This window comes from Sinohyriopsis cumingii, unplaced genomic scaffold, assembly GCF_028554795.1.
Source record: "Sinohyriopsis cumingii isolate HCF-2022 unplaced genomic scaffold, ASM2855479v2 utg000229l, whole genome shotgun sequence".
In the NCBI taxonomy this organism is placed as follows: domain Eukaryota; kingdom Metazoa; phylum Mollusca; class Bivalvia; order Unionida; family Unionidae; genus Sinohyriopsis; species Sinohyriopsis cumingii.
Window position 1 is genome coordinate 6754497 of NW_028315879.1, and position 72089 is coordinate 6826585.

The following is a 72089-nucleotide window of genomic DNA, read 5'->3' on the forward strand; positions in this document are numbered from 1 at the left end:
GTCAATGCCAACTGTGTTATTGTTTTGCTCTTTGTTTCATTGTGATGAGACCAAAAGAATAGAACTTCAAACTTTAAACTCCTTGAGCCATAATCCCATTGTCATTTTAACATTAGTATTCCATTTGAGGCTATGAAACCGTTTGAGGCCATAAATTCTTAGACTACATAGCTAATATGCGGGAGACTCTACGGCCTCAAACCTACTACGTAGAAGACATACATGTGAAATCCTGACTGATGTAAAATGAACACAAACGCACACACTAGTAAGACGTTCTTCTATGAATACAATTCTTATTTTATGCGATCCATGAAGAAGTGGATAATCCAAGAGAAGATTGTTCTCATTTTCAACTTCTTTATTGAGATGGTAACATTATCATGCAAATATATCATCCGCCATGATGGTGATCGCTTTATACATTTGAATGAAATATGTAACGCATGAGAAGCACGCTCGAACCTCACCATGAACTTTATTTTTTTTCTCAAGTTGTTTCCCCCATGTATGTGCCTTTCTACACTTCAGATTAGGTAGAGGAATTATGGTACTATTCATACTTTCTGTGCGATTGTACAAAAAGCACAGCAGAACAAAAACGACGAACAAGTGTCATGACATTTAGAAATCTGTTACTTCATTCTGCTATACACTTAAGCACTGATACGTTTTTAAGCATAATATAAAAATACATTTTCATTGTTTCAAGTAACTAACGGACATAATATGTTCACCTGCTCGACGAAATATGTCCGAATAATACAAATTTCATGTACAATATAGGAAGTTCTGATATAGAAAAACGTTGTACATATAAGTAAATATTTGTTGTTTTATGCATTTCGAAGACTATATACATAGATACCTACATAGATACATCCATAGATACATACATACATACATACATACATATGTTTGTTTTTGTGTATATTTTGAACATTATAAAGCACGAATGTACAGTATACATATTTACATATATGTGTATGTTTTTGACTGTATACATGTTGAATATAAAGTGCACCTTTTATATACTGCATTGTTTAATGTTTTGATTACTTGCTTGTTGTACACGTGGGTCGAGTTAAATTCAGGTTTTCTATAATACTGAATAGATTTTAATACTTGATTTAAATGTCATAGTTTATTCTTATGTTTGAATGGATAGGTATAATTTGTAATCCAAATAAATTTATGTTTGGCTTTGAATCAAGTTCTGTGTGACAATAATACAGCATTTAATATTTATATTGGTACGTGTTATCTTTAGATAACTATAATCGTAGTAAAACCGAATATTAAATTAATTCCGTTTCATTAGTTTGTGCTTAGTGCACTTTTTAAATCTTGTAATTAGCATAATTAAGAACAGGTATAATTCATTTCAAGTAAAGCAATGATCTACAGATTTTTCTAAACCAGTAATATGAATTTCATTGAAATAATTTTTTTATTTACAGATTTTTAATTAAATTTTTCCATTTATTTGATACGACATGCAATAGATTGTAAAGAATTAGAATTGGTATACTATTGTGTTGTGAATTTTGTATCTTCAACATTTACGATTTTTCCTGTATTAGGTCATTAAAATATATACCACACTGATTCGAACTGAAACATTTAAGGTTCATTAACGTGGACATGTTGACTTAAAAACAAATCAGATAACAGATCTTCTTGAGCTATCTATTTCCAAACTATTTCAAGCGGCATTCACAAGTATCCAACTAATTAAATTTTGATATCAGTGACAAATATCCATCCTTTGTTATTAGCCAAATATATCTCTTCTATTATCCATCCGCTTGTCTAGACGCGATGTTTTCCAAGATGAATTGTTTCGAGGGTCAAGCAGCATCTTACAGAAAGACATGACATTAAACTTCGCTCCTGAGTAGCTTCAGAGGAGGTATGCGTTACCGTAATTTTCATAAACTAACCTCCCGTAATATTTGTAACTTATTATGGTGTAGATTTACACAAAGGTAGATTTGTCGTTCCATCCGTTCCCTTTGTTCTATGGGATTAACTCTGGATCGTTTCCATGGAGACAGTAGTAAGGGGGGCAGTGGCACGCCTTGATGGAAAATTTCTCATAATATCTAGGAAGATCGATTTCAACTCGTCCCTGAAACGTCTGTTCATAATTATATAGATCCAAAAATTTGCATGGAAACTTAGCAACAAGGCAATCTCGTATATAAGATGGAAAAGACGATATTCTCTTTGTGCCAGGATTCCTTGACCGCTATGCCTTTTGACTACAGTCACCAGTAGAAAAATACCGTATGGGATTTCTGGAATCATGAAGATGATAGCAATACAGACCACAATAATGGAGACTCTTTTATTTTGTTTATCCCTCTCTCGACTTTGTTCTGCACTGAGCGAGAGTTTTCGAATGTTTGGACGAAACAACTTTTGGATCATTAGGATTGTGAGAACAAGTAATAACACGCACGGCAGTATATTCACAAGTAACAGAGTTATCCACAGATAGGTGCAAAGTTTCACACATGGATTTTCCCTAGCCCACCGACAGAAACCTTGTGTTTTGTCTGCTTTCTTCTCATTAAGATGGTAAGTATGGATGACGAACGCACATATAGTGATGATGGTGACTGCGATCAAAGTTCGGCGAGTAGTCAACCAAGAGTTTGTTTTGAATGGAAACCAGACACAAACAAATCTTTGAAATCCTAGCAACAATGTCTGCCATATGGACATCGTGTGGAAAGCCTGGGATATATAAAACTTAGAGATCATTAATGCCTCACACCAGCTTTCACTCAGACCGACCCATCCCTGCTTTCCACTGGTGACGACATGTATATACGTAGGCAAGGTTACAAGTCCAGTAAGAGAGTCCGATATTGCGACGAAGAGAAGGATAAGGTTGGTCGTTGTTCTCATACTTTTTCGGACGAAAACTGCTACGATCAGCACATTTGCAAAGGTCGTTAGAATAACAAGGAATGTCCAAACATAGATATAAGCATTTTCTTCGAAATCATGCAATGGGTAAAAGAACACCGAATAATATGAATCATCGTAGTAATGATCAAAGCTAAGATTTGGGAGCAGATGATGGCTGTCTTGGCTCCCATTTACTGTAGAATATTCCGAAGAATTTGGCCCCGAAGTGTCATTGTCTGGAAGCATATCCGATTCCTCGTGCTTCTCCAAGCTTCTATTTCCATGTGACATCTGGCTTAGCTGAGATACGTTTATCTATCTTTTCAAAGTCTGAAAATATTTTAAGCGGATAGATTTACTATACTTTCAATGCAAGAATTTTTCGTACATACTTGATTGTAATACGCATGTCATGAGAACTCTCATGTATGAACGTGATAATATTTATTACTTTCCTGGATACGTTTCTTCTGTTAGAACGTTTGACATTAGTATACCAGATCAAATTTCTATTTAATATGTAAAGCTTCCTTATATTCCTTTCTTATAACGTTTAGCTCGATACAGCGTTTGATTTGTGTTGTTCGCCTGTAACAAATGGCTCAGTTATAACGTATTTATCACCTGAGGCTTCTAGTTCAATTAAAAAACAACGACGGTCCTTTAGCGAACAAAGCATAACACAAAATCGACAAGTAACGAAAACATGATAATAAAACGTCATTAATAACCAGCGATGATATGGAACAAAGGCGTGATAATCATACCTTGTTCATAATTTGTTTCTTACAATCGCGGATTGCTGGTTCAATGGAATCCTGAAATAGTTTCTGAAGATACTTTAGAAATATCCTTTGGCTGTTTTATGTATATTTAATTTATATTATGTGCTTGACCTTTGTCAGTGATTGAGAATAGATTTTTTGCCTACGTGATTTTCAGAATTTGTATAGATTGTTAGTTCGGTTTGAGTTCAATGCCTAACCTTATTTATTATATTAGATTGTACTAGAAACCTGGACTTGTTTACAAGTTAGGGACGGTTTCTGGAAAATACAATTGCACAATGGGTCAAATGATAGTCTCTCTCTCTCTCTCTTTATATATATATATATATATATATATATATATATATATATATATATATATATATATATATATATATATATATATATATATATATATATGACGACAGAAACAATTATTTATTTCTTTTGTAAGCTCAGTTTTGTAAGCTCAGTTTTGGACTATAACACAATTTTCGGATTATTGTCAGTTCTTTTAAAGATATTCTGGATAATATAATTAATTATAATTCGTCAAGATTGTTGGAACATTAACATTTTCAAAATTATTGGTACATCAACACATTAAGTACTGAAATTCATACGGTACCCAATTTACTTTTAGACTTGTGATAAAATATTTAGGATTATCTGGTATCAAATTCACAATTCCTCTCATATTTTAATTTTTTAACTGACATAAATAAATGATTCATTAATTTTACTAACTTTTTTATTGCTTAGCTTCTTTCTGTTAATTAGTTTGAAATTATAGATTTGCAACAATTTAGTTCTAAACAGTTATGTTGACTAATTAAGTACAGCGTGAAGTTTTCAATTCTGATTGTTGTGAACATGTCTGAAATTTTCCCGGTGAGTAAAATAAAATATGTTTGATTATACACAAAATTAGAAATGAAAATATTAGGAATATACGTCAAAGTACCTACGTGCTCCAATCCAAAGATGCCTAACGTACCTTGATGACGACGACTACAACAACAACAACAACAACAACAAAGTTACAACAGCAACAAAGGTGCGTACATTAAATGAACTTTCCGCAATGAATATGGTTTACCGTTCAAAGCGTGATCTTTCTACAGAATGTGTTGCAAACTGTTTTGTTAAGGCAGGAGTTATTGAGGAATGTTAATGAACCTCTCGCTATGGAGCGTGACTCTTACACAGGTTTGGTAAAAAGGATGCATATTTCTTAGATTGTGTTCATTCCTAACGTGAAACTGTCACAGGTGTGATACGAAAATGTGTCCTGCCATGTGGATATTGTTTCCGATGTTAGTGATTACCTGAAGGAGGAAGAACCCGGGGTGGGGGGGGGGGGGCAGATAAGAGCCACTGACTCATGGATAGCTACCGACAAACTTTCTCATTTACCCACATTAACCGAGCCCTAGACTAGAACCATAGTGGACATTGATTGGGTGGCATTGATCGGTAAAGACGATCGCTTTAGATCACTCAGCCACCAAGGACCCCTTCAACACTCTATTAGTATGTGATATGTAACAGTCGTATGTGTAATATATATCAAATATGTATGTTATGGCTAGCACCTACGTAATGGCTATTGCTTTGATAATACGAATGTTCGTTGATAATTGTCAGGTATGCACTTGGATACTAACACTTGTCTTGTGTCAGAAATAAGATTATAAAATTCTAACCTAAATTGCTGTTTCCTCATTTGCTTATTTAACCTAATATATATTTCTTTGTGCAAGTGTTTACGGAGTCACGAGGAATGTCGTCATTGAATGGGGGCAGGGTGCATGGGGCACGGCTTGAGGTGGAAGCCCAATGTTTCAAAGTCTTTCCATGGCATTCCAGGCAAATGTTTACTTACGCCAGACCGTTTATGATCGTGCTACTGTTATGATCACTGAATACATATTACAACTTAATGCTAAAGTTGTATACAAAATATTGCATTCTTGACAGCCAGACCTTGAACACTACGAAATATTATAACGTTTGAACATGGCTGATGTCACAATTACACTGGCGACATTTCAGCAAGGACAGGTTTTACCATATAAGAATTTCAATTCAAGCATTAGTCCCTGTCCCTTGTCTAAAGTCCAACTGGTCCCAGTTAATAGAAATCAACTAATGTCTGAATTTGAAACTGCTATCGTATAAATATTGACAACCCAATCCTATCTAAGAAAATACCTTCTTTTCCCATTTAGGAGATCAATCTGCCCGTAGAAAATATGTGTTCTACATATTCAATGCTTTATTCTTCTGACTCTCTCACCATCTCCATATCTTCAATTACCAGGGTTTCCGTACTTTCTATACTTAGCATGGCCTGGTTCTGTTTCATTAACAGTGTCACCTATATGTTTATAAACAAACTTCGGTAGAAACCCTATGACAAATAGTACAAAGGTATGTAAAATCTCTTTATTGAATTAATTAATAAAGCCTGGTTAACAATCAATGCTAACTCTCATCACACTCATGCTTTTGTCAGCCAACTTGCAAGCAGTCCTATCGTGGACATGTTTTGATTGATACAAAAGTCAAAAGTAGGTAGAGCGTCGGTTACCGGACTGGACTATTAGATTATTAAGGCCACATTATCCAAGTTTGAATGCAGAAATAGAAAAGACGATCCGCAGATCATAACATGGCAACTCACAATTATTATATTATTTATTTAATTAATTAAACTGTGTTAAGCTCTGAAAGTGTTCGAGCTACACAGGTCCGTGATGCTGGGCTCCCACCCAAAACAATCTTTCTGATATCAATGTGCACTAGATATTTATTATGGAACAAATGTCTTGTATAAAATAGCAATCATTATGAACAAAAGACAGCATATAAGGTATTACATGGATGATAACTATTGGTATATGTTATTCCCAAATTGTTATATAATTCTCTGTGTAGTAATAAAGTTTACCTGTCTACAAAGCGTTGGAACAAAAAGATGGAGAAGACTCAGGAAAATGAACGTTTGCCGCCCTGAAATATAAATATTCGGGAGAAAATCTACCTTGATGTCACATCGTATCGAGAATCTAGAAATTGTCAAGAATGACTGTGTGACAATATAATCTTTCGACTTATTTATTTTATTATACCTCAAACCACGTAGAGGTTATCTAATTAGTAAGAGTAACAGTAACATAATTCAAACCTGTATTATGAAAGCATTTAATACGTTACCCCGGTTAGAAAAGTTTCCTCATCGCAAAATGCTGTGTCGTCTTTGAAATAATTTTCCAAATGTTGCACTTGAAGCGACGCTCTTCGTATCATTGACTCTAGATATCTCCCAATGTGTCCACTTAACAGATACGTTGCATATCTGATCAATTGTCTCTAATATCCTGATGTACATGTGTTCAATATGCGCAGTTCTCCGTCTGAAATATTGTTGAAGTGGCAACTCCGGCTCAGCCTTTAGCTCAGTAGTTAAGGTGATTGATATAACCCTGTGTTTGGTCTGTAAAGAAAAGTTAACATCTGGGATCGATAAAGCTATAAGGAGAAATTTAATATTGTGGTCACTGTGAGTGCAAGGAAAAAGTACCAACCGCATTTTGTTTTCTCTATTTAATTTTGAAACAAGCTTAGCCATATGCTAACGGCGTGGGGATGTAATACACTGTATAACTGGTTAACACATATTGTTACTAACCTGATCTACTATATATTCGATTTACATAACATTGAAAGTACCAGATGGAGCAAGAAGGAGTGCGATTATACCAGCTCTAATAAAACAATAACACTTCAATTAGATGTTCCCGATGTGACCGATCCATATAAAAGGCCACGAAATAGATATGGTGGAAGAGTTGTGAGGACAAATGGTTGCGGCCTCATCATCCATTAGAACATCTGAAGTAACCGGGTAGGCCAACAAAATAATAAGCTGGGCGGCTGTTACTGTAATTGAGCCGTCCTACTCTCGCTGATTAATGCTTCAATACCATATTCTATTACTTGAACAAATATCCTGCTACAAGGTGTTTTTGTATGCGGTAATGAGTCTTACTGGGATAATATAATTGTATCATTTAGAAGACCATAATACCACCTATAGTGGCTTCATTGAGCTATCGATAGGTATTTCAGTTGAATTCGCCACAGGTAATGGCACACCATGAGTTGTTTTGATCTGGTTTCTTTGGATTTGGCGCTGCACAAGTTATGTGGGACATCATGCTGGGACATCAACCGCGTGGATGTTATTCTTAGTACAATCAGCGCAGTCATCAGCACCACTTTAAAACTGGGATATTAATCAAAGCTTAGAATCCTTGGTGGTTGGCACGCAGCAAAGTAAACTACACCATCACCGTCGCTAGTCTTTACTTTATTAACCTCCACGGCATTAAGACGACGGAACCGGGCATAGGTTACAATCTATGCAAACTTGGTATTAACGGTACATAAGGGCAGTACTGCCTTTCTGGCTAACGCTTCACACCAAAGCCTTGCAACTAGCTTTGTGTCCATGTTTTCGCCAGAAACCTTCTTAGGTGAGCACATCATACAGGATGTTTATCCACTCTAACCATGTTTGGCTTTCGCAATTGGTTACCACATATAAAAAGGCCGATAACGTGTAATTAGACGTGCAGTACAAATCATTGATGCAACATGACAATCCTGACAACGGAGTATTGACGCAGCTTGCAAAACAATTACTTGACAACCATTATAAATGATTTACAAGTGGAGAATCTACGCCAGCTGTGATTGAAAAGTATAAATTCATATTATAATGGAACGAAAATGGAAATTATTAAGGCACTGAGCATTGGGTTGTATCCATAGCGCCCTGAGGTAACCATCTGTTAGCTATGGATAATTGCGCTTGGCAAAACAGATAAAAGTGCTATCCTAAACAGCTTTGCTGGCTCGATTGCAACTACAATGCATTCTGATATTCTGCGAAGCGAATTCATAATAAAATATCCTTAGTGATATGTAATACTATGTATCACTCGTCTCGCCGGCAGGAACAACATAGTTCTTATCGAGAAAGATGTATTCTTTCATTTTAGAATGATCAGCCAGCAAATGAAGCAATCACTAAACCTGTGAACAGACGGAACTCTAATCGTGACTCTTGACTAGCTTGTTGAAGACAATGCCTTTCCTGGATCTACATATATAATTAAGGCAACTGAGATTTGCTTGGACACCATCGCCGTTTTGCTGGTACCGTCTTTCGGCATATTGCAATATGTCTTCAGCTGTCTTCAGAGGAGCCCTCTACCCCACCCCAAACAATTAAAAATTTACACTAATCTCCTTACTGTGGAATATGAATGTGCCGCGGTACTCAAAGAACGATGATACCCATAAGTTTAGCTTGAAAAGAAATTTCGATGGTTGAAAATTCCCTACTTGCTGAGACTCAGACGTAGCAGTGGTGTGGTATATACAAAAGGTACTACTGTACCGTCAATGCTGTCGAGGCACACTGTGGTGGTTATGGCGGGGAATGTAGCGGAATCGACCTGTTGTCAACAATCATCGCCTTTCCATCACAACCTGCACTGGAATCGCGTTGTCTGGGACTGAATACGAAGTCTATGAGCCGCAACATAAAACACGAGATTCGCTTGTTGATCAAAACCGTTTCAATATAATCCACGACCACGTGTCATAGGCTCTTTACAACAATAAGGTATCCAAGGAATAATTTGAGTTCATTCTCGACGAGAATGACAAATATGTATTCCATAAACAACGAGCCTTGGATGAAAATGCAGTAAAAGAGCTAATTACCCGCCTAAAGGACGATGCATCCTTAGATCTCTTGAAAAAATATAACATTGATGACTGCATCTGACAATTCATGATAGCCGTGTTCGATAGACGGGCACATTTGAGTCATCTGGAAAACTGCTTTCCAAACAATAATAATAACAAGTCAACAAAATGTGCATTTAAATGATTTATGTTACAATCGAGTGCACACCAAAATCAGCTAATACTATTCAGGAACACCTTCATACTTTACTAAATTATAATAAAAGTTAAGACTTTGAAATATTAGCGGCTGTCTATTTCATTCAAATGAAACCGGCAGCGTGATTTTTGAGTATATACCATCAAATGCGCACCAGAATAATTTGTCCGTACGCCTCAATAATCCCATTCTAAGAAAGGAAAGACGTTCTCCTGGCTGAAAAATCATAAGGGTTGAAACTAGAGAAAGATTCTCTCCGCTATGGACTTTAAAAAAGCCCAGACAGGTTGTACTAAATTTAAAGTTATTTTGCCAAGTAATATTTAAACAGTGTACAATAAGCTTAACCGCGTCAGTTCTTGCAAAATATACTTACAGAACAATATTAAACGGGTTGCAGAAGTGACCGTTTGTGGTTGGAACGCAAGATGTCGGCAATCAATCCACTCACCAAGCGAGCAGTCAGCATGCACATAATCTTCTGGTGGTGACTAGTATATTTGGCTATTTTAGTATATGTTGAAGTTAAATGCTACTACCAAACTAGATACCTTTAAGACCAACAACCGTAATTTTGTTCTGCACAGAAATAGACCACTGAAGTGTGCTTTAAATCAATGTTGTGTATGTCAATATTATTTTGCAACTTTTAGTACATGAATTTGTCTAGGTTTTGTGCAGTGACTATATTTATAGTAATTTTCTGAAAACAAAACAATGCGTAGTTAATTTTGTGTCAATTGGTATAATTATATTTTTATAGATAAGCTATAAATAGGTGTTTATAACTTCAAATTAAACTATACATTGAATCTGTTGATACGTTTGAGTTAATTTCCCATTGGGTGATAGGCTCTTAGTATAATTAATTAATTTGCCATATAATGGGTTAAGTCATATGAGTGAATATTGTGAAATATTAGAGCGTGTAGTAAGTTTATGGCGTGGTGTATATTGCGACATATATTCGTAAGAGACAGTGATGATATATTTAAGGAGAAAACTGAGCAATTAATTAATTCCTATTTCGGATTCCTAATTTGGAGTCTCATATACTGCATACCTGCTGTACTATTTGCTTTTCTTCAAAAGTGTTTAGTGTTATGTTTTCAAATTATTTGAGAGGACACATTTGTTTACATTATTCAAAGAAATCGTAAGGAGATCATGGCACTGATATATTGTTCTGGGACTATTGTAAATTATTCAGATTTTATTTGGACAATGCCATATTGATGCACCAGGACTGTTGACAGATCAGTACATTCGAGACCTGAAATTGATTCCGAACATTTGATTATTTTGGATTCAGATATATATTTTTAAGACCATTTTTTATTTTTTTTTGCAATACTGTTAAGATTCTCTAATATTTCTTTTATAATTTCGATAATACAATTATTTGTTATCTTTCAAAACACGTGATGGTTTAGCTTCTTTATGTTACTTCTTTTTATTACAGCAGATTTGCTACGTTATTTATATAGTACGCTACCGCAGAATTTACATATAAAATAAAAAAGGAAGAAGATTGAAATAACACAGCATAAGAGATTAGAGATGTAAGTGACTTTAAACAATACAGTTTGTCATTCTTAATTTGAATATATACATTTGGATATTGCTTCCCATAATGTGGTTTACTCTGGCATACTTTATAAAATATGTCATTGAAAGATTGATATTTCTACTCATGGCACAAATCATCATTACTTCATTAGATTTTGTCACCGATAAAATGGAGAAATCCTCAGGTGTCTCGTCACCGTCACGTGCGAAACGAATTCCAAGCTACTTTGTTCATTATTATGCTCCCAAAACAAATCTCATTGTATTTCCTTTTAGCTGTTTTATTAAGTCTTATTTGGCCGATAAAGGGCGCTCATGGGAGTAAATACGCCTGCTTTAGATGAGGTATAGTTACTTTTTACACTTGAATCACGCAAGTGTTCATTCTTGCTTTTTTCAAGATGTTACTTGTTTAAAGTAAATGATGTGTATAAAAACACAAATATAGTAGTAAAGGTTTTGTTCAGAATTTTAATATATATATATTTCAAGTGGAATATCGAAAATGTCCTCTAATGGAATGCATCAACTGGAATACTTTCTTCTGTCACTACTCAGAGGTTCTCATGGACACAGATATCTGTCAGTTATCAAACATGAAAATCTTTTTCTAAAGAAACAGAATTATATTCAACTGTTTAACTATAAAAATTTAGCAAATAAATTTTTCCCTGGAACACAAAGTGAAAATTAAAAAAAAAAAAGAACTTACGGTATTGCGAATCAAGTCCCGAAAAATCCAAGAATGACTGACACAAATCCTCACAATTACAAGATTATATAGTTTGCTACTTGACCTCAGACTGCAATTCAATTTTTCTATAAAAGTAATTTCAAAATCTAGACCCAAATAAACATATTTGCTTCTTCTATTAATAATGATCCCGATATTAGTTGCTTACAGTGAACAAAATAAAAATGTCAGCCAGGTCAAGCAGAAATGCATTAAGTTTTGGGAAATGGACGTGCCCAGCATATAATATTACATTAGAATAGTAATTAGATACAAATGTTTTAAAACTAACAAACAAATAATCAACTTAAATATGCATAACACTTCCCTTCATAAAGAAAAAGAAATGTTTATGCAGTAAAGCTTTCTTTATACTAAAAGTCAAATAGACATGAGGTAAAAGAATTACATGAGATAAAATCTTAAGAATGACACAAAGTATGCATGGAACACTATATTTGAAAGTACATCTGCTATTCAATTGTCTATCCCTAAACGTGCCTGATGTCAATAAGATATTCTTGCAACTTCAAACTCTACTTTAATAATCACTGATTTTTGTTTTTGATCTTGCCGATGGAACCAAGGGAATTGATATCAATAAACACGATACATATGTCAAGGGTTCATCAGTTATAGAAAAATTGGAACAAAATTTTCGATAGCATCCAACCATACCTAAAAATAATATCAGTTGCTTTTTACTGATAGGAAATGGAATTCAGAAATAGTCTTGACCTTATCATCTGTAGCTTTAACTTGTTCATGTCCCACGATATGTCCTAGAAATGTTACACAAGCATGGCAAAACTCACTTTTGGATAAATTAATTGTCAAATTTGCATCAGTGAGCCTCAAAGAATTTCGGAATTGTCGCTAAATGATCTTTCCATGTGCCCTTTAGGATGATGACATCATCGATGTAAGCATCACCATTATCAAGACCAGATGTAATCATGCTCATTAACCTTGAAAAGTTCTTGGCGAACCATTCATCCCGAACGGCATCACTTTATAATAACAATGTCCGTCTGTAGTCACGAATGCCGAAATTTCCATTGCCCTTTCCGTAAGTGGAAATTTCCAAAATCTTCTTGGAAGGTCACATTTGGTGGCATAGTTTATATTTTCAATTTTATCCATGTAGTTATCGATTTGTGGTAATGAAGATGAATCTACTTTAGTCATTCTCTTAACCATTCTATAATCAGCGTACATGTGGAAAGTATTATCTGGTTTCGGAACAAGTACACATGGCTCTATAAAATCATTCTTCAGCAAATACTGAATTTCGTTTTTCAAACATTCCTGTTTGAGATGGATCATCCTCTATTGGTATTTTTTTCACAGGTGTGGAATTTACAATTTCAATGTCATGGTATATTGTATTTGTTCTTTTAAGAACATCTGGAAATAAGTGCTCATATTCAAGTAATAACTGTTGTAGTTTATTCTTTTCTTGTTGTTGGAAATGTTCTGGTCTAGATAATTCATAGCTTAAATCGTCAGTGTGTGGGGAAGGTACAACTAAATTAATTACGTGATTAAGATGGCTATATATATATATATATATATATATATATATATATATATATATATATATATATATATATATATATATATATATATATATATATATATATATATATATATATATATATATATATATATATATATATATATATATATATATCCACATACTCCGCTAACATATTTATACGGCACAGTTGTTTGTGTTTTCCCCTCGTTGGATTATTGATTAGATCATTTACCTTCCCTTCAGCTATGTAAGGACCATAATACTTGGCCTGAAGAGGATTTTGTGGCACGGGCAATAGATCATGAACTCTATCGCTAGGCGGAATATTTTCCATTTTATTTTTATCATACCTTAATTTCATTTTTAATTGAGAAGAGTGCAGATTAGTTCTTGCAACCTCACAAACCAATGCTGAAAATTGGAAACATAATAGAGAAGATTAATTTATATATCTTCAATAAAAAGAAGTTTATCTTTGAACAACGTCAGTGGTTCATGCACAGTATGTCCAAAAACTAGTTCAAAGGGACTGAATCATGAAGATCCCTGAACTGATTCCCTAACAGCAACAAGTAGTAAATGAACACCTCCATCCCAACCTTTACCCGTATCAAAACAAGATGACCGAATCGTTATTTTCAAAGTGCGATGAAATCTTTCTAATGTCCCTTGACTCTTGGGGTGATAGGCGGAAGACTATACTTGTTGGATTCATAATTCGTACATAACGTGCTGGAAAATTCCAGACATAAAATTCAGACTGAACTGATTTCGGAAGGCCAAAAGGAAGGAGTAAAATCCTTTATAAAAGCTTTTACTACTGTTTTAGTTACAATATTCCTCTAAGGTAGTGCCTCTGAGAGCCTTGTTGGTGCACACATTATGGTCAACAAGTATTGGTTACCTGACTTAGATAAGGGACCAACAGAATCTACAATTATTCTACTAAATGGTTCGTCAAATGCAGGAATAGGTTGCAGATGAGCCTTATGTATCTTCTAATTTTGTTTGGCTATCATTTGACACGTGTGACAATATAATTAACTTTCTGATCGAAACAAGGCTCTTCAGTTGCAAATGGCACTGGTCAACAGTGAAATCATTACTGACTTGAAAAGGCCCTAATCTGTAGTATTTTGGTGTGCCGAACACGAATATAACCGTGAAAAATTTGTATTGGCTCTCGTTTTGAAGATATTCATATACCTCATTTTCTATGCTTCACTGTGTAAATTTCTCCAGTAGGACTGCAGCAACATCCGGAATAATGATGTAACATTGCATAATACCATCATGCTCACATCATCCACAGTTGATTGCATCATTTTCTGATGCAATGCAATACTAATGCCATGCGGCTGCTGAAGTAAGTTGACGTCAGCAGTGTACTATACATGTGTAGGCCTATTATACTAATGCCAGGCGGCTGCTGAAGCTGACGTAAGCAGTGTACTATATAAAGCCCAATCAGATAGGTTCAGCATTTAAAATATTTTAGACGTTGTGCGAGACAGTTCAAGCTACTGTTACATAAAACTTATTATTTTATCCATTTACGTACAATAAAGAACAGTAATGCCTCGAAAGTGTGTTAATACCGCGGACAATTTTTGCTATATTTGTGGGGAAGTGACATTTGCCAACCAGAAGAAAAGTATCAATTCTCAAGTGAAGAAGGCATATCATCTTTACTTCGGATGCAAGGTTGGTGACCAAGACAAGCCTTGGGCTCCGCATATATGCTGTGCTACATGTACAACACAGCTTTCACAGTGGTTGAATTGCAAAAGGTCATCAATGCCGTTTGCAGTCCCAATGGTGTGGAGAGAGCCAAGCAACCACTTAAATGACTGTTACTTCTGCTTGGTTCCTCCTCTTTCCGGCGGAATAACGAAGCGAAAGAAGTCGAGAATAGTCTACCCAAACATTCCGTCTGCATTGAGACCAGTTCCACATGGTGAGGGACTTCCTATTCCAGAACCTCCAGCAGAATATTCTCTTGATTCATCTGACGAAGACAAAGGTGAGTCGACCTGTTCTTCTCCTGGTCCATCAGCATGCAGTGATCCAGATTTTCACTGTGGTGCATCATCAACCCCACACAGAATAACACAGGAAGAACTAAATGACCTGATTCGTGATTTGGACTTATCAAAGAACAAGGCAGAATTGCTAGGATCAAGACTCCAACAATGGAATCTTCTAGAAGAAGATGTCACAATTACTGCATATCGAAAGCGCCACCAGCAATTGGAGCCTTTCTTCAGAAAGGAAAGTAATCTGATATTCTGTTCCGATATTGAGGGCCTCATGAATGCTTTAAAAATCACTCATGACCCACAAGAATGGAGACTATTTGTGGACTCTTCGAAACTGAGTCTCAAGGCTGTGCTTTTGCACAATGGAAACATTCTTCCATCTATTCCAGTAGTGTATGCTGTCCACATGAAAGAGACATACGATAACTTAAGGCAGCTACTGAATTCCATTGAGTATAACAAGTACAGCTGACACCTCTGTGGTGATTTGAAGGTAGTTGCCCTTTTAATGGGACTGCAGCAAGGATATACAAAATACATGTGTTTCTTATGCGAGTGGGATAGCCGAGCAAGGGAAATGCACTACATGAGGAAGGAATGGACTCACAGGCAGAATGTAGCCATTGGAGAGAAGAATATCCAACACCCAGCTCTGGTTGAGGCTCAGAAAATCTTGCTACCACCCCTTCACATCAAACTAGGTTTGATGAAGAACTTCGTGAAAGCCATTGACCGGACTTTGCCAGCATTCCGATACCTGCATGAAAAATTCCCTCGACTCAGCGAAGCAAAGATTAAAGAGGGAGTTTTTGTGGGTCCTCAGATTCGAGAGCTTTTCAAAGATGACCGGTTCAACAACTTGCTGGAAGGTGACGCGAAACAAGCATGGAATGCTTTTCGCCTAGTTTCTACAAACTTCCTCGGAAATGTTAGGGCAGAAAACTATAAGGAACTAGTAGAAGACATGTTGATGAAGTATAAGAAACTTGGCTGCAATATGTCTCTAAAGATTCACTTCCTTCATTCCCATTTGGATTTCTTTCCTAGCAACTGTGGTATTGTTAGTGATGAACACGGCGAACGTTTTCATCAAGATATCGCAACAATGGAACAAAGATACCAGGGAAAATGGTCCACTACAATGCTGGCTGACTACTGCTGGACACTCCTCAGAGATGCTCCCGAACAGCTGTACAAGAGACAGGCGAAGAAATCTAAGATGTAGTCAATGACTTGATTTTTTATAGGTAGGCTATTACAGTTGACCTTTTACTATTGGAATGCATTTCGTTATGTAAACATTAATTTCTTGCAGATTACAAAAAAACTAGAGCCAATTTTGCAATTTGACTGTCATATTCGTGTTCAGCACATAAAAATTGATAAGAATTGACTAATTTTATTTCAGTAACATGACTTTTGTAAAAAATTTGTTGTCCAGTGTGGATTAACCACAACCTTATTTCTAGCTAGGTCATTGCCTAGTAATAAATAAATGCCCTGTATGTGTAAAAAAATACACAGCTTAGACTGTCACCGGTCCTGAGACTAAGTCGGTTGACAAATTTACACGATGAAGAGGAACATTAACAAATCAACACTCTACTCCCTGAATAAGAACACTCTCATTAGAAGAATACTCAGAAAAAGTAAATGGCTATAAAAGACTCTGAGAAGCTCCTGTATCCCTTAAAATGTTGATAGGAATAGGATTAACCAAATCATAAAATGAATGGTCCATAAATCTCGATAATAAATTCAGACTGGGGTTTATCTGACCCAACAATTGTATTATTTTCAAAACATGATCGTGACCTTGACCTCCTAGAAATAAGAGCATTTGGAAAAGGTCTGTCTTGATTCTGTTGCTTATTTTTCAGTCTGTGGCAATGATAAATAACGTGTCATTTCTTCTTGCAATAGGTACACGTATGAAGAGATTTGGACTTCTGGTCAATCTTATCAGAAACTTGATTTCTAACAGTTGTGGCTGATTGAATTGTTGAAGGGCTCCTGTTAGGTTTAAATATTTTTGTACCAGAAGACTTACTGACAAAAGACACTTTATGACCTAAGGAATACTAATCAGCAGTACGATCTGCATATTATATAGATTCGAGCTTATGCTCATCAAGATAAATCTTAACGTCACTATGGACGCAATTCTTGAACTCTTGAACTAATGAGTTTTCTGAAATTTCGGACAAGAAAATAGTTCCAAAAGTGATATTGCCATTATGGCTTATAAATTTCTTTACACTGATATATTTCAATATCTCAATATTAAATGCATAATTAAAGCAAACTGTTTCCTGTTCATTCCTGACAAAGGAAGAACTAGACTGTAATGCAAGCTTTTAAGAATAAGTTTATATATATATATATATATATATATATATATATATATATATATATATATATATATATATATATATATATATATATATATATATATATATATATATATATATATATATATATATATATATATATATATATATATATATATATATATAACATGCCGACATTCTACTTGAATCATAGTTCGCACAATTCTGGGATCCACTGTTAGTTGTCAATCATTGTTGTCGAGTATGACATCATTGGCATGAAACCAGCAGTTGTTGCTTGCATGCAATTGCATTTTAATGCGGACTCCGTTAAGAAAGTGTATGATGATGTACCATGAGATAAATATTATACTTTATGAGTAAATTTAAGACACATCCAAGACCTCAGATTATGATATACTGGCAGGCCTTTGTGATGGCCCTAAACCAGCTGTCTTTTAGGAATTCCTTCTAAACGAAACAAATATTCGATTTAGAAGATTTATTTAGGTAGATTTTAATAAGGGGTCTTCTTTCGTTTCCATGGGGACGAACTTGTTTGGATTCCACATACCATATTTCTATTAGTTCCTTAATCTCGCCTAAAGTTTTTCAGAAAATAAAATTGGCTCCTCCTTAGACATTATACGTTATAGCAGGTTTCATCCCCTATTTTGATGATTGTTTTTATCCTAGCCAGGGAGTAATATTTTTTTGTTCATTTTATGTAAGCAAAGAAGATTGTGGTTTGTTGTTGTTGGTCGTTCTATTATCCGATAAGAGTCTTTGTTTGGACTGGACTAGCTGACTCATATTTGTATACCTTTTATGTAATTATTTTTGTTTCATTAAAAAGTGAGAAGGAAAATAAAATATTGGAAAGTAGTTTTTCAGCTTCTCCTGATGGGTCGTCATTAGTAGAAGGGTGCTAGCATGCAAGGTGACAGATGGTCCGCTAAATGTACCAGACAATAATTGGAGTGATATACACACGCACCTTCGTTACAATGGCTTTACTTCGTTCCATCCCCAATCTTATTCATCGTATTATTTTATGGTTTCCCCAAATTTTTAAAATTATTTTGTGTGTGCTTGTGTCCAATTTATTATATATCCATTTCAAAGTGAGGAATTAAGAATTGAGTGTTTGGGTCGGTTATATTAGTTTTCAGATGATTCTACAGTGTTTGTTTAATCAGGCGCCAGACGGAATAAAACGTACGGGATCACCGCCTATATTGGTTTGAGAAAACGTACGCTGAGACGTGGTATTTATATTTTATTCAGTTTGTATATTTGTTAAACATTAATTCTGAGCATAATATAGGTAGATAATTCAATTTGAACGATTTTAGAGTAAGAGATGGACTCCACCAAACTAATCATTTTCTTACTGAGTGGATACATGTTGTGTTTCTTCAGAGAAAACGCGCCGTTGTTAGAACCGATAGTTCTGTTTTCCCCTTTTATGTTTTTGTTCTGTTATGCTAATGTTTTGCTGTCAGAGATGTGTCAGTTGAGATTAAATCAGTCTGCTGATAAAGTCCATAGCGTGAGGACGAAAGCTTCAGATTTGCTTTCTCTGTATTGTTTGTGTATCTGGTAGACATGTTATAAACATTGTCAAATATGAATAATATTGCTACGCAGTTACGTTTTCGCCAAATGTTTGCTGTGCCTATATTTATTGTAACTTCAGACGCGATCCAGACTAACTCGAATGATAAAGCCATTTGCTCATACTTAAGGGATATGCCTCTCATTCTATCCGTTCGTCCTTAATGCTTCAAGTGTATAACATTAGTTAGCTACTGAGATGTTTGTTTCATTTTTGTTTTGTTTGTTTTGTTTGTTAGGTTGCTATATTTTTTATTCATTAAATGATCCTAGATTCATAGCATGTGAGGACACAGGATTGGCCCCATCGTATGGCACCCATCTCCTAGTGGGAATGATATCACCATCCCCCATCCTATCATTGCCTATATATCTCGTTCCCCATTTTAAGTAGCGATGATTGCTCGGCCAGTGTATTTTGATAGAGCTAAAGTTAGTTTTTCTTCTTCCAGCTGTAGCATTCCGTACCACTCAAATATGGTATAACGGTACCAATTGCGCAAGTTCTGGTGGGTGTAGCTTAAAGTGTAGTGAACATTGCATTCAGAAATAAAGAACAACACTAGCTGTGATTGGTGCATTATGTAAGAGGTGTACTTTCTGTTAAGTTTAAAAAAAAGTTGTGCCTCTTGGCTACAAGTGAGATTATGTTAATTCATATCTAAAGAATATTTTGCATTTTTTATGATTTTTTAAAAATGTGGTACACGTGGAATAAATTGTCTGTTGTGACTAGATAACTCTTACCCCTGTCTAGTTCCAGCAGAGTTATCTCTCTTAAATGCAATGGAGTACCTGAATTCGTACCTGAATTTGTCCTTGTCAAATTGACAATCTAGCATTGTTCTCTATAACTGTGTGACATGCATGCTGAGGTAGGATAGAAAGTATAATTATTTCACAAAACATTAGTACTGAGGTATATGGAAAAAACAATTGGTATCGTGATACTTAAAGGGAAGAACAGCCTCACGGTATATCCATAGAAACGCGTACATGTGGGCGGCATTTATGAACTGTACTAGTTTGATGTAGGAAAACAAATGCATGTTGAACACTTCTGGTCAAATATTGAAAGTCTTTTAAGAATACAATGTATGAAATCTTCAGAGAATAGCACAAGTTGGCTTTGGATGGGGACTTTTGATAACTATAACTATGACAGATATAGACTTGTGTTGCCTGATGCCTTTATATCTGTGTTGTCAGCTCCTAGATTGGAATACATGTAACAGAACATGGATAATATATTGGAGTAATTAAAATATCACACCTTATGTATATCATTCAGTTATCTCCCTTACACCAGACATAGCATTTCAAGAAATAAAAACTCACAATTTCAGTGATTGGTCAGGAAAATAAAGAGAAGATTTGTGAAGTAAAGTATTAGCCCTCAATCTTTATGCAAATGTAATTACAAGCAATTTAATAATTTCTCACAGTAAAGTTTACAAGTTTAAAAACTGATAAAGTATGTTTTGTTTGGTTTAGGTATTTTTCTGCATATTATTATTAATTTCTTGTGTAGAAGAAATATAAATCATATGCATCAATATTATCTACATTATTCACCCTTTTATATTAGATGGGAATGAACACCACATCACCTGGAATTTATCTGCCTGTAATGGATGTTTTTTGTACAGGTGCCTTCGGGCTGTCCTTGGACATATGGGACACTTCCCCATATATTTGTTATTACATGTTTTTATTGTACATTTCCCTTTCGTACACGGGTCATGGGTTATTTTGTATACCATGAGTGTTTAAATCTTTTTCTCGTGTAATCTAAACATCATATAAGTATTTGTATGTCTTGCTTTGAATTGTTTTTTATTTGACTTTTGCCCTATTTTTCCCTACTGGTGTCCATTGACAGTATGCTTTTTAAACTGCACTTTAACACGTGTATTGGCAGTTCTATGACTTCCATAGATCTATTATTTCTGTATAATGAAGGTCATGTTTAACTGTATACCCAAACTAGTATATGTATATCACTATCCATGCATAAAATGTGTTACCTATTAGGTTTATTAAAGTTACTATATTTGCTTCTTTGATATATTTTAGGTGTGGAATGCTTCGTCTCTTGTCTTTTTTGTTTGGGAGTTAATGTAATTTTCCTCCCCAAATAAAGTGTATGATGTAAAAAAAATCAATTATCGATTTATACAATTTCAATAATTAATTGCCCCATTTCATGCTCTATTGAATATTTAAGAGTATACTTACTGTTCTTTGACCTTATGTAACCGTTTTCTCTAGTTTTCATTCCTTTGCTGTTTTCATACTTGATTCTGATGGGGGAGAATTTATCTAGATGGCGTTCTTGATTTATTCCATATTTGTGGGTATATTCTAATTTGACAGTATTTATTATATTATTTGCATCTATTAATAAAGTATGGATTTTAGCATTCCTTTGGGATAGGTCCTGTATGACAACATCTGGTATATGGCATGTGGTAAATGCAGCCAATGAACAATGTTTTTAGGATAACGCCCTTAATGTAAAGTAAGGTAGGTACTGTTTTGGGGTCATCATAAATAAGTGTAAGTACCGTCATCCCTTTTTGATTCGAGGGACACCCATTACAGTTTGCCATTATGTCTTCATTGATTTTAAATTCCGTTGAGGATACTTTATGTTACTTTTGTAAGTTACTATTTTTAACATCATCTTCTCATTATAATTAACGAAATTAAAATTATTTATATATTAAAGTTGAAATTAACAAAACGTTGTTACTTTGGAATCTATTGAAACCAAAACGTACAATTCCAAGAAAACAATTTTAATTCAGGAGAATAGTAGAGTAGCAATCACTCTTTATGGATCAGTGCTCTATCAATCTTGCATCTCAACTGAATTGACGAAAGAAAAATAATTTTGAAAACAATAGATTCCATCGGTATTGAAACCAGTGACATTTGTATTTTGAAGACACGTTATAAAATCTATACAAACAGATTTGTTCTCTGATTTATTATGAGCTCTGTAAATATCGTCTATTTCGCTATCGAGTCTGTTGCTTTATTTACAATTTACTCTTGATTAGTTTTGTCTTGTTTTTGAAAGGAGACGTTGACATTTAATTGAATCGAATGAAATAGTTAAGACGTTATGACATCAAATGCAAAGTAAGCTCTCTACTTCCTTCGAAAACTGGTTAAATACTGATCCGTATCACAGTAGAATTTCCTGATCACATTGATTCACTTATACGACTTCTTTCCGGTGTTGAATCAGTCTGTAAGAAATGATCAGAAGGTCACGCAAAGTCAACGGGAAGACGACAAATCAGCTATATAGTGCACATAATTAAAACATTATAAAAAATATTATACAGGTGTACATGTTGCTATACAGTACTTAAATGTATACACCCATAGGATCAAAATGCAGCATATAGCACTCTACTTTATTAGCGGGGCCTCGAGTGGCCGAGTGGTCTAAAGCGATCTCCGTTACGGATTACTGCCATCTCAGCTCTGTCTGCGTGGTTTCGAGTCTCGGATTCAGCCAATGTGGGTATGTGAGTAAGCTTGCCAGTAGCTTCTCGTGGGTCGGCGGTTCTTTCCGTGGGTTTCCCGGATTCTTCCTCTCGAATCACAACGCATCTGTAAACGATTGCCAAAGATGGATCTTAAAACATGAAATAATTACTTGTTTATCAAATCATGATTTGTACACATGTTCATTTTGACCGCGATGTGAATTATTCCAGCCTAAAATAAACCAGACTACGCTTAGAATGATCTGAACCGAAAAGCAATGTCAAAATGGAATTTTCATTTTCTGAAGGTTCCAACTTACTATCATCTTTGCAAATGAAGCAGGAAATTATATATATATATATATATATATATATATATATATATATATATATATATATATATATATATATATATATATATATATATATATATATATATATGTATGTATGTATATGTGTGTGTGTGTGTGTATATAAAAAGTACCAATCACATGGAGAATAACAGTCCTTTTAAGTGCACTGGACCCAACAAGAGATCACGTGTGTCAGCGATTGATTAAGACAAATGCAATAAACTGACAACGAACAGTGAAAAGCTACTATCTAATTAGCATGAAAGCTTTCGACTCTCAATGAGTCTTTTTCAAAGGCAAATACAAAACATAGACAAGACAAACAAATAAAGCACAAAACAAACCGTTGTGTTTGCAAAATGTTACATGGCTGTTTCTACAGGAATCGAACCTTTAAAATTAGTATTTTTCAACCAGTTTATTTCAACATGTAGCGGATGCTGGAAAATATTTCTATTGACCTAGATCAGCTACTGTTTTATATACATTTTTGTAAGCGCAAATTATATCCCAGATATTGCATTGTTAGAGTAGTAATTATAGGCTATTAAGCAAATTTAGAGAATAATTTATAAGAAAATGTGTCGGCTGCAAAAGATAATTTTGTTTTAACATGGCTGTCTTTTAAGTCACTAATTTGTCTTATCCTCAAAACAATGACAAATATTAAAATGGCCAGACCCTTAAGTGATCCGACTTACTGTTTGTTTTTAAGCTTAAAAATGAAAATACCATCACATCTAGCCCTAAATGTTAAGTTCTCTCTTAGGATTTCAAAACATCCTTTCAAGAGGCAGTCTGGTAATGTTGTTGCTGCAAAAGAGCCCAACTCATCTCTGGCCGCTTCCCTCTCAAAACAGATTTTTTTTAAAAATATTCATTACGGGTTTTAGCTACTGTCGGACCATATACCTTTCTATTAGGCTAATTTATCCGATTGTCTCAGTTTTGAGCTCATATGTAATGATTGTGAAAATGCTATTCAAAGCACAAAAAGCTGGAGCAACTTATTCTGTTAGTGGAATCTGCCTGGGAATTTTATTAGATTGTACAGGAAGATAACGCAATGTCATAATCTTTCCACTTCATTATTTGATGACTATTGATTCAACGCAGCTTTTATAAACAAAACAGAAGCACATCTTTTTCCAAATATTATGTTCTTTGTTTTGTAGTTCGTAAAACGATTGCTTGAACAAATGCTTTCATTTCCTCGGTGTCCGTCTATTCTGCCTACTGTACATTAAACTGAAAGTTACATCACACGCCCTTCCACGTTCGGATCTGAAAATGCTTATGCTGATACGTTCTGGATAGCAGATGAAACACAAACCATTGCTGAAATATGATACATACTTTCTGATTGGCAGATACAACACACATAAATGCTGAAATATGATATTTTCTGATTGGCAGATACAACACACATCATTACTAAAATATGGTAGATACTTTCTGTTTGGCAGATACAACACACACCATTGCTGAAATACGATACATGTTTTCTGGTTGTTATATACAACACACATCGTTTCTGAAATACAATACATGCGTTCTGATTGGCATATACACTAAAGACCATTGCTGAAAGACGGTATAAGCTTTCTGATCGGCTGATGAAACACGCGCCATTCCTGAAATACGATGCATAATTTCTGACTGATGGAGAATAAAGTTCACTTTTAATCTGCGCCTGATCTATATAAAGTTCTGATTTTGCCCATATTGGCCTTCTTGATCGATTTTGCCAAAAATGAACACCAAATACTGCAGTGTTGGGAAATCTCACAGCCTCGGTGATGCCTACGCGGATGGGAGTCTTCTTGGGCTGGATGATACTCGAGGCATGTTCACATCGAGATGTTTTCATTTAGGAAGACTAAAGTATTAATTATAGTATGCTGGAAAAGAAGACAAAATTAAGAGGGCATGGGCAGATGAAAAGCAGAAGAAGGAAAGAAAGAAGCGGTAGAGAGAAATAACACTAGGCCGGAAGGTATGAAATCATCAGCAGCATCGACAACAACAACGGTGGTATCAGCTATAGCAATATCAGCAGCCGGAACAAGCCTAACGCCGCAAACAACAGCTGGGGAGATTAAAGCCGATGCGTCCACTTATAGATGATACTACCTCGTCCGTAGATAGATATACCTCCAAATGTGAAATTGTCCTATATATTGATAAGATCAGCTATACAGAATAAGAACCAATGTTATTTTTTAGAGTCACCTAGAATTTGCAGATACCATGCCATTATTGACAAAACTCCGTGTTTCGTGTGTTTGTTGGTTTTGTCAACGTTATTCATTAGATGCAAAATTTAAACCTCTATTATGCATGACAGTACATGTTATTATATATATATATATATATATATATATATATATATATATATATATATATATATATATATATATATATATATATATATATATATATATATATATATATATATATATATATATATATATATATATATATATAATGGGGACATAATTATATTTGCGAGCATTCCTGATGAATGGTAACAATATTAATATGCCATTGTCCTCAGACAGTCATAAATTTGACACCTATTGACGATTGTGACAATAAATTCCCAAAAGGGACACATAATAAACAGATATCCATCATAATGCTAAGAAAGAATTTGGTACCGGCGATCTTGTACCGATGACGTTTTACCCGATTTTTAGTTTCACAACAGCAGGAATGAGTAGTCCTTTAAATCACTTATGGCTTTTACAGAATATTGTCACTATACACCACCTTGTAAATGAATTTTATTTGAATTAATTTAGATCATAATGTATGTGTTTTTATTTTGATGCATGTTGCTCATCTATCACATTAATTTTACGTTAATGTTAAATGTAATTAGCATTATTTATGTCCTGATCGCACGTGACTGACGACCTTAGTCCCATATTACATTATAGCCCAAAGATGATACATTAAATCTCACAGCCTCGGTGATGCCTACCGACAACACACGATGAAGTCACGTTGTCAAAATAATAATTACGTTTAAGGATGGCTAATTTATGTCAAGGCGAGACAACTATTTCCAGAATAATCTGTAAACAATAATCATTTTTCGGATACTTGAAAAACAGTATTATAAAATTCAATTTTGATATTTAAACATTGCAGAGTTTTAGAAACGAGAATAGTAGGAAGAACTTATGAACAATAATAATAACTGCAGTACTCATCTAAAGTTAAAGTGGCTGAAATCTGCTTCCCGTGATCTTAGTAATGCTTGTGTGCCGCTAGCTCTTTTAGTCCAAAATGGTATACATTTACCATTTGACCTTAATAAAGAAGCTGACATTGCTGGATAAATACAGAGAGATAGAAAATCAAGAAGATACAAAGAAGCAAAAGATTGAGAGAATAATGAATACTTGAATTCGTGAATGAAAAGCCGTGAATTACACATTACATACTAACATTTAGGAGAAGAGGGTGCCTGTCGAATCTTTCATAAACATATTCCGAAAGGGAGTGAAAGGTTTAAACTTATAATGGCATATTAGTCATTTAATATATTGCTTTTTAAGCTGGAGAGATTATGGTAGGGGTATAATCCCTGTCGGTGTTATCTGTAGTCCATTACCATTTAATGAAAGTTTGAAATTTAAAGTTAGTTCTATAGCTAAATGCAAACATATGTCTGCCACAATCATCTTGTAATATACATCAAAACTTCTAGCACATAAGTAAGAGCTGTTGGAAATTTATAGAGATTTATTTTTTGGCGTGTATCAGAATTATTGAAATGTATGACGTACGAACCGAAGATGTCATAGACAAATGATCATCTCCAACTTTTTGTGATAAACGACTAAATCGAAATTTGCTTGAAACTTCAGGATAGATATACGTTTATAGTAGCAAAAAGCTAGTTAGCGAAGATATTAGTGGAAAATAGTAAGAATAATTATGGCAACTTTTATCATGTAAAGCATTTGGTAAGTTCAACAATCTTATTGCCGATGTGTGTAATTGTCGTTTGGGCATACACCAGGGTTTCTGTTTATCGCCTTTAATCATTTCTTTATTTTTAAATGATTTGAAACTCTGTTTATCTGACGGAAACATGGGAATTTCGGTAGAAACCTTAGAACTATTTTACTTCTTCTGTTGTATTAATTTACTTGTCTGCTGGCAGTTCAGACCATTTACACAATTGCTCAATAGGCTGCATACATATTTCTTAAAATGGAAATGAAAGGTGAACACGAGAAAATAAAAAGATTTTATATTTCGCAGAGGTGGCTATCTTAGAATTTACAAATATAGGTACTATGGTAATACAGAGGTAAATATTGAATTATATTAGAAGTATTTAGGATATGTTTTTTTCTTCTTTTCAAAAACACCTTTGTGATATGTGCGAGAACACTATTTCAAAATGTGACAAATTACCCGTAACTGAATTGCTTCGTCTGTTTAACTCAAAGATAGCTCTCATTCTTAACACTGTGGCTGAGGTTTCGGGATTTTACAATGCCTGTGATATTGAAAATTCTCATTTGTCATTTTGTAACTATATTCTCGGTACATCCAAGTCGACTCCAGATGTATTCATATAAAATGCATTAAGAACAATTAGTATGCAGAGTACAACATATAAATTTTAAATTTTGGCTAAGAATTATAACAATGCCAAAAGACAGATATCTTACAAAATATAACAATTAACAGTTAAGGGGCGAAAACTGTGATTGTTGGGCTAATAATGTTGAAAAGCTTATATTTACATTTGGATTTGACAAAGTTTGGTGTACTCAGTGTGTAAAAAATGAAAATACATTTATTTGATTGTTCAGCCAGATGTGTGAAGATAATTTTAGGCAAACGATGAAGATAGCGATTTTTGTTACATAATCACTGTGCTTAGAGTGGGGAACTTGCCAAAAAGAGGTAAGATGGGAAGATATGAAAGTATTTGTTTTGAAGAAAGATTGTGTCAAATTTGTAACGTTAATATCACAAACGAATTCCATAATATTGCTGCTTGTAGGCTATATGGAGAATTCCGTAGAAACTATTTACTCACTTTTGTATCTAAAATTCCAACTTTTGAAAAATTTAGGACTTGTGTGCGAAAATGGTAAGTGTAAACTTCTGATGACTAACTTAGCAACGTTTACTATAAAAACCTTACAGATTAGAGAAACCGTTTTCTCAGTGACTATTGCTTCATACGAATCTCAATCAATATTACAAAAATTGCTCTCTTGAATCTTTAGGATTCTCTTTAAATTAGTTTGTGTGATTCCGTTGTAATACATACTTGTGTCTTACCATATTCGACAAATGCAATAATGATTACATTCCTGTATAACTTCCAATAGATACGATGTTATTTTCTTCCGCACTAAAACATATTTTTGTACAGCTTGATGTGTGGATTTGACTGTATTACAAACACACATTATTATTATTATTATTATTATTATTATTGTGTATAATATGACTATATCAAGCTTTACTTTCAACTGACTATTCAGTGTACCGTTGTTACTGTCCAGCACATCTAGTCATATGATAAGCGATGTAGCCGAGGTGTACTCTAGATACTAATTGGTTAAGACCTGAGGTTGAACTATGCTGAGAACGCATGCAGTCATTTTTCACTACAGATTTGAATACTTAGACTGACCAAAATAAACCCGATGATTATGACAATAGATAATCAAATAAAATGTTCATCTCGCAATAACTCTTATATTTGTAATAAATGGTAAAAATATGTTGACTTTCTCGTTATCAACTTATTTATCGTTGATGCAATAAGCGTTGCCCAATGAATATTGTTTTAAATGTATTTAGCATCGCCAACAATAACAAGATCTCAGTACATTTTCACGGAAATATCTTACGTTAATACTGGATATGTTTCATCGTGTGGTACCAAAATGTGATATATTAACGAGTAGTTTTGATTCTGGTTTCACGCGATGAAATATATCTTATATTAACATAGGAGTGTGATTTAGAATTTTTAACGTAGCTTTAACAGTTGTTCAGTCATGTCATATTGCTGTCTGCAGTGTGTCAGTTTATAGTGATGTCTTAGACCGGGGCCGCAGACATGTGGCGTCATGTTTCACCCAGGCACATTATCCTGACACCAGGCCGACCAGTCCTAGCTTTAACCTCTTAATGCAGGGTTCTTTGTGAGGTAGCTGTTAGTATCGTTTTGATAAGTCTTTGGTATGATTCAGGTGATTTAGAAACAGACAATTATTTTCAATTATATACCTAACATGGTCCCGAATCGCAGTTTAGAAAATTAACTTCATTCTCATTTATATTTGTTCCTTCTCTTTCTGAAATCCTGCATCGATAATAACGATGGAAAAAAGGCTGAGAAATTGGTACTACTGGCGCAAGCAAAATGCTTGCAAATAGGGTCAGAAATCAGCTAAATCCAAATTAAAGAATTTATTTTTTGGAAGTATCATAGGTGCATTCGTAGCGGTAATGTTATCACTCCTCGTTCTCACAGCAGGCACACCCCAGTCCATGGTTTTCATGCATCAGTCGTACCAAAACTATGTCACAATGCTAAGCAGCACGAACGCTGACGCGCCTACATGATGAATGAGACGTGCTCTCTTATGTATACAATTCTTGTGTTATGAAATACTTGAAGAAGTGGATATTCCAAGAGAAAGATTTTATTATTTTCATCTTTTTATTGAATAGATATGGTAACATTATGATGAAAAAATGTCATCCGCCAGGATGATAATCTCTTTATATATTGGTATAAAATATAAAACGCAAGAATATGAATATTACTTTTTAAACGATTTCCCCCGTGCATGTGCTTTGTTTACCTTGTATTATATAGAGTTATGGCACTGTTCATACTTTCTGTTCGAATGTACAAAAAGCACAGCAAAACATAAACTATAAACATCCGACATCACTTGATTATTCTATACACTGTAGCCCTCCAACACGTTTTGAAGCACAAGATAAAAATAAATGTTCATTGTTTCGAGTAAATAACGGACGTAATACGCTTAAATACTCGACATCATTTATCCAAATAATGTTAATTTCATGTACAATATATCTAGTTATTCTACAGCAAAACATTATGCATGTATACATGTATGTGTATGTTTGTGATTTATGCATTTTGATTACTATGAAACACGAATGTGCAGTATACATACATACGTACACACATACACACATACATACATATATACATGTATGCACGCACGCATACACGCACACACGCACGCATGCACGCACACATATACATACCCATGGGTGCCCGCAGGAATTTTTGTAGGGGGGTAAGTCAGTCACGGTCGGGACAGTTAGCTGCGTAGTTCCATGCGTAAACGTGGGAAATTTTGCTACTTTATTGATTTGTGCAAGTGCAATATCATAATATATAAATATATGATTTCCAGGGGGTCACGCGACCTATGCTGCGGACGTCTATGTACATACATGCATGCATGCCTGCATGCATACATACATACATACTGATTTAGCTACATTCATACATACGTATGTGTTTGTGTTTGAGTGCATTTTGAACATTCTAAAACATCTAAACATCTGTGTGTATGCTCTTGTTGGTAGGCATCTTGAATTTAAAGTGGACCTATTATATACTGAATTTTTCGGAATTTTTGTTTACTGGTCTGGAGTGCACATATGCCGAGTTTTAATCAGATTTTCTATTATACTTACCAGCTTATAATTATTGAATTTATTTTTATGTTTGCATTAAGACATATGTATTTAATAATTAGAATATAGCGCTAATCTCTAACCTTTCAGTCATATTTTGTAAACCAAATAAATTTATATTGATCTATGAATCTAGTTCTGTGTTACAATGATACAGCAATAAATATTTTTATTATATGCTCATTTTTTCCCCGTTAACTTTACATTGTCAGAATCGTGCAGTATACCAGATACTGAACCCGCGCGCCAATACACATAGCATTCACGTGCATAAAGGAACTACGTTCCCTTGTTAACAAACATAACCGTAGTAAAACCGAATGATAGATTTGTTGCATTGCATTAGTTTGTTTCTTATTTCACATGGAATTTGTTTAATTACCATAATTAAAAACATGCATAATCCATTGCTTTTAATGGCATGATCTAAAGGTTTTTCTAAACCAGTTCTATTAATGTTGTTGAAAGAATTCTTATATTTGCGGAGTTGGAATTAATTGTTGTCATTTATGTGATGCGGCATGCAAAGTCCATAAACCCGATATATGTGTAACTAGCTAAGGATGTTGGTCTAAACCAAGGTAGATTGTTCCTTCACATCCGTTCCCTTTGTGCTATGGGACTGACTCTGGCTTGTTTCCATGGAAACAGTAATAAGGGGGACGAAGACACGCTTTGGCAGCAATTTTCTCATAATATCTAGGAACATGGATTTCAACTCGTCCCGGAACCGTCTGTTCATAATTATATAGACCCAAAAGTTTGCATGGAAACTTAGCAGCAAGGCAATCTCGTACATGAAATGGAAAAGACGATTTTCTCTTAGTGCCAAAATGTTTTGACCGCTGTGCTTTTTGATTACAGTCACCAGTAGAAAAATTCCGTATGGGATTTCTGGAATCAGAAAGATGATAGCAATGCAGACCACAATAATTGAGGCTCTTTTATTTTGTTGGTCCCTCTCTCGACTTTGTTCAGCACTGAAGGACCCTTTTCGAATGTTTCGATGAAACAACTTTTGAATCATTAGGATTGTGAGGACAAGCAATAACACGCATGGCAGTATATTCACAAGAAGCAAAGTTATCCACAGAAAGATGCAAGATTCAACACAGGGATCCTCTATAGCCCACTGACAGAAACCTTCTGTTTTGTTTGCTTTATTTGTTTTAAGATGGTAAGTATGGATGACGAATGCAAATATAGTAATGACAGCGACTGTGACCAAAGTTCGGCGAGTCGTAAACCAAGAGTTTGTTTTGAATGGAAACCAGACAGAAAAAAATCTTTGAAATCCAAGCAACAATGTCTGCCATACGGACACCGTGTGGAAAGCCTTAGATATGTAAAACTTACAGATCATAAATGCCTCACACCAGCCTTCATTCAGTCTGACCCATCCCTGCTCTCCACTGGTGAAAACATGTATATACGTAGGCAAGGTTACAAGTCCAGTTAGAGAGTCCGATATTGCGATGAAAAGAAGGATAAGATTGGTGGTTGTTCGCATGCTTTTTCGGACAAAAACGGCTACGATCAGCACATTTGCAAACGCCGTTAAAATAACCAGGAACGTCCAAACGTAGATATAAATCTTCTCTTCAAAATCATGCAATGGGTACAAGAACTCGGAATAATAATAAGAATCGTATACTGAATCTGAAGTCTCGAAGAAAGTATATAAGCCATGATTTGGATGCAGGAGACGGTTGTCTTGGCTAACAGAAGGTTCCGAAGACGTTGTCCAGGATATGTCATTTTCTGGAAACATAACAGGCCGCTCGTGTATCTCAAAGCTGCTATTTGTATGTGCCATCGGGATTCGTTGAGCTGTGTGAATCGTTTCCAAATCTGAAAGTATTTTAAGTGGGTATATTTACTACACCATTAAAACAAGATATCCTTTCATTATGAACATACTTGCAATACGCATTTAAATGTTAACATGATACCTCCAACCAATGCGAGTAATAATAATCATTTATTACTTTCCCCCTTTCTCCATTTAGAACGTGTGACTTCAATATCTCCGGCAAAATTCAGATTTACGAAGTATTTCAATGCCTTTCATATAATGTTCCTTTATTACAACGTTTAAGTGGTTATCACGTTCGATCTGTGTGAAACATTGCATATTTATAACGTGGACAAGTACATAACTATCAAGAAAAAGATGAAGAAGGATCTAACGTGTATCGGTGATAACGTTCTAAAATCTCCCAGGCTCCTATGAAATGTTAAAGTAATCTTTATAACACACAGACACACACACACACACACACTATATATATATATATATATATATATATATATATATATATATATATATATATATATATATATATATATATATATATATATATATATATATATTAGCATGTGGTAATTAACAAATATATACCTAATAACTATCAAGTATATACGTGACAAATAATACGTATACATGCAAATAGTACGTACGTTTGTATTTCCTAACAACTACATTCGTATGATAAGTAACAGGCATATACGTAAGAGTTCTCAAGAATGTACGTGATGACTAGAACCTACATCATAGCTACTGCTTTAATAACACGTATATAGTTTGATAATTGTCAGGTATGCACTTGGTAACTAACATAATTCTTGTGTACGAAATAAGATTATAAAAGTTTAACCTAAATTGATGTTCCTCGTTCGCTTGCTTAGCCTAATATATACATTTATGCATGCAAGTGTTTGTCAAGTCACAAGGAATGTCGTCATTGAATGGGTGAGAGCGTTGGGGTTGGCTTTAGATGGAAGTCCAAGGGTTCAAAATCTTTCCAAAACGTTCCTGGCAAATTTTTACAATGGCCTGACTGTAAAGACGAGATAAAGATATGATTAATCAAGAAATATCACAAATGTATTGCAAGGTTTTATAAAAATATGTCTTTACACACTAGGCAGCCTTTAATCAAACAAGTAAGGAAATTTTAACGTTCGAACATGGCTGACATAAAAGTTAGGCTCGCGTCAATTCATCAAGGACCGGTCGGAACATATGATAATATCGATTCAAGGATTCGTCCCAGTCCTATGTCCAAAGTCACAGAGGTCCCAGTTATTTGGAATCAACCAAAAAGTTTTAATTGCTATCAGATTTATATTGACAACACCAACCTATGCAAATAGACATATCAATTTAGGGGAAGTTTTACCACATTAACAACAGACGGAAATCTGAAAGAAAAATACAATAGAACAAGAACAAAATAAAGAAAACAACGAAATAGTCTAAGCAAGAACTCACGGAACGTAATTATTATGATGTACGATGACTCACGAAAGTAGTAAGTAGGAAAGTGAGTTTAGTATGTAAACTAATTTCGAATGTATATGGTAGAGGAACAATAAAATACTTTATTCTGAAAAATATCGACACCGCCTCTTTTGCAATAAAAGTGATAACTCCACCATCACGGAACGACTTTTGGAGAATACTTCTTGTTCCCATTCCGGAGATCCATGTGCCCATAGATAATGTGTTTTCCATATTAAATTCATTATTCTCTCTCTCTCTCTCTCTCTCCATACCCACATTTAGACTACATGATCAAATCGTTCTGCAATATGTAGATATAATCTGAATCTATCGTGAAGTAATTAATTGTGCCAGCAAACAACAAAAACAAGCAATTAATTAAAAACTAAAATATTAAATGCACATCAGGTTGATTTTAGACATTAGTTAATTGGAAATAATTGTCAGCATGAATCATGCAAACTGTCATTGGCATTACCTACCATGGTCTTGTTCTATTGCATATACAGTGTCATTACATATACCTACCATGGTCTTGTTATATTACATATACAGTGACATTACCAAAACCTACCATGGTCATGCTATAGTCCATATACAGTGTCATTACCTATAACTAATATGGCCTTGCTCTATTCCATTTACAATGTCATTACCTATAACTACTATGCTCTTGATCTATTCCATATAGAGTGCCATTACCTCTACCTACCAAGGCCTTGCTATATTACACATACAGCGTCATTATCGATACTTACCATGGCCTTGTTTTATTGTATATACATTGTCATTACCTATACTTACCATGGCGTTGCTCTGTTCCATATACAGTGTCATTACCTATACCTACCATGGCCTTGTTCCGTTGCATATAGTGTCATTACCTATACCTACCATGGCCTTGCTATATTCCATTTACAGTGTCATTACCTATACCTACCATGGTCTTGTTCTATTCCATACAGAGTGTCATTACCTTTAGCTACCAAGGCCTTGCTATATTACATATACAGTGTTATTACCTATACGTACTATGGCCTTGTTCTATTGCATACACAGTGTCATTACGTATACCTACCATGGCCTTGTTCTGTCGCATATACAGTTGTGTCATTACCTAGACCTGCTATGGTCTTGCTCTGTTCCATATACAATGTCATTACCTATACATGCCATGGCCTTGTTCTATTACATATACAGTGTCATTACCTATACCTACCATGCCCTTGTTGTATTACATATACAGTGTCATTATCTACACCTACCCTGGCCTTGCTCTATTCGATACACTGTTTCATTACCTATACCGACCATGGCCTTGTCCTGTTGCATATACAGTGTCATTACCTATACCTACCATGGCCTTGCCCTAATCCATACACTGTTTCATTACCTATACCTACCATGGCCTTGTCCTATTACATATACAGTGTCATTACCTATACTTACCATGGCCTTGCTCTATTCCATGTACAGTGTCATTACCTACTTCTACCATGGCCTTCTCTATACCATATACATTGTCATTACCTATATCTACAATGGCCTTGTTCAATTCCATATACAATGGCATTACCTATATATACCATAGCTTTGTTTTATTACATATATAGTGTCATTACCTATACCGACTATGGCCGTGTTCTAATACATATACAGTGTCATTACCTATACTTATTATGGCCTTGCTCTATTCCATATACAGTGTCATTACCTATACCTACCCTGGCCTTGCTCTATTCCATAAACAGTGGCATTAACTATACTAACCAAGACAATGCTCCATTCCATATTTAATGGCAGTACCTATACCTTGCATGGCCTTGTTCTATTCTATCTACAGCCTCATTACCTATACTTTCCATGGCCTTGTTCTATCATATAGACAGTGTCATTACCTATAACTACCATGGCCTTGTTCAAATCCATGTACAGTGTCATAAGCTTTACCTACCATGGTCTTGTTCTATTCCATACACAGTGTCATTACCTATAGCTATCACGACATTGTTCTATAATATATACAGTGTAATTACCTATACTTTACATGGCCTTATTCTATCATATATACAGTGTCATTACCTATACCTACCATGGCCTTCTTATATTCTTCATACAGTCATTACCTATACCTAACAGGGCCTTGTTCAATTCCATATACAGTAGCATTACCTATACCTACCATTGCCTTTTTAATTCCATATACAGTGTCATTACCTATACCTACCATGGCCTTGTTACATTATGCATAGTCATTACCTATACCTACCATGGCCTTGTTATATTCCATATACAGTAGCATTACCTATACCTACCATTGCCTTGTTCTATTACAAATACAGTGTCATTACCTATACTTATCATGGCCTTGCTCTATTCCATATACAGTGGCATTTCCTATACCTACCATGGCCTTGCTATAATACATACACGGTGTCATTACCTATACCTACCATGGCCTTCTTATATTACATATACGGTGTCATTACTTATATCTACCATGGCCTTGTTATATTACGTACATGGTGTCATTACCTATACCTACCATGGCCTTGTTATATTACATACACGGTGTCATTACCTATACATACCATGGCCCTGTTATATTACATATACGGTGTCATTACCTATACCTACCATGGCCTTGTTATATTACATACACTGTGTCAATTCCTATACCTACCATGGCCTTGTTATATTACATACACGGTGTCATTACCTATACCTACCATGGCCTTGTTATATTACATATACAAAGTCATCATCTCTACTTAGCATGATTTGATACTATTTAAAGTACTGTGTCACCTATATGATTATACCCAAAATTCAGTGCAACCCCAACGACAAACAAAAAATTATACGGAAACTTTTATTGAAGTTATAATACTTAAACAATAAAACCTAGGTAACAATCGACGTTTACTGTCATCACACACATGCCTATGTTTGTCAACTGTCGAGCAGTCCTATCGTGGATGAGTGTTGATTGAAAAATAAATCAAAATTAGATTTACCGTATGTTACTGAACTAGACTGTCGGATTATTAAGGCCACACTATTCAAGTTTGAATTCAGAAATACGAAAGCGATCCACAGATCATAACATGCAAACTCATAATTATTAAAATATTAAATTAATTAAATAAACGTTGTTACACTCTGAAAGCGTTCGAGCTAGATAGCTCCAAGGTGATGAGACCCCACCCAGAACAATCTTTCTGATATAAATATGCATCAGATATGTATTACGGACGGAAACCATTTCTTGTGTAAAATAGTAATTATCTTGAACAAAGTACACGATACAATGCATTACATAGAGGGTAACTATTGATAAGTCTTATTGTCATTCAGTACTAAGGTTTACCGGTCTACACAGGATTGACAAGATAAAATCGAGAATAGTCAGGGAAATGGACGTTTGCAACCTTTGAATAAAAATTAAATCTACCTTGATTTAGCATTCTATCTAGTATCTAGAAATTGTCAAGGTAGATTGCGTGACCCGCGACAATATTTAGACATATTTATTTTATTATACCTCAAACCACGTAGACGTCCAATAATTAGTAAAGAACAAACTATCATCAATATAATTCTCAAACATGTATTATGAAAGCATTTTATACGTTACCCCGGATAGAAATGTTTCCACGTCGCAAAATGCTGTGTTTTCTTTGAAATAATTTTCAACTGTTGCACGTTAAGCGACGCTCTTTGAATCACTGAATCAGTGTTTCTCACAATGTGTCCACTTGACACAGGCGTTGTATATCTGATAAAGTATCTATAATTTCCTGATGTACATGTGTTCAATATGCGCAGTTCTATGCCTGACATATTGTTGTTGAGGCAACTTCCGCTCAGCCTTTCTCTCAGTAGTTAAGGGGATTAGTATGACCCTGTGTTCTAGACAAAGGTATCATATGGGGTAAATAAAGCTATAAGGAGAAATTTAACATTGGTGTCAACTATGATCGCATGGAACATGTACCAGGTGGATTGCGTTTTCTTAATTTTGCTAACATTGTGAGGATGGAAGATACATAATGCCAATTTAGCACACATTGTTACTACCCTTGTCATTGAGGACTTTTATATCTTCAACTGACATAACATGGGCCCACTGAACCATGAGACAATCTCAAGTAACCGGTGAGGCCAACCAAATGAGAAGATGGGTGGCGGTGGTGACCAAACTAATTTAGCTGGTCCTAATCTAGCTGGGTCTCAGCGGACTTTTTTTTTGTTTGTTTTAGATGCATTTTTCCTGTATGTGCCGACGAGGTGAAGGTGGGTGTAGGTATGGATTTTGCTACAAAATGTTTTGAAGGCCTAGTCCCTGCTTGACTACTGAAAAATGCATCCGTAGACATTGCAGAAAAGAAACTAGTTAAATTGTCCTATGTTCTTGGAAAAGGCACGCGGAGAAAAGGACCAACGTTAATACGAGGGCCAAATTTCAGACCGTGGCAAAATATTGTAAAGCGCGGTACGTAGATGTTTGCAGAGTTGCTATGAGATGTGTGTGAGCGCTAGTGATTGAGTAATACTTGCTGTTTTAGAGAAACATGATGTCATTTATAAACTGATCCTATTGTGGGGAATGCACTACAGGAAAATGTATACTATGCCATCGTGATGATTCATGCTATCGGGAGCCCTATCGCAAGTATTACGAGCTTGCCGTTGGTACGCATCCCTTGCCCAAGAGCAGCGAGGCGTTATAAAGGCTTTTTGGAAGGATTGGTCACCTGCGAGTAGCCCATGCAGAACTTCATGGAAACACGTCTACGCTAAATTCAGGCATTGCCATTTATATTACGAAAGCTCCACTGGTAGCATTAGTATAAAACCTCTTTGAAAAGTGTGAGACCAACCGAAAAAAACAACACATTTGAATCGCGTGGTGGATGGTGGGATTCTTTAAAATGTTGGCAGACGACAGGGCCTGACTGACGTCCGTCACAGAAAAGCTGGAGCTGTGCGAAATACGAATCTATAAAACAGGAGAAAACGCAAGAGGATAACTAGCATTAGAAAATGTCTTAAACGTGTGATTATCCTGTGGGACGTGCGTACGAAGACATGTAACATTGTGGAACTACCATGCACGAGACTAGCTTGAGGCGGCGCTCATTGTTCATAATGAGCACACACAGCCAGCAACCCTCACCTTGTGGAGGTGCACAAGATCAGATTCTAATAGAGGGACGATATAAATGCCACCCGTAGAGCAACGAAATACGAATCCTATGCTTGTGGAACAGTTTGTTATGACATATAGCTGGTGCCTTATAACCCGAGCGAAGAACGAGATAATCCTCAGGATCTGCAGAAATCCAAAGGCTTTACCAAAGTCTTTAGTGAAGTCCGGTGAGGAGTACTTCATATGATGTTAAATGTGTCTTACCCTATAATAATCGAAAAAGCAATAGAAACTTCGTGCTAACGTTGTTAATCGTGATATTGCAGCCGAAACTGCAACATGTTAACGCCACTACCGTTGATTGCGCACCAAACGGCAAAAAGTCTTTTTGATTTTCCAGAACTTCATTTTACAGTCTACATTTCCTGAGCTTCAGTGGTTATACACGTCTTCCTTGTCGACATGGGTCAGAAAGTACTGATGGAACACATCGAGCAATGTGTTGTTTCTTAATGAGATGTTATCCCAAACTACACGTGGTTGTTGGACAACATTTGGTGAATCTGCAGTTTATCTGCATCGCTTTGGATACTTCTGCATCGCTAGTGTTAAAGCCGCAGAGCACGCTCTATTATGCGTCGGCATTAAAGGGATTATTTGCTGCAACACCATATCCTAGTGCTCTGACAAATGCTTTGATACAAGATTTGTATATGCAGCAGTGAGTCGTAATCGGTTAATCTTATTATATCGTGTAGGAGAAAATAAGACCACATTATGTAATAGCGGCATCTATGAGCTCTCGATAGGTATTATAGTTGAATTCACCTCATCAAAACATTTAAATATTACTACATCAAAGTAGCTGTCGCCAATCTGTACTTCATTAACCTTTACGGCAGCCGAGTTGAAAAAAACCGGTCATCGATTTCAATCTATGTAAACTGGGTATTAATCGTACATGATGGCAGTACTGCCTTTCTGGCCTCAGATGAAAGCCTTGCAACTATCTTTCTGTCTATGCTTTCCGCCAGAAACATTATTAGGTACGCACAGTTCACAGGATTTTCAACGACTCGAACCAATTTTGGGTATCGAACTTTGTATCCATATAGCTTTAAACAAAGCAATGGGCATTCAGCTAAACATAGAAGACGAACCATTGATGCCGCCTGACAATCCTGACAACGGAGTGTTGACGAAGCTTACAAAACAATTTGACATAGACAATGAGCACAAATGATTTGGTACGAGAATCTACCACAACTGAAAATGAAAACAACATGACAGATTGTAATGGAACGAGTATGCAAACCATAAAGACACTGGACACTGGGTTGTATCCAAAAAAGCGCCCTGAGCTAACCAGCTGTTAGCTAGATGATCCCCAACAACTTAGCTTGAAACAAAATTTGGATCTTGAGAATTCCATACATGCTGAGACTTCTCAATGGCGTGGTCTCTACAGAAGGTACTTTCGCGCCATAAATGCGATCAACGACATTCTGTTGTGGTTGTAGCGAACAGTGTGGCTGAATCAACCTGTTGTCAACATTTATCGACTTGCCATTACAACGGTCCCCAAAATCGCGTTGCTGTTTTGAGGTCGGTTGTTGAAAAGCCGGTGATTCGTTAGTCGGCATCCGAACACGAAGGATAGAAGCACCACAATGACCACAATATTTTTTTGTTGTCCAATGCAAAGTTTAATACTATCCTCGACAAGGTGTCAGAAAAGGTCTATACAACAACAAGATATTCAAAGAATAATTTAAGATCATCATCGACGAAAATGACAAATATGTAGCAGCCAGAAACAATGTTCTCACAAACAAGGAACCTTTGCAAAATGCAAGAAATGCAAAATATGAGCTGATTTCCTGCGTAAAGGATGATCCATGCCAAGAACTGTTGATAAATATAAGACTGACGGCAGCTAACAATTTATGACTAGCTGCGTTTGACAGACGGATATATTGGAATTATGTGGAAAACAGCTTTCTTGGACAATGCCCACCCACATCAAAACAATGGACTTTCAATAACAATATGTATTTAAATGCTTATTATTATAATCGGGTGCACAGTGAAATCAACTTATACCATTCCCACACACCTGCACACTTTTATTGATTCATAATAAAAGCCAACACTTTAGAATACTAGGGGCCGTCGATATCGTACAAGTCCACCTGGCAGTGTGATTTCAGAGTACATTATTGGTGTGCAAGATAGTAATTTCTCCGTTTGTCTCAATAATTCCATGTTAGGAAAGGGAATACTTTCTCCCGGCAGGAGAATTATAAGGGTTCAAACTAGAGGAAGATTCTCTCTCCACCTTTGGTACCAACAGACAGGATGTACTACATTTATATTTATTTTGCCAATTATGTTTGAAGCATTGTACAGGAAGCATAACCGTGTCAGCTCTTGTTACAATTATTTACAGAAAAATATTAAGTGGGTTGTTGGAATCTCCGAAGAGGATGAAGTTGAATGTTACCACCAATTAAATACAGTTTAAACCAACAAATCTGTTCTGCACTGAAACAGATCACAGAAGCGTGATGTAACTCATCGCTATGTATATCTTCATTTTTGCAATCTTTTGGTACATGACTGTGCCTCCGTTGTGTCCTTTTTAGGTTCATGACTAAATTGTATTAAGTTTCTTTAAACAAAATAATTCGTGGTTATTATTTGTTCATTGGTATAGATTATTTGTATAGATATTAAGCTAAAAATTGGTGTTGACAATTTAAGTGCAAAGTATATATTGAAATGCTGACACTTTTGGGTAATTTCTTATTGGCTGATGGGTTCTTTAGAATTAAGTTATTTTCCATTGGATAGAGTAGGTCAGTTGTGTAGATATTGTGAACTATATGAGTAGTAGGGTCTGTGACTTGTATATTGCAACATATAACCGTAACATACACTTGGAGACGTATATTTGAAGAGAACAGAACAAGTATTTCATTCCTATTTTGGATTCGTTCCTATCTCGGATTCCTATTTTTGGAGTCTCATTTACTATGTTCTTGTAGTAATAGTTGCAGCAGTAGTAGTAGTAGTATTTGTTGTTGTTGTTCAGATTTATTTAATTGTGGGTTTACATATATGAGAGGAAACATTTGTTTGGATTATTCAAAAGGAATCATAAGGACCTTATTCCACTATTGTAAATTATTCAGAGGAGATCTGGACAATGTCATTTTGATGTGCCAAGACTGTTGGCAGATCAGCGCATTCGAGGATCGGAAATTTATTTCCAACATTCGATCCTTTTGGACTCGAATATAACTTATTTTTAGGATTATTTTGGATTTAGTTCATATTACAGTTGTAACCTATTCAAGCTATCACCCTCTGAGACTAAATTGGATTTAAGAAATAAGAAAGACGTATGTGAGTGACAATGAAAAATGTATTGTCCTCTTGCACTAATGATTGTAAAATAAAGAAACGGGACACTGAAATAAATACAAAGGTACATAATATGGATATAGTGGAAAACAATGATGAATAGCAAATAATTATTTGGAATATTCAATAACCATGACGTTGTCTTAATCGAATACTACCGTGCCGTTTTTCTTTATAGTCAACCATTATACTAATATTTATCTTTATATTCAAACACTTTAATGACATTACTCTTATAGTCAAACATTATAATGACAATTCTCCCTATAATCAAACACTATAATGACACTTCTCCCTATAGTCAAACACTATAATGATTTTTCTCCCTATAATCAAACACTATAATGACACTTCTCCCTATAATCAAACACTATAATGACACTTCTCCCTATAGTCAAACACTACAATGACATTTCTCCCTATAGTCAAACACTGCAATGACTTTTATCATGCATATGACCAATGTTTACTTGAAATTTCATATGTTCTTGACCCACTTTCCCGGCTCGGCCACTTTAACCACAAAGGCTTTCCATGCACACTCACACGTTGACACTTCTCCTGGCGGTCTTTCATCTCTCCTTACTACATCAGTCTCTAGCTACATCTAGTTAGCCAGCACCTATAAATCCACACCTAGTTATCCACACCTAGTAAGCTGAATACGAGAAAACTACTTTCCAAATAATGTTTTCTGATTATCTTCGGCTTATTAGCATCTGGGCGTTTCAAACTAATCAGTATAAACATACCTGAAATAGTTCCTTATGTTCGACTTTCTGTAATGTACGAATGGCATACCATTGATTGGCTAAATAAAAAATATGATATACAAAAACTCATATGGTTAAATAAAATTATTATTATTTAGTCATATGAGTTTTTTATATACAAAAAACAAACATTTTCAATAATAATTATAATAGAGACAAAATAACCTGCAAACAGAGTACTGCATATATGCTCATATCCCTGTCAATAATCTGAATCGTACTATCATCTTTTGTTACCAAATTACATAAGCCATACACTCTTGGTGAATTAAACTAAAAGTATGGTAAAACAACTCAAGCATATAAATACAGTCGCGTGCGGTAACATGTATTACGCATGTGCCGCGCAAGCAATTTAGGCGCCAAGCGATGCAAGGAAAAAGGATATTTACAAAAATAATATGATACGCCAAACACGTAACCTGAATAATACTGGAATCTATGGTGGTCTAGCCAAGCATTGTCGGGTATTTCGTAAGAACAGTTAAGTTTATCTTACATTTTTATTTTAGAACTTTGATAATTAAATTATTTGTTATATTTGAGAACACCTAATGATTCTGCTAATTTATGTTTATTTAGTTTATGACTGCAGATTCGTTGTTGTTGTTGTTGTGGGGTTTAACGCCATTTTTCAGCACGATAGGCTATACATGGCGGCCAGTATTAATGGTGGAGGAAGAACCCGGAAAACCCCGGAAAGAACCACCGACCCACGAGAAGCTACTGGCAAGCTTTCTCACATGCCCACATTGGTTGAATCTTAGACTCGAACCGCCGCAGACAGAGGTGAGATGGCAGTGATCCGTAACGAAGAGCGCTTTAGACCACTCGGCCACTCGGGACCCCCCTGCAGATTCGTGACATTACATATAATACGTTACTGCAAAATTTACATATCAAATAAAAAATTATAAAAATGCAGACAACACAGTAGGAAAAGAGATTCAATATGTAAGTGACTTTAAACAATAAAATTATTCATCTTATTTTCAACACATTTATTTATATATTTTTATCCATAATGTGGTTTACTCTGACATACTTTATGAAATTTGTCATTGGAAGATGGATACTTCTGCTTATGACATAAATCACCATTGTTTCAGTAGATTGTGTCAGTGATACAATGGAGAAAAATTCACGTATCTTGTCACCATCAGATGCGATAAGAATTCCACGTTATTTCGTTATTGTGATGATTATATTTATTACTAAGCTCCGAAACCACCGCTCACTGTCATTTCCTTCGCGGTGATTATTAAACACCTTTTCGCGGCTACAACTCACTCATACCAGTAAATACGCCTGAAGAGGACGAGTTATAGTTATTCCTACACTTAAATCACTCAAGTGTCCGTGATCTCTTGTTTTCAAGATGTCAATTGCCTAAAGCGAATGATGCGTGCAAAAACAAAAATATAGTAGTATTAGGGTTTATTCAGTACCTTAGTATATATATATATATATATATATATATATATATATATATATATATATATATATATATATATATATATATATATATATATGTGTGTGTGTGTGTGTGTGTGTGTGTGTGTGTGTGTGTGTGTGTGTTATTTAAAGGGAACCATCTCAAACGTCTTATAAAGGAATCCATCAGCTTTAATACTTTCTCTTATCACTACTTAGAGGGGTGCCCCGAGTGGTCGAGTGGTCTTAAACGCTCTCCGTTACGGATCAATACCGTCTCACTGTAGGTGTGTGAGAAAGCTTGCCAGTAGCTTCTCGTGGGTCGGTGGTTCTTTCTGCGTTTTTTCCCTGATTCTTCCTCCACCATTAATACTGGCCGCCATGTACATCGTGTGCTGAAAAATGGCGTTAAACTCTACAACAACTACAACAACAGCTACAACGAGATTACTAATCTCGCTCAGATAACTGTCAGATATCAAACATAAAAATATTTTCTAAAACAATCAGAATGATGTTTAGCTGTTTAAACGATGTTTTGTTGACATAGACAGTAGTCATCAAGAAACGTGAAGTAAATGTAATGACAGCCTAGACTACGAGTTATAGTTATTCTTACAAAGCATTATATATTACTGTGGTTGCACACACACACACACACACACACACATGAATGTTTTCATTATACTTTTAAATATTCTGGAATATTTCTGGTTTGAATTCGATATGTTATATTGGAAAAGAAAATAGTTCTAAAAGTTATCTTGCCACTATGGAGATATATGTGGTATAGCCATTTTCGCAATGTCAGTTTCTTCCCACTGATATATTTCAACATACCATGATAAAGGTTTTCGTGGTATTGGTCATTTTGGGTTTTAGGTTGTGTATGATTTTGTTTCTACCTATTTCTGTTTCTGTACAGTTTGTCATAGCTTGTTTTTATTTCGAACATGAGACATGGGTGCATTGCTGTACAGTACTCCTAATAAAAGCTATTTCTCCTGTAATCCAGACAACATGTAAGTATTTGTATGTCTTGCTTGAGAAAGGGTACCAAGAACTTCAACGGTAATAATTGCTGTAAGAGTCGTGAACCCGGACATAGTACAGCAAATCCACTCGGTACATAGAAAGAGATACGAGGGCTACATAGTTACACCAAGAGGGAACACACCGATCGTACAGTATAAAGAAATAAACATCATGGGAGAAATGATAGCAGTGAAAAAAACCCGGAACCAATACCGAAGAAGATCAAGAAATGGACAGGAGAACTGTAGCTGCCTCATATCCCAATGGAGATACCCCTAGAGGACACTGTCAAGTGTTTCGAAAAGAAATTTGGAATCAAAGTAGAAAACTCAACTTTGGCAAAAGTCCCAGCATTTACCATTTATAATGGAATCAGAATACCTGAAATCAAAAAGACCAAGCTGAAGGGAATCAAAAGGGCCTTTTATTTATACAGTTTTCTGGTTAAAACATGGTATAAGGGCTGTGTCTATCATAGAATATGTAACAGATGTGGTGAGACGGGGCATACTCCGCACAAATGCCCAACCAAACTACAGCAATAACAACAACTGCCAGGACAAATACTACTACAACAACAACAAGAGACAGTAAGACAGAAAGTGCAACAAAATGAGGGCAAACAGAACCTTGAACAAAACAATAAAGAACAGCAAAAACAATAGATTTGACAAAAAAAACCAAAAAAAACCCCCATCAGATGGAAAAAGAGAAACAAGAGATGGAGCAACAAAAACTACAAGAAACAAATAAAGGGAATTATTACCCAAAACACCAACTAGGAGATCAGCAACGACAACACCTAGACCAAAAACAACAACAAAAGACATTGTCGAAACAAGGCAAACATAAAGCAGATGAACCCCAAGAAGGAAGAACAGAGAAACAAAGAGTCAATTACATAAAAGGGAAACACACAACAAGGTAAACCAGAACCAGCCCAATGGATAGACGACCAGATAAATGAGTACCTAGAAGATTATGACGATTGTCAAGGTTACATGATTTCAACCACAACAACAATGCTAGAGACAATAACAACAACAATACCAGAGACAATAGCAACCGAACGAAACCCATCAATTTCGACAGAACAAGCAGCCATAGATAAACAAAGAAAAAGAGCCATAAAGAGACAGAGACGAGAAAAAGATGCAAAAAAGAGCGAAACGATTCTACTGCGAGATGACGAATGTCTGGAATAGATTAACATCTCATCTATAAACCATCTAATAAAAAAAATTATAAGTGGGGCCGGAAGGCCTCCCCAAATCTTCTGAAAAGATTAACCGGGGAGAGCACTCTCCAAATATAAAGTAAAAAGGAATGGAACAAATTTTAATTGAACTATATATAAAAACGTAATAATAACTGATTTAAATTATCTGATCAAAAAATGGTTTTTATCGAATTAAAAATTAAAATTAAAATTAGATGTAAATGGGGACCGGGACAGTGGAAATCAAACAGTGAAATTTTAAACGCCGTAGAATTTGTAAATATAATAAAAACTTAAATTGAAGCTTTTAAGAATGAAATTTTTTTATAAATAAAGGAATGGGACATTTAAAAAACACAATAAAACGAAAAGCTATATAATGCTCAAATACAAGGGCAGATAAACTAAAGAAAGACAAAGAACAAATAAAAATATATTTAAGTAAAAATATAGATGAAGAAGAAAAACAAAACAACTGAATATCAAGATAAAGGGAATAGAAGAGGAAGTGTTCCGGGGAAGAACAATTAGAGCAGGGAAATTTACGGAAATATACAATAAAGCTCAGGGCCTTTACAGACGAAAGGATTAAGAAGGGGGGGGGGGAGAGATAAAATTTTAGATAAAAATTAAAGTAAACAATGAAATCCACACGGAAAAGTCTGAAATTTTAAACAATATATTTTCATATTACAAAGACTTGTATACTACGCAAAGTATTAATGTTAATACAATCGATTATTATTTAAAAGATGTCGACTGTGAGATGATAACAACAGAACACAGGGACCTGTGTGAAGATGTCATCTCAGATGAAGAAATCATGAAGAATATATCTACACTCACGAAGAGAAAATCACCAGGGAAAGACGGACTCACCGTGGGATTCAAACAAAAAGTCCACGGTGAAATAACGCCAATCCTGAATGCTTTATATAATCATGTCTTTTTTTAATAAGAATCACATGTCAAAAGGTATGAGCGAATGGGTAATAACAGTCATTTATAAAGGGAAAGGGGATATGGAAGATATATATAAAAAATGGAGACCAATATCGCTGCTTAATACAGATTATACAATTTTAAGTAAGATTTTAACAAACAGGTTAAAGGGTGGTTTAGGGAAAATTAACTTGTGGGGTGAAAGGGAGGCACATACAAAGTAAAATTTTAAATCTAAAAACAATAATAGATTATATAAATGAAACAGGTACGAAAGGTGCCATGGTATTTTTCGACCAAGAAAAATCTTTCGACCGATTAGAGCACAACTATATACAGAAAGTACTAGAGAAATTTAGTTTCGGAAAAACTTTCCGAAAATGGACTGAAATCCTATACACAGGAATAACCTCGTGCATACAGGTAGATGGAAAATGTACGAAAGAATTTGATATACAACGAGCTGTGAGGCAAATATGCCCACTATCAATGCTACTATACGTGATAGCAATTGAGATTCTAAGTCCTAAAATACGAGACAACCCTGAATTACAAGGTATAGAAATTCCAAATCTTATAGAGGAATTTAAAATGCTCCAACATGCAGATGATTGTACAAACTTCATAAGAGATGCAAAATACCAACATCTGGAGAAAGAATTTGAAAATTTCGGGAAATCATCAGGTTCTAAAATAAATCACGATAAGACCGAAATTCTGAAAATAGGCAACTGGCAAGGTAACCACCCAGGGCTTCCTCCGCACCCCCTGAGAGACAAAGTGAAAGCTCATAGGAATAATTTTTGGAAGGAAAGACGAAATAGAAAACCACAAGCACATAATCAAAAATTAAAGAAAATGCAAATATCTTGGCTGTAACGCCACTATGCATAATGGAGCGGGCCTAAGTGACCAAAACATATCTCTATTCAAATATAATTTTTTTTATCAGGTCAATTGATAAGGAAAATAAAATTCTAAATAAACTAGAAAAGGGTAGTATAGACTATATATGGAATTGTAAAACACACTGCATTATTAAAGAACTCTGTATTTAGTGCGAAAAGTAGACAGGGCCTGGGATTACTGCTGAAAATATATAACATAATTAATAGGTTGAAAACTTTGCAATCCGAACCTAAGACAGCATGGGAAGCATTATATATCTACTGGTTTGGCTTCACGATGCGACCAGAAGTTACAATCTTACAAAAAAAAAACTCCAAGTGCCGAGAAAGATCAGATACACTAAAGAAATTTTACTAAAATACATAGACAAAATAGATTTATGGCAACAAGATACAAAAAATACATAATACTGGATAAGAGAAGACATAACAAAAAATAAGATGTAAAGTAGAGCAGGACAACTGGGGGTGGGGTAAACTGAGAAAGAACTTGTCTTAATTGGGAAAAAATAAGATCTGTAAAAATACAAAGTATAATTTTTAAATATCTCACAACGCCTGGTTCACAGCCGAACAAGCTATTAGACGTCGTATTATCAGGATAATACCAAAGTGCCTTTTTATGTAAAGTAGTTAATTTCACTAAACTCCATACGATCGCCCAATGTGATAAAACAAAAAAATAATAGGATAATGTTAATTATGGAAATATGTAAAAAAAAAATAGGATAATGTTAATTATGGAAATATGTAAAAAATATAAGTACGACAGACATAATATTTATATACAGAAGTAAATTTTGAAAATAAAGTAGTTTTAAAAATAATTGACTATATTACAACAACTATGTTAGCCTGCGGGCAAGTTATAAGAATAATAAAATAAAACATGTAGGGATCTATAAATAAGTTTTATGAAATTATACCAAAGGGGAGGGAGATGTGGGGAGGGCTTCGGTATACAACCCAAGAAGGTTTCTGTACCGCCAGTACGCGGGCTGGAGCCCTAACTCCATCTCTCACCCCAGATATTTTAATATTGTTTAGCAATTTAAAATTGTATGTATGTAAGGAGCACTTTGAATATATTTTGAGTAGTTCCTGCTATAGCATAATAACTATGTTAGTCTACGGAATAATAAAACAAAACATGAAGGTTTAATGGAACTATACCAAAGGGGAGGGAGATGGGGGGAGGCCTTCGGTTTACAACCCAAAGAAGGGGTCTGTACCACCAGTGCACGGTCTGGAGCCCTAATCTCATCTCTACCGCCCCCCCCCCTCCCCGTATTTAAATGATATTTTAATGGTCTTTTTTGTATGGTTGAAGTCATCGCGATGAGTCTTATGTATGTAACGGGATAAGTAGTAGTAGATCCTGTATACACTGCGTTTACTTTAGATAGGCTTTGAACATAACTTGAGCGACGAATAAAAAGAGGTCTAATCTGACACTGCCAAAACTAATTAACAGTGGATACCCGATGTTATAAATAAAAGAATATCATTATGCAAGACGCCTTCATTAGGGAAAATCCTTTCTTTCCCTTTGCTTATTTCCCCTCTCCACACTCCATAACTTTCATTTCCCAAATTAAATTAAAAATAGTGGGATACAGGGACCTGCATGATGGCGACGTAAGAGACATGGACATCGCAGGGCTATCTCACAAGGCGCCACGCGAAGTGGCCATGACTGCGAAAGAACCTTAGAAAATCCATCATGCAGGATATAGACAAACGATACAAGCAAATGGGGAATAAGATTTGTAATACCGGGTGTCTACAAAAAATACTAAAGTTACTTGCCGTCTAGAACCCTTGTCAATCTAGATAGATTAGACATACCTACTACTTGATATCTACTCTAAAGAAATAGGAAATAAAGAAGCACTTTTATTTTTGAAAAGAAATACACCAGTTTTGGGTAAATGTTAACAGGGCTGTGCTCCAAAAATAAGAGAATCATAAATAAGAAATAAAGAATATGTGGCTTCTTATTGAGTACATGTCTGCAATTTTAAAATCAAATCTGAGGGAAAAAGAGAATCGCCACACCAAATCGCAGACATGAAACAGTAGGATTTCTTTTATACCATATAAAGACACCGATTCCCTTTCGCACTCATAGATTTCAAAATGTATAATTTAATTTAAAAAAAAATAGATTGAAGTCCACAAATAAAAATATTCAGCAAATCTCTTCTTCCTAAACAAACCGAACATAGAATATGAAAACTAGAGGTGGAAATTTGATATAGCTGCTGTCCTAACATATACATCTATAGCACACAAAACAACATACCAAACATACAAATAGCATACACAGGACGTAGGGGACTTTGACAAAGGTCACTGCTAGACAACAAGGGAAGAGACTCCGACTAGGGACAAACCTAGATCGGACGAACAACCCTTTAGATAACACTATGGAGAGAGAAAAAATACCCCATGCAAAATTTGCGAGTAAATAAATTTGATCAAAATTCTTTTATATAAAAGAATACAAACACCAACATCTTTGGGGGATATACAAACACAAAAAAACACCTTTTTTAGAAAATGGGGGTGGGCATCTGTCTGGTGCTCCCCCCCCCCAAAAAAAAAGTAAAAAAAAATGGAAGAAAGGAGTTATAGGAAATTTAGACGAGATTTTGGAGCAAAGGCTTATGAGGTAGATTATCTTCGCCCGAAACTGTCTCATTTTCCTAACTAGTTGTGAGAGTTATACATTATGTGCATTTGATCTAGTAGAAATTTAATCTTCTATGTATAGCTGAATTACACTGGTCAACAGTGAAATCATTACTGACTTGAAAAGGCCCTAATCTGTAGTATTTTGGTGTGCCGAACACGAATATAACCGTGAAAAATTTGTATTGGCTCTCGTTTTGAAGATATTCATATACCTCATTTTCTATGTTTCACTGTGTAAATTTCTCCAGTAGGACTGCAGCAACATCCGGAATAATGATGTAACATTGCATAATACCATCATGCTCACATCATCCACAGCTGATTGCACCATTTTCTGATGCAATGCAATACTAATGCCATGCGGCTGCTGAAGTAAGTTGACGTCAGCAGTGTACTATACATGTGTAGGCCTATTATACTAATGCCAGGCGGCTGCTGAAGCTGACGTAAGCAGTGTACTATATAAAGCCCAATCAGATAGGTTCAGCATTTAAAATATTTTAGACGTTGTGCGAGACAGTTCAAGCTACTGTTACATAAAACTTATTATTTTATCCATTTACGTACAATAAAGAACAGTAATGCCTCGAAAGTGTGTTAATACCGCGGACAATTTTTGCTATATTTGTGGGGAAGTGACATTTGCCAACCAGAAGAAAAGTATCAATTCTCAAGTGAAGAAGGCATATCATCTTTACTTCGGATGCAAGGTTGGTGACCAAGACAAGCCTTGGGCTCCGCATATATGCTGTGCTACATGTACAACACAGCTTTCACAGTGGTTGAATTGCAAAAGGTCACCAATGCCGTTTGCAGTCCCAGTGGTGTGGAGAGAGCCAAGCAACCACCTAAATGACTGTTACTTCTGCTTGGTTCCCCCTCTTTCCGGCGGAATAACGAAGCGAAAGAAGTCGAGAATAGTCTACCCAAACATTCCGTCTGCATTGAGACCAGTTCCACATGGTGAGGGACTTCCTATTCCAGAACCTCCAGCAGAATATTCTCTTGATTCATCTGACGAAGACAAAGGTGAGTCGACCTGTTCTTCTCCTGGTCCATCAGCATGCAGTGATCCAGATTTTCACTGTGGTGCATCATCAACCCCACACAGAATAACACAGGAAGAACTAAATGACCTGATTCGTGATTTGGACTTATCAAAGAACAAGGCAGAATTGCTAGGATCAAGACTCCAACAATGGAATCTTCTAGAAGAAGATGTCACAATTACTGCATATCGAAAGCGCCACCAGCAATTGGAGCCTTTCTTCAGAAAGGAAAGTAATCTGATATTCTGTTCCGATATTGAGGGCCTCATGAATGCTTTAAAAATCACTCATGACCCACAAGAATGGAGACTATTTGTGGACTCTTCGAAACTGAGTCTCAAGGCTGTGCTTTTGCACAATGGAAACATTCTTCCATCTATTCCAGTAGCGTATGCTGTCCACATGAAAGAGACATACGATAACTTAAGGCAGCTACTGAATTCCATTGAGTATAACAAGTACAGCTGGCACCTCTGTGGTGATTTGAAGGTAGTTGCCCTTTTAATGGGACTGCAGCAAGGATATACAAAATACATGTGTTTCTTATGCGAGTGGGATAGCCGAGCAAGGGAAATGCACTACATGAGGAAGGAATGGACTCACAGGCAGAATGTAGCCATTGGAGAGAAGAATATCCAACACCCAGCTCTGGTTGAGGCTCAGAAAATCTTGCTACCACCCCTTCACATCAAACTAGGTTTGATGAAGAACTTCGTGAAAGCCATTGACCGGACTTTGCCAGCATTCCGATACCTGCATGAACAATTCCCTCGACTCAGCGAAGCAAAGATTAAAGAGGGAGTTTTTGTGGGTCCTCAGATTCGAGAGCTTTTCAAAGATGACCGGTTCAACAACTTGCTGGAAGGTGACGCGAAACAAGCATGGAATGCTTTTCGCCTAGTTTCTACAAACTTCCTCGGAAATGTTAGGGCAGAAAACTATAAGGAACTAGTAGAAGACATGTTGATGAAGTATAAGAAACTTGGCTGCAATATGTCTCTAAAGATTCACTTCCTTCATTCCCATTTGGATTTCTTTCCTAGCAACTGTGGTATTGTTAGTGATGAACACGGCGAACGTTTTCATCAAGATATCGCAACAATGGAACAAAGATACCAGGGAAAATGGTCCACTACAATGCTGGCTGACTACTGCTGGACACTCCTCAGAGATGCTCCCGAACAGCTGTACAAGAGACAGGCGAAGAAATCTAAGATGTAGTCAATGACTTGATTTTTTATAGGTAGGCTATTACAGTTGACCTTTTACTATTGGAATGCATTTCGTTATGTAAACATTAATTTCTTGCAGATTACAAAATAACTAGAGCCAATTTTGCAATTTGACTGTCATATTCGTGTTCAGCACATAAAAATTGATAAGAATTGACTAATTTTATTTCAGTAACATGACTTTTGTAAAAATTTGTTGTCCAGTGTTATCAACATGTCGCAACTTCGCGTATAGCGAATTATTAATATTCAAGATTAATATATGTAGTTGTTAGGATAAAATCAAAGTGGATGGTGTAATCTGCAACGATGTTGCATCGTGGTGCAGAACTCAGTTTAATAGGGAGTAGTGTTAGAACTTGTACTTATTTGTATTTGAATATATACATAAATGATTCTGATACAGAGAATGTATCTAGATGGCGTCCTAATTGTATTCCATAATTGTAGGTATATTCTACTTTATCTGCATTTATTATTCTATATGCATGTATTAATTAAGCATTTTTTTTGGCATATAAAACAAAAAATATCAGGGGTATTGAAGCTTGTGAAATTTCAATTTTGAAGAGACGTTAAAAATCTATATGTAAATTAACTTATTTTCTCTATGTTATATTATGGTCACGTACTGATCCTTATTCCAGTGTTGCAACAGTCGGTAAGAAACGAAAACAAAATCGCGCAAAGTCAACGGGAATAAAACAAATCGGCTAGACAGCGCACCAAAATAAAATAATATCAGGCGCATATAAATTATCTGAAAAATGAAACCATTGTACATGTTGCTATACAGTACTTAAATGAATACACTCACATGATAAGCAATGCATCATATAGCACTCTACTTTATTAACCTTATGACAGCAAATAATACAAATCTTTTGCCACGTAATTGGGAAACACTTAGGAAAGTGACATGAGAAAATCTCTAAGTAGCAGTATAGTCTCAGGCATCGTCTCGTTCCTAGGACGGAAAGAGCGAAGTTTGAACGCAATCATCGTTGTAAGCAAAATTTGATCTAAAATGTAACGAATCCTACGAGTGATTTACCTGAGCAATCTACTTACATACTGCAAAAATAAGCCTGAAGATTTGTCAATTCAAAATGGTGCATGTATATATTGAAATACCGTGGATCATCAGTTAAAGCAGATCTCTCTCTCTCTCTCTCTCCCTCTCTCATGCATGTTTAATTTGCATTGTTCTTTAGGTTTTTTAATATTTAATTTGTTTTATATTTCATTATATGCTATTGCAATTTAACATTCTATTTTGGACTTAACCTAGTCAAAAGTTAAATTTATTTTCTCCTTAAGCTGAATTATTAATTTTTTAATTCTGGAAACAACTAATACATAACTAAAATAATCTCTACGTGTATGGGATCATGAGGATTATTATTAATAGAAGCAAACATGTTTATTTGGGTCTGGGTCTAGGTTACTGGAATTATTCTACAATTTGCCTGGTGTACCTGACATAGTCCAGGGTATATATTATAAGTTTAGTAATAGACATTCTAATAGTGATTAACATCTCATTTTGGAAACATTAAGGACGATAAAGAAGGTTTTTGTCCATTAGGTAATTTCTGTTTTGAAAATGTTCTTTTCTGTGAACTGAGGTCAAATTAAAGACTATGTATTTTGTTAATGGAAAGATTATTCAAATATATATATATATATATATATATATATATATATATATATATATATATATATATATATATATATATATATATATATATATATATATATATATATATTAAAATTGATAAGTGATTGTAGAGAAAACGACACGTTTTGTGTGTTGCTTATTAAGTGCATATCAGGAAAGAAAATTGAGAAAATCAAAGAATGAAGAAGGGAAATAAATTTGAAGCAATAAAGTGAAGGTTCTGCTAAATAACGAAAATCTTGAATATTTTTCCTACATAATTCGAAGAACGAGAAATGTAGTATTAATGTCATTGTAACCATAAAACTTCCGATCAGCAGATACGCACGTAAGTAGTTAATGGGGATCTTATAGGGTCTATGGGATTTATCATTACAAACACCCTTGGGAACATATAGGGTCTATGTAAATTTAACATGGAGAAAAATCGTGGGAACATATAGGGTCTATGGGAATTAACATGGCCAAAAACCCTGGGACAATATAGGGTCTATGTAAATTTAACATGGACAAAAAACCCTTGGGACTGTATAGGGTCTATGTAAAATTGAAACAGGGAGGGTCTCTATTTTTTTTTTGAAATAAAATAAAAAATAAAATAAAAAAAAGGGGTAGGCAATTCAAAGACTATCTCTTTTCGAGAAATATGGCTGGCCCTGAAAAGGGCCTTTGGTTTATGTTAATATGCCCTTAACATAAAGGGCATTTGCGACATCTTCTTGTCCTCAAACTTCGTCTTACAGCAGGGCCATACATCAGAGTCCTCTTGAGGCAACCTTGTCTCTCTATATAGACTCTTCTTATCCACAGGCTGCTGCTGGTCTTGTGGACAACGGTCCACTTGGATCGGACATACATGAGCATGTCCGTCCTGAACATCATTGTTGACACAAGGGTTGAAGATTCAACGTCGGTCCACATGTTGAGGCTCCTACAATAGGTGAATCAATGCAGTGAACTGCGCTTATTTATAGGAACAGAAAGGATTGAAACGGATTGAGTTCATTCACCAATCCGAACACGCGTTACAGAATTCAGTCAGCCCGCATCCAATCCGAAGAGAGTAGTCTGTGACGTCACGTAGTCTATATAGATTCGCTAGCGCTTGTGTGCAGTCAATCTATACGACAGTGATTCAACATGACGGAAACTCAGAAAACGATCCAATGGGGTGCACCAACAGGGGAGACCGCCCAAGGGAACCCGGACTTACTTTCGGAAGAGGTGAATTGGGATTTTGTCGATTTTCTCTCCTCGCAAGAATTTGTTCCTGAACCTTCGTTACCTTCTTCATTACCGCAAGTGGAGAATTTTAGACAGAGACAGAAAGAAGAATTGGAGAAATTTATACAACGACAAAAGGAAGCGGAACAGGCTTTTCTCTTACAGCAACAGCAACAAGAAGACCGCCCAAGGGAACCCGGACTTACTTTCGGAAGAGGTGAATTGGGATTTTGTCGATTTTCTCTCCTCGCAAGAATTTGTTCCTGAACCTTCGTTACCTTCTTCATTACCGCAAGTGGAGAATTTTAGACAGAGACAGAAAGAAGAATTGGAGAAATTTATATAACGACAAAAGGAAGCGGAACAGGCTTTTCTCTTACAGCAACAGCAACAAGAAGAAGAGGTAAGAAAAAAACAACAGCAAGAAGAAGTAGCAGCAAAGAAACAAGAGGGTGAAAATCAAACGGTCACGGTACTGTTGGAAATTTTAGCGGAGTTAAGAAGTCTGAAACAAATGTATCAGACTTCTTTATCACGACCGAAGAGAATACGACCTTCCCGAGCTAAACACGTCAACCCTGTGACTAAGCCTACCGTACCACCCTTAGTGATTTCAACCCAATCATTATCATCATTACGCAGTCCAGAAGTAGGCCTTGGCCGTGGCAAAGGCTTAAGGCAGTTAAAATTGATTGCTTAAACTCACCCCTGCACCATAAAGAAAAAAGGCCCTTTTCAGGGCCACCCACATTTCTCGAAAAGAAATACAATTTCAATTTGCCAATAACTCACAAATAAACCCCACCCATTTTACCCTTATAGTACGTGTCTGTGTATGAGTGCGTGAGTGTAGCTTCTTATTTTAAAATCAAAACTCAAAGACTCTTACCTTATATCATTCATTTATTCTTTTCTCCATTTTTTACAATCCAATTCACAATTCACAACACAACACTTTAATAAAAAGTTCATTGATTTCTTCTTTTCTCCTTGTTTAGTCTCTCTGTTTTTTGAATTTCTTCACCGTCACACTCTTCTCCTCTTCTTCCTCCTCGCTTTCTTCCCTTCTTCTTTTCTTCTCCTGTTTCTTTTTCTTCACCTGTCTTCTTTCTTCCTCAGAAGAATCCCTCTCTTCCTCTGAAGAATCCCTCTCTTCTTCTGAAGAATCCTTCTTTTCTTCTGACTCCTCTTGTTTCTTTTTTGGGCAATCTGGAGACCAATGTCCTTTTTCTTTACAATAATAACAGGTATCTTTACTTTTGTCTTTTTTAGCTCCTGTTTTTTGACGGTCTGGACACTCTGAAGACCAATGCCCTTTCTTCTGACAGATATAGCAAGTATCTTGACTTTTATCTCGAAAGGAAGGAGAGTAGTCCGTAGGCTGGTCTGAAGAGAATTTTCTAATGACCCCTCGCAAAGCTCTGACGAAACGTTCCATCTGGTTAGTCTCTTCCATCGTTGTGCTCGGCTTGAGAGTGAAATGAATAGTGAAAGGACAAGACACACACCCTTTTATATACGCTGGTCTGCTATGACTATAAAGTAGTTCATGGTGTTTGAACTTGAGTCATTTGACTTTTTGCTTTCAAGATGAAACGATCCCATTCATTCGAGAAGAAAGAAGAAGAAGAAAGTAAGAGGCAGAAACGTGATCTATCGCCTCGTACCAGGGCTGAAATATTGGCACAAATTCATGCCAGTGATTTTGAAGAGGACATGAGTGAACCAGAATTTGAAACCTCTAAACCAAGTTCACCACCCTTAGTCAATCCTGAAAAATACTATTCTATTCGAGAGACGGAAAAGCGCTCCTCTAGAAAATTTAGGACCACGGCTTACAAATACACGGTGAAGTTTAAAGATTTCAAGTCCGAAGTACCGTTAGAGAAAGCAGAAGGGTTCATCACCGGAGTGTGGGATTCTCTGCTCACTGCACTTAAGCGACAATGTCAACCCAAAGAAGACGATCGCTTGAGACTTTCCATACAACACGACGGTTTGAAATCCCCTGTTTGGATCGAGTTTAGCACCCCTGCAGAATTGACCGCTTCCAAAGTCATGGACAAGATTCAACACGTGCAACAATCTAATGACCAGTTTGACATCACCGATGGAAAAGCCACATTGGACATGACCCACGTCTCTCCTCCTCAAGGGACCGGACGCAAAAAGATGTTATTGGTGAACGACCTTTGCAGCATTAAGCGTAGCCTTGTCCAAATTCACAATCCTCATGACCAGATGTGTTTAGCCCGTGCCATCGTGGTGGGACGAACCTATGCCAACAAGAACGACACGGTAGAATGGAAAAGAGACTGGGAGAACATTCGACAATCGGACCGAGCCAAACAACGAAGTGAAGCAGAACTCCTGTTACGAAAAGCTGGCATGTCCAAAGACACACCCTGTGGCATTCCTGAGATGCAAAAATTGCAAGATGCCCTAGCTCCACGATACACCTTGAAAGTGCACCCTCAAGAAGTGCGCGGACCTCTGTTGTTTCGAGGGCAAGATTTTAAGGACGGAAAATACATTCACGTTTATCATCACGATGACCATTTCGATACCATTACCAGTATCACCGGATTCCTGGGATACGGTTATTACTGTGAGAAATGTGACCATGGTTATAATAATCGAGAGCAACACAAGCATTGTGGATCGAAATGCTCAGGATGTTTGGCCTCTTCACCCTGTCTGAGCGAAGAACCAGTGCCTTGTTCAACTTGTCTGCGCACGTTTGTCAGCCCTACCTGTTACCAACAACATCTGAAAACGCAAGGTTCACAGAAGAAATGTGCTTGTCAACTCCTGAGATTGTGCCCTACGTGTGGACAAGGCATACGTACCAATAGTACCAAGGCACACGTATGTTCAGGAAAAAAGAAATGTCACATTTGTCACCACATCGTGGACTTGGAACACCAATGTTACGTGCAAAAATACCAACCCCCACCAGAGAAAGACGACGGTCACAAGAAGAAAGGCAATTTCATATTTTTCGATTTCGAATGCATGCAAGAGACTGGCATTCACATTCCTAATTTCTGCGTGGCTCATCGAGCGTGCGAGAAGTGCATTCAAGAACCTATCTTCAGTCATTGCCCTCACTGCAGCAAGATTCCTGGAGGGCGTGAAAAAATCTTTCGGGGGCCAAACACGTTAGCCGATTTTGCCCAATGGGTCTTAGACCCCATCGACAAGACGTGGAGCCAAGAGGACATCGGACTTTACGGAGATTGTCATCGTCATGCCACGGTGATGGCTCACAATTTCTCCGGATACGATGGACAGTTTCTTCTCAGATACTATACGGAACATGGCACCGAACGTCCTAAAGTGACTTTGAACGGAGCCAAAATCATTTTCATGCAAGTGGGACAAGTACAGTTTAAAGATTCGATGAGCTATTTGGCCATGCCTTTGAGTCGAATGCCTAAAACGTTTGGAATGACAGAAATGGCTAAAGGGTACTTTCCACACTTTTTCAATACGGAAGCCAATCAACATACCGTTCTACCCCATTTGCCTGAGGCTCACTATTACGACCCCGACAACATGCGTACCGAACAACGAGAAGCTTTCTACGCTTGGTACCAGGCTCACGCCTCGGACCCTTTCGACTTTCAGGAAGAAATGCTAAAGTATTGTCGTTCCGACGTGGACATTTTACGGCGTTGCTGTGGAAAATTTCGAGAACTGTTCATGGAACACGGAGGGGTCGATCCTTTGAAAGAAGCTTGCACCATTGCCAAAGCGTGTTCCTTAGTGTACCGCCAACGATTCATGCCTGAAAACACCGTAGCTGTCATCAGCCCTCAAACGACCCACTATGTCAAGCGTCAATACTCGGTCAAAGCCCTACGTTGGTTACATTACTTGTGCGACAAGGAAGATAAATGGATTCAGCATGCCCGCAACGGAGGGGGTGAAAAGACCATCGGAACGTATTCGGTCGATGGCTGGGACTTAGAAAACCCCAAGATCGTGTACGAGTTTAACGGCTGCTTATTTCACGGATGTCCCGTCTGCTACCCTGACCGTGACACTAAAAATCAGTTTTTACAACGGACCATGGAAGACTTGTACCAGGACACTTGTCAGCGTCGCCTAAAGTTAGAACAGGAAGGATACCAAGTGGTGGAAATGTGGGAACACGAGTACGATCACCGTTTGAAAACCGATCCCGAGTTTAAACGCCTCGTGGAAAGTTACCAGTTCATGGACCCGCTGAACCCGAGGGATAGTTTGTACGGAGGAAGGACCAATGCCACCTGTTTGCTGTACCAAGCCGACGAAGAGAAAGGAGAAGAAATCAAATACTTGGACGTGTGTTCGCTGTATCCCTACGTGTGCAAATATTGTCGCTTTCCTGTAGGGCACCCGCAATTGTTCACGGAACACATCGACCTGAAAAACATTCGACAATACGAAGGCTTAATCAAGTGTAAAGTTTTGCCTCCCACGAACCTATACAATCCCGTCTTACCTCACCATTGTCAAGGCAAACTGATGTTTCCCTTGTGCCGTACTTGTGCCGAAACGTGCAACCAAGACCAACCTTGTCAGCACAGCCAGGAAGAACGGGCCTTGACGGGAATCTGGGTTAGCGTGGAATTGTTCAAAGCTCTGGACATGGGATACCAACTGTTAGAAGTGTACGAAATTTGCCACTTTCCCAAGACACAACAATACCACAAGGGTGATCCCAGTCAGAAAGGCATTTTCGCCGACTACGTGGATGCCTTTTTGAAACTGAAACAAGAAGCCAGCGGCTATCCTTCCTGGTGTCACACTCCCGAAGACCAAATAAAATTCAAAGAGAAATACTACGAACAAGAAGGCATCACTTTAGACCACATCGAGAAAAACGAAGGCAGGCGATCGTTTGCCAAAGTGATGTTAAATTGCTTGTGGGGTAAAATGGCACAACGACCGTGTTTACCCAAGACGGAATATTTGACAGAACCTTCCCGCTACTTCCAGATGATTCACGACAAAACCAAATACATGAAACACGTGGACGTCGTTCGCGAGGATTTGATCTTGGTCAATTACGAAGAAGATCTGGACTTTGTACTAGACGACCCCTTTGGAAATGTCATCATTGCGGCTTACGTGACAGCTCATGCTCGCTTAAAATTGTACGAAGCTTTAGAACTGTTAGAAGAACGCGTCCTGTACTTTGACACGGACAGTTGCATTTACATCCATCACCCGATTCAACATCACCCTGACATCGAAGGAGACCGTTTAGGAGCCTGGACAGACGAGCATCCCGACGACAAGATTCTAAGTTTCGTCAGTGGTGGTCCCAAAAATTACGGCTACGAATACCGGGACAAACAAGGAGAAGTGCACACGACGTGCAAAGTGAAAGGACTGACTCTGAATCATCGTACCAGTCGAGTGGTCAACTTTGGGGTATTGAAAGAAGCCTTGCAATCAGGAGAGGATGGAAACTTTAAAGTGACCACTTATCAACCGAACAAGATTGTACGTTTACCCACTCACCACATCGTCAGTCGACCCTTGGAAAAAGTTTATCAAATTGTGTACCAAAAGCGAGTTAGACTGCCCAACCACTTTACTTTGCCGTATGGACATGTTGGTATAAAACATTGGTTGTAAGAGGATAGTTACCCACCAGAAAGATGACTTCGCCACAGCAAGAATCGAGTGAGAAACCCGATGAGAACTCCAAGTTCAAACCCTACCATTTTCCAGTCTTCTTACCTGACTATTGTGATTGTGCCCGTCGATTGGACACGTTTCAGAAATGGCCTACGGATAGGGAAGGATTACCTTCTTCGCATATTTTAGCTAGAACAGGATTTGTCTACTTGGGACCTGAGTCAGGATTGGGATACGAGGTACAGTGTTTTGCTTGCGGACTGAAGTTACGAATGGATCTATGTATCTATAAAGATTCAGCTATTCTGGAACATACTCGATGGTCTCCGCACTGCCCTTACCTTTCTATGGCCTTTCCACCCATCACACTACGGTACAATGTTGACGGTACCTTAGAGACGGTACCTTCCAGAACAAGACATAAAAAACGTAAAAAAGGAAAGATGTACAAGCTGGAGACTGCATTGAGACTAGTATAAAAAGGGGGCTATGGTCAAGATCGATAGTTCATTGTGACTACCAAGACCGAGCGAACAAGATGAATACTTTGAAAGAGACATCGTTCCAGTTTGGGGATTGTAAAAAAGTTGTATCTTCCTCTAGTGTGACTAATACTGGATGGATAAGACCCAGGCATTGCGACGGAAAATGTCCGGAAGGAAACTGCGATTGTCCATGTGGTTACCATTGTAATTGCGTAACGGAGTTTGCAGACGAGTGCGATTGTGAGCCTTGCGATGGATACGATGCTGTACGTTGTGACCTGAGCGATGCCGTAAAGCATCATGGGAACTTTAGTGCCCCTACCCCTATCATGGAAAGTGATGCTGTGCGTGTCGAACCTGTCGGATGCGAAAGTGATGCCGCTCGTCCTCTTGGACATTTTACTGGGTTTCGTTTTAAAGGGGAATGTTCACCTTCACGTCTACCCCCCTACGGATGTCATCCAGCCTTGAGCAAACTCCTACCCATGTCACTCAACCCTCATCGAAACGAACCTGTGAAAAACGAATATTCGTTTCCTGTGCGTTTGTCGGAATACTGCGACTTTGAAAATCGTCTTCAATCGTTCAAAGGAAAATGGCCAAAGTATCTGGGAGGACCGACCCCCGAAGAATTAGCCAGAGCCGGATTTTTCTACTTGGGCGAAGGAGATAAAGTCAGGTGCTTCAGTTGCGATGTGACACTTCACCACTGGGAACCGCAAGATTCGGCCTACCTAGAACATGCTCGATGGTCACCGAATTGTCATTACTTACCCTTAGTGGGACCGAGACATTGAAGTAACTTCTTACCATAATAATCTGTTCATGGATACTTTACAAGAGAACATTCGTGCTTTGCCTGTGGAGTTGAGAGAACGCATTTACCGAGAGCTGGTCAAAATACAAGTGAAACGTAAAGAACAATTGCATCCGTTACGTCACCGGTGTTTGAACCACTGGTACCTGAAGGCTATACAAGGATTGATTCAATTGAAAGTGTTCCATCGGACAGACATTGATCAACGATCCTCTAGTTTTAAAAAGGATTGGTTTGGTATGGACGATTCTACCTACATCATTGTAAACGTACTGCATCGAATTCCAGAGGAAGAGTTAACGAATTACCAACATCTTGAACACAATGTCAACTTAGTGAAAGAGGAAACTTCTGAACGAATTGTAATGTGTAGATTAGTGACTCAACGATTTAAATTTGACACTGAAGTGAAACCATGTTTGTGCAAAGAGTACATTTCTTGTGTCAGACCAAAGAGGATTTAGTATGACCTATTCATGGATACTTTGCTAGAGAACATTCGTGCTTTGCCTGTGGAGTTGAGAGAACGCATTTACCGAGAGCTGGTGAAAATACAAGTCAAACGTAAAGAACAATTGCATCCGTTACGTCACCAGATCTTTAACCACTGGTACCTGAATGGTATAAGAGAACTGATTCGTCAGAAATTGTTTCAGTGGTCAGACCTTGTTCAACACTTTGAGTTAGTGAATGATCGAAATGTTCATTATTTTGGTTACTTCGAGATTCACCTACAGCAATACATTGAGGAAGACAAGTTAAAGGATTATCAACATATTTTACGTGGAATCTACTTAGAGGAAGAGGAAACTTCTAAACGAAGTTTCGGTTACAGTATGCAAGATTTAGATTCCCTACTGGAGAACGAAGATCTCTGGCTAGAAAGTACGTGTATTGTTTCCGAAACAAAGAGACTATAAAAACAGGCTGCCATGCCACGACTTATGTCACATGTCATCCAACAGATTCCGTGGAAGGAACTCAATGACCATATTCAAACCGTGGATCATTACCATCGATTATTACAAGAACTGTATCCATTCAATTTGGGACGACAAGTGGTGTGTGTCTTAGTGACTTGTTTTTTGGGATTTCGTTTACCAGCCGATTCTTTGTGGACTCTTTACGATCAGTACTTACCACATCCATGGCCTTAAATGGTCACGAAAAACTCCTTTTGCTCAAAGCCTTGCGTTTTCATCTGGATACTTCTCGACCTCTACGGGAAAAAAAGATTCGTCAACTTTTAGCTACCCAAGACGTGTATGACGATGTGTGTGTAGCTTGTGACTTACATCCCCATTGGCCAGATGTCCGTGCCTGGAAAGAATGGGATTTTGAGGCTTGGACCCAAGAAGTGGCCCAGTATGCACGAGAGTTGTTCAAGGAAAAAAGTTACTTTTCAACCCGTGTTAGTGACGGTGCCAGAAGAACCCGTCACCCAGGACAGGACTGTCGTGGACAGACCTGAAAGACCCTTTCGGGAGGACACTTGTGTGACCTTACCCCCTGTTGAACTGGTTAGAACATTACCCAAAAGATGTGATTGTTGTACAGACACTTGTGTTTATTCCACGTTCATCGTTATCATGTGCCTTTTATCCTTGTACTTAAGCCTTTGGCTTTTATGTATTTTTGTCTTTCGTATTCATGTTTGATAAAAAAACATTCAATAAACGTGTTCTGAAAAAGTATATAAACTCTTGTCTTGTTCGTTTTCGTGTCACAAGTGACATTTCTCACACCATGGCTACCTCTGCTGTCTCTGCTCCCTCTTCCTCTACTGTCAAAGTCATCGACGAACACTTAGATCGTGCCAGTTGGGAGGCTTTGTATCTTCGCCATCCCTTTAACATGCTCATTGCTGGACCTAGCGGTTCAGGCAAAACCGAATTCGTCAAACGTTTGATCGAACATAAACATCATTTGATCGATCGGCCACCTCAACGGATCGTGTGGTGTTACAAAGAGTGGCAATCGGCGTACAGCCTCTTGCGAGAAAGTCAAGGCGATTCCATCGTGTTTGTGGAAGGCATTCCTAAAGAAGACGACGGCATCGTCTCTGACTCCCGTCAAACCCATTTGGTCATTTTCGACGACATGTTAGGAGAAGACGAAGAAGAAATTAAATTGTGGTTCACGCGCAAAGGGCATCACCGTAATGCCAGTGTCATTTACATCACCCAAAATTTGTTTCAACAAAGTAAAGCCCATCGCACCATCAGTCTCAATGCGCATTACGTGGTCTTGTTTAAAAGCCCTCGAGATAAATCGCAAGTGCAAGTCTTAGCCAAACAGTTAGGAACGCCTTGGCTGACTCAGGCGTACGACGATGCCACTCAAACGCCACACGCCTATTTACTCGTCGATTTGAAACCTACGACCCCCGAGGATTTGCGATTTCGTACCCACTTGTTTCACCACTGGTGCCAAGACGGAGGGCCTGTCCTGTACACGTCTCCGTCCTCGACTTCATTTCACTCCCCATCAAAAAATCTATAAAAACCTCAGACCCTTTTTCGTCTGTCTCACACAGTGTGAACATGACGTCCCTTCAGTCGCATCTTCCCGTCAAATTGATTCGTGCCTTGTATGGCATCAGTCGAGAAAAAGATCCACAAACACGAGCCCGTGTCTTAGAAGCTAGTCTCAAAGAAGTCTTACGATGGTTCACGGTGACGGCACGTCAATTACTCCAAGGAATCATTCAGATTCCTCATCAAACCAAACGCTTTTTCGATCGAAACAAAGTCGCTTTGGTCCAACTGGCCGATCCCCGCATCGACACTCAAACTAAAAATACAAAAAATTTTTAAACCTGGAGGGAGCGTTACTCTAGGAGGGGTCATCATTCGCTCACTCTTAAGATGGTATCCTAATGCCCCCAAAGTTATCCCCAAGACAAAAGTCCAACGAAGCCCCAAGAAGAAAAAGAAAAAGACCAGGTCCCCAAGAAGAATAACTTCTCCAGTGGCAGGACCCTCCTCTTACCAGACACCACCACCCCGGAAAAAGAAAAGAAGCCCCCAGAAAAAGAAACAGAGAAAAAGTCCCCAGAAAAAGAAAAGTCCACAGAAGAAAACTAGTCGCAAGAGAGGCACTTCGGCCAGGACGCAACCTTACACTCGCAAACCACGACCTGCCACGGCAGTGACTGCGTCTCCGGCATCCTCACGTTCATCCACTTCTCCGTTGATGACACCCAGAACTGAAGAGTACTTGGAGACGTTGATCACACCAAGAACATCTCCGTTGATGACCCCCAAAAGAACTTCCCCAGTGGCAGGACCCTCCAATTTAGTGGCAGTGGCTGCTGCTCACAAAGTACCTTCTCCCAAAATCAAAGTCCAAGAAAGATCGGGCATGTTACAAAGTTTACTGGATTTGTCCAAGCAAGAACTGGCTCGATTTAGTCCGTTGCGTACCCCTGCACGACGTGTCATGCCTGTCCTCAAACTGATAAAACGTAAAGACAATCAGTGGCGACGCGTTCCAGTATAAAAAGAGCCTGTGACCAAGTCGGGGTATCAGTGAACTTGTAAAAAAGATGTCACCTCCAAGAAGCCACAAAAGAAAGAGACAAAGGCAGACGCGTCATCCGACAAAGCGCTTAGCCAAGCATCGACATTACCCTAAGAAAAGACACAGTCGTTCCAAGAAAAAGAGGCGTCAACAAAGGGGAGGATTCCTTGGTGATTTTGGGAAAAACATTGTCACCTTTATGACAAAGCGATAGTCCCAAAAAAAAGATAAAAGGGCGTCCGTTAAGTCATCGACGTTAGTGTCTGTTCGGTGAATGTCCCGGAACCCACAAGCAAAAAATGTCACCCTCCAGAAAACCCCAAGGAAAGAAAAGGAAAGGACTGCCACCACGTTTAGCTAAACATGGGGACCTGTTATCTGTCCTGTCCAAAGCTTCTTCACCCCTACGAAAAAAACTCATTCAAACGGCCTCCAAAGAGGTCATCGATACCGTGTGCGAATGTTGTTTGAACGTTTTGAAAGGCACGATCCCTTTGTCCAAACACCAGAAACAATGCTTAGGCAAACATCGTCACGTTCTTCGCCAAATGGTTCAAAAGAAAATTCCCATTCGTCAAAAAAAGAAGATGTTGGTCCAACGTGGAGGCATTTTACCTCTCTTGTTAGGCCCCATACTGAAAGGAGTCTTGGGAACCATGTTGGGAGGACTGGTGGGAGCAAGATAAAAAGGCCTCGGAAGTTCCAAGATCTCAGAATCGACCCCTGACAACCCCATGGAAGGACGAAAACTAGCTTTAGTGCCTTACAAACGATGGATGGAATACCATCGGTGGCAAGAACAACGCACCCCGCATTTACCTCCCAATCCCCATTTGAGCGAGATGTCCCAGTTACAACACGAATTGCAATCCTTGATGGATCGCCAAGATTTGTCCGAAACAGAAAAATCGCAAAAGTACGGTCAACTCTTGCAACGACTGCAACTCTTTCACCAGAAAGCTTTAGACGAAACAGCTCTACCCACTTTGAAAGATTTTAAGACCTTGATGAAAAGTCCAGCACCATCACCAGTACCAGTACCAGTACCGGTACCAGTGGTCAAGACAGAAAAAGGAAAAGAAGAAGAAGAAGAAGGGTTTCAAACTCCACCAGAAAAAGTACGCAAGTTAACAACACCACCTACCTCCAGAATTGGATGGATTAAAAAGATGATGGCCACCCCTTCTTCCTCACAAGAGAAAAAGAAAGTGAAGACAGAAGTGAAACAAGAACCGATATCCCCTGCTCAGACATCCTCCTCTTCGACACCTATTGCCGGTCGCACACGCAAAGCCTTGCAATCCAAGAAAATACCCCAAGAGAAAAAGAGTAGCCTCTTCCAAGAGTGGGTGCCTTATTAAGACACCAATCAACACAAACAAATGGAAAAAGTCTTAGCTAGCATTTACTACGATCCCTCGCATCCTGCAGGTTACGCAGGAGTTCAAAAATTGTATCGTGCTGCCAAAACGCGAATGAAAAGTCTCCGTTTACCTCAAGTGCAACGATGGTTACAAGAACAAGCTACCTACACTTTGCACAAACCCATTCGACGCAAGTTTGCCAGAAGTCGCACCCGAGTGGAAGGCATCGATCATCAATGGCAAGCCGATTTAGCCGATGTCTCTCATTTGGCCAGCTACAATCGTGGCTACAAATATCTGTTTTGTGTCATCGACGTCTTTTCCAAATTTGCCTGGGTCGTGCCCTTGACTTCCAAATCCAGCAGCGAGTTAGTGCGAGCCCTGCAACGAGTGTTGAAACAAAGTGGCCGTCACCATCTTCGATGGCAAACGGACAAAGGCACCGAATTTCTGAACCAAGCTTTCCAAAAAGAATTAAAGAAACGTGACATTCATTTTTTTTACCACCGAGAATCCCGAAACCAAAGCCAGCATCGTGGAGCGTTTTCAACGCACTTTGAAAGAACGCATGTGGAAATATTTTACGCATCACCACACTCTGAAGTACATCGACATCTTACCGCACCTGGTGCAAGCGTACAACCAATCTTACCATCGAAGCATCGGACGTGCCCCGCAAGACGTGACTCCCGACAATGAAGTGTTGGTGTTTGAGCGTCTGTTCGGTACGTCCCCGACGAGGGCTGTCCCCAAGAAAAGTGGAGAGTTGACCGTAGGAGATTGGGTGCGCATTGGCAAAACCAAACGCACTTTCGACAAAGGTTACTTACCTAACTGGACAATCGAATTGTTTCGCGTCACTGGACGAGTACATGGCCGTCATCCTGCCGTCTATAAATTGGAAGACATGAACGGAGAAGTATTCAAAGGAACGTTTTATTTGCCCGAGTTACAACGTGTCACCAAAAAAGAAGACGACGTGTACGACATCGAAAGCATTCTCGAACGCAGAACCCGTAAAGTGGGCAAACGACGTGTCAAAGAAGTCAAAGTACGTTGGAAAGGATATCCACCCAGTTTCGATTCTTGGATCGACGCTTCGCAAGTCATCGACTATAAAAAGAAGAAGTGACCATCATGCCCTTTCACACAGCAGCAGACGCAGCTACGTCGACCACTCCTCCTTCCCCTAGTTCTTCTGTGCAAGATTTACAAAAACAACCCTTGTGGGTGTGGTGTGGAGAACGTGTGCCTAAAACGCAAATCGTCTTTTTCTGCCAAATCTTCGTGGTGTATTGTGTCATCGGGGCAGCCATCGCCAATTTGAGTTTGCAACAAGGAGACAAACAATTGTGGACCATTTTATTGAGCAGTTGCATCGGTTACCTGCTTCCCAATCCCTCCCTGAAATTCTCCTCGAACGGGAACGTTGTGTCCAGTGCCAGTGCCAGTCACCACTCCAACAACCACAACCAGAACCCCATTTTGGGCGGAGACACACCTCTGACGTCCAGTAATATCCCCTCGGACAGCCACAGAACTCTAGAATTATGAGTCACCAAAACCAATTTTACTTAACCTTACCCAGTGACAGTTCCATGGAGGTGTTTCCCAACAACACGTTGTGCTGTTACACGGCCAAATTACCTCAAGCCATCCCCTTAGATCACGAAGCCCATTGGGAAGTGGCTTTAGTAGAAATGATTCACCCGACCCAAGTCCTCAATGTCCTTCCCAATCAAAATAAATTTGATGTGGAAGTTCTTGACGAGCAATTGCAACAGGAGTTGGATAAGAGAGTTACCATATCTGACATTAAAACATATAATGAGAAAACTCAAAAGTCGACCTACCACTTGTCCATTCTCCCAGGCTATTATTTTAGTGGTCAACATTTGGTCAACACCATAGCTACCAAGTTTAATGGCGTGTTTGGGAAAGCTTTTGACATTGTCAAGAACAAAAGTGTCACCATGGAGTACCACAAAGTAGCTCGTCGCTTCTTGATGAAATTTGAACGGACTAAAGTCCTGTCCATTTTATTTTGTCCTGAATTGTTTGACATGTTGGGCGGAGACATGAACCTGAGAATGACCATACTCAAGAACAACGAATTACCCAGCGTTTACGACAACGAGTCTTTTAGCAAGTTATTTCGTACCCCGGTAGAACTGAACCAAGGACTGAATTTGATGTTCGTGTACTCCGATGTGGTGGAGTACAACGTGGTGGGACACACCTCCGTGCCGTTACTGCGTGTCATTCCTTTCAAAGTGGATTCTGCCGCGAACGCTGACGAGGAAGGTGGAAACACTTACCACGTTCACCGCGAATTTGTCCATCCTCACTATTTGCCGGTCAGCAAGTCGTATTTGGACACGGTCAACATTACTATAAAAGGAGATTTGGGACAAAATATTCCATTCACCAAAGGAAAAGTCACGGTGAAACTCCATTTTCGAAAACGGTTCTCTCACGACTCGTAAGTAAGTCATGTATCCAGTGTACCGAGGGGTGGCTCGACAGCGAGGACACGGCTTAGGAGACATGTTAAAATCGGCCTTTCGTTCGGTGGCCCCGGTGTTGAAACCGATGGTGACACGCGGATTGCACGCCTTGAAAGATGCGGCACTGACGCAAGGCGAAGAATTTCTCCAAAATGTCATCATCGACAAACAAAACCCTAAAGAAGCCTTCATGAGGGCTGGCAAAAATGTCTTGCTGCAAACGGGCAAAGACATTTTAGGTCGACGAGACACACCTATAAATGCCCTGCACGCTACCGAGTCAGGCATTCAGCAAGGACAAGGCAGAAAGAGACGACGAAGAAAACACCCTTTCACCAGACTTCAAGCGAGAAAGGCCAAGAAAAGAAGAACCGTTCGAGACTTAGACGTTTTCGATTATTGAGAAAGAACAGAACAAAATGATGCACCGAGAGTCTTGCGCTTGTTCCAAAACGGAACTGGATCTGTTTACCATGCCCCCCACCATGATGACGATGCAAGAATCCCAGTGGGTGGAATTTCATCCCGTCTCCTCATTGACCGATTCCGCTCCCATCGAGTTTGAAATCAAAGGACAACCCGAAGATTACATCGATTTGAATAGCAGTTACTTGT

The 72089-nt window shown here is 37.3% G+C and overlaps 2 protein-coding genes across 3 annotated transcripts in view; both read right to left on the reverse strand.

The window, feature by feature from the left end:
• The window catches only part of LOC149774494 (sex peptide receptor-related protein 2-like), an 8649-nt gene extending 1617 nt beyond the window's left edge, over positions 1-7032 (reverse strand). Inside the window, exons 1-2 of the mRNA XM_089945189.1 lie at positions 6906-7032; positions 1-3249 (exon numbers count right to left, since the gene is read on the reverse strand). The exon at positions 1-3249 is cut by the window's left edge and continues 1617 nt beyond it. Of these exons, the coding sequence (XP_089801315.1) occupies positions 2029-3210 (1182 nt within the window). The 5' untranslated portion in view covers positions 3211-3249; positions 6906-7032 and the 3' untranslated portion in view covers positions 1-2028. The remainder of the gene's footprint in view (positions 3250-6905) is intronic.
• A 23014-nt stretch (positions 7033-30046) lies between these two features.
• On the reverse strand, positions 30047-38148 carry LOC149774495 (sex peptide receptor-related protein 2-like). 2 transcript variants are annotated; one of them, XM_089945136.1, is made up of 2 exons: positions 38011-38148; positions 30047-32938 (listed from the first exon to the last, which is right to left on the reverse strand). In XM_089945136.1, exon 2 carries the CDS (start codon positions 32901-32903, stop codon positions 31659-31661), a length of 1245 nt encoding a protein of 414 aa, XP_089801262.1. In that variant the 5' UTR covers positions 32904-32938; positions 38011-38148; the 3' UTR covers positions 30047-31658. The 2 variants fall into 2 exon arrangements, with proteins under 2 accessions (XP_089801262.1, XP_089801263.1); XM_089945137.1 differs by lacking the exon at positions 38011-38148 and adding an exon at positions 33745-36637.
• Positions 38149-72089: the final 33941 nt, after the last annotated feature.

Bases quoted from the DNA above. Each gene is read 5' to 3' on its own strand.
- LOC149774495 (XM_089945136.1), bottom strand. From the start codon at position 32,903: ATGGCACATACAAATAGCAGCTTTGAGATACACGAGCGGCCTGTTATG.